Source organism: Pithys albifrons, chromosome 1, assembly GCF_047495875.1.
Source record: "Pithys albifrons albifrons isolate INPA30051 chromosome 1, PitAlb_v1, whole genome shotgun sequence".
NCBI lineage: Eukaryota > Metazoa > Chordata > Aves > Passeriformes > Thamnophilidae > Pithys > Pithys albifrons.
The window spans coordinates 84,818,859-84,890,947 of record NC_092458.1 but is presented as its reverse complement, the minus strand read 5'-3'; the positions used below and the strand labels follow the sequence as shown (position 1 = coordinate 84,890,947).

General features: G+C 41.5%; 1 protein-coding gene and 1 pseudogene across 1 annotated transcript; one reads left to right on the top strand and one right to left on the bottom strand.

Annotated features, from left to right (window-relative positions):
* Positions 1 to 19,485: 19,485 nt before the first annotated feature.
* On the bottom strand, positions 19,486 to 63,375 carry GUCY2F (guanylate cyclase 2F, retinal). The gene is made up of 18 exons (XM_071571769.1): positions 62,637 to 63,375; positions 61,608 to 61,909; positions 59,752 to 60,106; positions 55,062 to 55,146; positions 49,548 to 49,644; positions 48,951 to 49,085; positions 47,588 to 47,668; positions 46,406 to 46,582; positions 45,331 to 45,487; positions 43,815 to 43,964; positions 41,746 to 41,894; positions 40,142 to 40,305; positions 39,638 to 39,830; positions 39,368 to 39,542; positions 32,557 to 32,655; positions 31,106 to 31,200; positions 29,962 to 30,047; positions 19,486 to 20,132 (listed from the first exon to the last, which is right to left on the bottom strand). The coding sequence occupies exons 1-18, from the start codon at positions 63,373 to 63,375 to the stop codon at positions 19,994 to 19,996; spliced, it is 3,378 nt and encodes a 1,125-aa protein (XP_071427870.1). The 3' UTR covers positions 19,486 to 19,993.
* A 3,735-nt stretch (positions 63,376 to 67,110) lies between these two features.
* LOC139681196 (5S ribosomal RNA) lies at positions 67,111 to 67,226 on the top strand (annotated as a pseudogene).
* The last annotated feature ends 4,863 nt before the right edge of the window (positions 67,227 to 72,089 follow it).

The window sequence follows — 72,089 nt, the reverse complement described above, 5'->3', positions numbered from 1 at the left end:
AATTTCAAATAGGATATTTTGATTTGGAGATGGAGTACTATTTTCATGCATTTTATGAGGAGGAACAAGTGACCAGGATGATTGCAGCTTCACATTTTCTACACATGGATATTCAGAGCACTTTAGGAAGTTCAAATTTGCAGGGATAAAAATAGTAGAGGTTTTGTTCATTGTGCTTTTTAAAAGCCAGGTCAGTTCCTCAACTGTTTTATCAAGTGGCCAAGCAGCTGTGCCAGCTGAACTGTGAAGAAGAGCCTGGATAGAAACAAATGCCAAAGCAGGAGGGAAGGACACGCACTGATTCTACTGCTCAGGACTTTGCTTCATTGAAATCACAGCCTCAGAGGACACCAGCTGTGGTGGAAAAGATCAGTGCTGTCCTTACCATCTTTGCCCTTTCCTAAAGGTGCGATAGCAAACAGTTTCAAAGACCCTGAAGCATTTGAGTGGTTTCCCATTTTCACTGTTTTTCTGCTTTGGGTTACCCAGCAGTTTAGACCTTGAAGTGTTGTTGAAACCCTAGTAAGCCACATCTGCAAAACAAGTGTCACCTTCGTCAGAGAGGCTGGGTCATAGAATCCTAGAATGGTTTGTGTTGGAAGGGACCTTGATGATTATCTAGTTCTAATCCCTCTGCCATGGGCAAGGACACCTTCTCCTAAATCAGGTTGCTCAGAGCCCCATGGAGGCAGCCTCATCTCCCTCAGTTAGATTGGAAAATCAAGCTCTTTTGCCCACAAAATAGCAAGGGTACTCCCATTCCACTGATGTAAAAGGATTTGCACCTGTGGCTGTGTGAAATCAGACCCTTCCTGATTTTTCAGTGGTCTCCTGAGCAGTCATTGTCTGCTTGGTTTCTGTCGGCATCAGCTGAATTTCACTCTATGTCACATAAAGACGAAGGCAACTTCTTAGACCTCTCCCTCTCCTCAAAACCCTCATCCCAACATGGCCCAGAGCAAGAAGGAAAATACCAGTTGCTAACTCTCACCAGCCAGTCTGTAATCTGCTGCAGATTCCCAAAGGTTTCAGAGAAACTAAAATAGGTCTTGATGATTATGTCTTGAACCTTCAGAACTTCTAGAGTCTGTCCATCCATAACACGGCTGTTTTCTACATCCTGCTTTTGGGTTGAGTCCTATGTCAAGATGTATGAACCAAGCTCCTCAGAAAAGTTAAAAAAACAGGCTCCTGCCTTAGAAAGTGGGTTGGAATGGCAAGGGCAGGACTAGTACAAGTCTTACTCCCTTGCAGCTGTAATAGCTCCCTGATGATTTGTCCCACCAGGGAGCTGGAAACATAAATATTAACTCTATTAAAAAAAGTAAATCGCTGATGCCATCCTCAGCCATAGCCTTTGAGAAGGAGGCACAGCTTCAACTCCTGAGACCCTACGATTTCTCCAGGAGCTGCTTCATTTTGCTTGTGCCATCTGCACTGTGCTTAGTGTTTCATGGGCAGATGCAGCCTCCTACCTCTCTGGTGTCAAGTCCACATGTCAAAATAAGGAATTCTACATCTCCTGTAGACCCAACATGACTTTTCTCCTGTCCTTTGAAGCTGCTGCCTTCCCCGTTTCTCTGTGTCCTCTCTCCATCTGCACCTGTATCAGGTGTTTAACCAACACCATTTTCCCACTAAAAATTAACATTTTCAATTAACTTGACACACAGGGTTTAGCCAGATTTCCTATTTTATTCACCTTTTTTAATACTCCTCTCTCCAGTAAGAAAAGTTTAAATTAACTAGAATTGCATGAAACTCACTGGAGACTTCTTGAGTGAGGGGCTGGGTGAAGGGACAGTGGCAGATGGAAAAATGAAAATTTACATCAGCAAAAAGTGATATTTGCAGATTAGACTATCTGACCATAAAATACTTTCCCTGGTGACCAAAACTCCTGGGAAATCTCAAATTCAGAAGCTAAACCACAATTATTTCACTATCTTATCTTAGTGCAGAAAAAAAAAGAGAGAAAAATAGGCTTTAAATTCAGCATTTCTTTTTCTAATTGATTGCAAAGTCAGTGTTTGGGAAAAAGGTGTACTCAATTTATATGATCCAACAGGAGATGTAACCACCTGGTTTAAAAATAAATGACTGGTTGTGAATTTTTGTTACTGAAAACTAAAGGATTTTAGCATTTTAGAGTCATAAGTTGATTTTAAAGTTGAAATGATAACATCTTAGTTAAAAAAACCCACACACACACAAACAAATTTCCACTGCTGTGGAAAGTCAAACTTTTGATTCTATTTAAGAAAAACATATCTGCACTTTTATCAAAAGTACAAGAGGTTTTGGCTTTATAAATTTATCTGTGACTTTTATATAAATAGGATTTTCTAAAACTCTACCAGTTTCAAATATTTTCTAAATGTTAATTCTTATTATATCAGTCCAGATGCAGCAAAACTCTCTCCATAAGTCATCATTCACCCAAGGTGACATTCAAGCTGTCAGGATCTTAAGAGGTTTAAAATAACCCTGCCACCTCACACCTCTTGCCCCAACAGGGAGAGCTCAATGACAGTGCTGATGCTAGGAAGAGCAGATGAGCCAAATAGCCTTTTGTCCATTTTACCCGAGACTGTGTGATTTACCCAAGGCTATATTAGGATTCAGTGTCAGAGAGATGGACGAATGGTATTTAATCGGTATACAATGCTGATCTCTGCAGCACTCCAGGTTCAGAGCACTATAATGCAGTAGTACCATAAATGGAATAAAGTCCTGCGAAGAAAGAAAGAATATCCAAACATGTCCCCATCTTTCTTTACTGTAAACACAGATAATAACAAAATCTGCATATGACAACTGTGTTGTTATAAACCCGTTGGTGCCTCCTTAATACAAAGGATCTAGCTCACTGCAGTGCAAGTCCCTTATGGATAAATATACAGCTGTGTGCATAGAGCATCTACACAGTATGTTTAGCCAGTTCCTCAGCCTATTTGTAAACACAGAATATTTTATTTATAGAGTAACTTTCTAATCCATGTTAATTTTAAAGGCTGCAGCTCTAAGTCACCAGAGCCCTCATCTCTCCCACAGTCAAAAGCTCAACTTTCCGGCATGCTCCCACATTCGTACGTGTCTCCACATACCTGTTCTGTGGCTCAAGGAGACTGAGAAGGAGGTTTCCCCTCTGCTTGCAGCCTTCTGCCTCCCAGACTCTCCCAGCAGCTTTTCCAGAGTAAGCCAAGGAAGAGTTTCCTTAGGGGAGTTGTACCTCTATCACATGCCAGCTGACTAAAATTCTGTGAGCTCCAAGAGAAGTTTGTAGTCACAGGGAAAAAAAATGCTCCCCACAGACTGGTCCTTGAATTCATTCCTTTGCAGTCATGATCTCTTATATATTCCCAGGCTCCCATGAGCATGTGAATACATACCTCCATAATTGTTTTAAAATGTGTGTGTCCTCTGTGCTTCTCTTTATTTTCCATTTCGTTCATTCAATCTTGGCTTATTTCCTGCAGTTTCTCAGCTGGTAATTATGCTCTGCTCATATTGACACATGAAACAGTCTGAATACCACAAAAAATTCCCTCTGCAGGCTTTGGGGACATGTGTTTGTCTCTGAAGTTATCTGTGCCAGCCCCACAGCTGTCAGCCTGCAGATTCTCAGGGAGTGGGGTATGGCAGGGACACTGAGCTGGCTGCAAACCCTAAACTCCAAGGCCATGCAGGATGGGGTGCATAGGAAAAGGGTATATGGGAGGGAAGCTTCACAGTAGGGAAAACACATCATGTTTGGTGTCCCAATAGCTCAAGTGTGTGTCTGTGACACAGCAGCGGGATGACCAAATGCACCCCTGGAGGAAAGGCTAAATTCAATTTAATGCTTGAATGGGTAATAATTTAAATGCCTTCTAGAAAAGGGATTGGGCTGGATTTTTCTTTCTTTTTCTTAGGTGTGAAGCTTCCTTTTATTTCAGATGCAATGCTCTTGTGTAAACTCGTGGGGGACCTGTGCATTGCCTGTGTTGTCTTCTGTTTAGAGTTCCCTGATACCTAGACAGGTGTGCACTGGCCTCTGCATGTTAACTCGCAGCAGTGCAAACCTCTGACAGACTTGTGCCAGCTCCTCCATGGGTGTCTTAGGACCAGGCAGGATATGACTTCCCCTTGGGCCAACCTACCAGAGAGCTCCCACAGGCAGCAGGGACCTAAGCAAACTTCCCATCTTCTTTCCTGGATGCATGAGGAGTCTCTCCAGAGTGATCACTACCCTGGAGGAGAGGTTTGCCTTTGTGCTCTGCACTGAGGTACATGATGAAGACCAAGGATTTTTGATGGACCAAAACAAAAGAGGATAGTGACTCCCTCCTCCTGGACAGCATCAGTTCTGTCTAACTTTTCTGGATCTACTTATTAAAAACAAATAAAAGCCATGTCCTTTAACACCATGTACTAAGCAGCTTTGGGAATTCTGCTAAATATGTGCTGTCTCCAGCCTTTTCATCTCTACAACAGGTTACAGTTTTTTTTCTGTAGCACAACAGCTCCTGTCAGAGTTACTTCAGATCTGCAACATACTGGGAGATTCAAGCTGAAAATGTCTACAGATGTGAAAGGTGTGGTTTGTTAAATATCACAGTAAGGAGATTTTTCATGTGTTATTGCAATAAGAATGTAACAGGATAATTAATTTAAAAGTAATGTAGACATTATGGTAAAGAAGTAAGCAAAAACAATTTTAACACCACGATAGTTATTGCCTGTGTACATTTATAGATGTATATGCATATTTTTTAAAGACCAAATGGCTTAGCAATTAGTAAGTGAAAAATTTCTCATTGTCTTGTCTTGCCAAGAGAAGCAGATCTGGAGGACCTTACTTGTGTTCAGCAGTTCCAAAACTTTACTCGTTGACCTCATAACAGCATTTTTACGAGACATAGCTGGTCCCAAGAATACAGAGCAATACCATCAAGTGAGCATGTGGTCCAAAAGCACCCCAAACCCTGTGCCATGTGTAAACTAGGAGTCCATTATCACTCTATCTTACAGCACCTTGCCTAGTGAATATGGCCATGCTGCTTGGTTTGGCATCAGCTTGACATTGATGTGTTGATGTACATCTCCTGCTCAAGATGAAACTCACCTCATAATTCATGCTGCCTTGTTTGGCTGAGTCTGACAAAGGGAATTCACCAAGGCACAAGAAGAAACTGTATCTCCTCCTATAACCATGTCAGGCCAACCTGATGGCCAACTTCATGTCATAGCAGCCAAGCATGGAGAATGTCTGTGTATGTGCTGCTTAGAGATGTGGATACAACTATATTTTCCAAGTAGTGCATGGCTAGCTAACAGGACATTGGCGAGCCACAGAAAGGAGTGGAAGTCTCCCAACAATAAATTTCAGACTTATATGAAAGCAGAAGAAATTATTCATGAAATCCTGCTGTTGCTACGCCTCCATTTCTGGTGTGTGGGCTACAGAAACTTACGTCAATCCAACTGGGTTGATACCCAATGACACCTGACTGATGATTTCTTCTCCACTTCTCTCCCACTAAAGATACCTCTCCCAGGGACTGATACCTGTAGCCTGATCCACACAGACCGTTCTCTTCTCTAGAGCAGGTTGGCTCTATCCAGGTATGTAGCACTCAGATATCTCCCTCTGGATGGTGCCTGCACAGCCCTGAGTTTGTTCTTTCACTGTTAGCTTTCTTTCAGGATGCCTTGAATAAAGGGAGGGCAGCATGTAAAGCTGCTCTGGAACAGTGTAGGAGGACTGTGTGGATAAGCTGGTTTAAAGGTAAACCAGCAGGAGAAATGAACCCAACACGAAAGAGATTATAAGTCAGTTACAATTCAATAAAAACATTATGATAAATGCAATGATACCAAGAGAAATTGGTTTTAACCCACAAAGCCCAGAAGTATAACCCAGCACCCTCAGGCACAAACAGAATGGTGTTCATTAGCCCCTGAGCTGAGTCCCACATGGTTCTCCTGAGTCCAAAGTAAAAGGAAGGAAAAAAGACCCCTATTGGTGCAGATGATGGTTGCAGTCTGGTTGAGAGTAGTGGTCACAGTCCTGCTGAGGTTCCACTCCTCCTCTGGATCCAAAGAGTGGTACCAGAAGTTTCCAAACCCTGAGATTATATATGCTCAGGTTCAGGTGGGAACATCCAGTACCTCCCCGAGGGCAGGGAGTTCCACAATGGGTGATTTAACTCTGCAAATGGTCCATTGTTAACAGTTTGTGAGAAATTACATAGAGGGTGGAGAATACACAGCTTTGGTCACACCCACATGGTAATAAACTGGTCCCAGCTGCTGAACTAAAACAGTGGATCAGAAGCAACTACACCTACAACAGGCCCTGAAGAAAACCCCAGAACTGCCCCCAGCTTGGAGGGAACAAGCTGGTGTGGTGGTGAAGGGTGCCCATGAGAGAACTAACCCTCAGTACGGTTGATTGTGGGGAGACAGGTTGTCTGACAGCATCAATGTACCCATGTGTAGCCCAAGAAAGAACCTGAGGACACTAGGAGGGGCACCACACCCTGAAGACTGGTAGGATCTTTCCACTGAAACTGCTTACAAGCACCAATCCTGCAATAATTTTCTTGCCATACACAATTTCTACATATCTCCATACTAGGGCCGCAGGATGTGGCAACTAGCAAATCCCACTTCAAAAAAAAAAGGCCACAAGTCAGTGCTGGTTACACAAAGTCAACCCTGGGCTACCTCCTCCCCTTCCAAGTCTCATGGGATCCCCACTGTTCCATGGGAGAGAGAAACAGGCTTGGTTTGTGGTCCTGGCATGGAGTCAAACAGAAGTGCATGGACAGAAAGCAAAATTCCCAGCTACTGAGATTCTCCAAGACATCATTGCCAATATAAGCATCACTATTTTGAACTGATGTTAGCCCAGTCACTTTTTTAGAAAAGAAAAGAAAAGAAAAGAAAAGAAAAGAAAAGAAAAGAAAAGAAAAGAAAAGAAAAGAAAAGAAAAGAAAAGAAAAGAAAAGAAAAGAGAAAAAGAAAAGAAAAGAAAAGAAAAGAAAAGAAAAGAAAAAGAAAAGAAAAGAAAAGAAAAGAAAAGAAAAGAAAAGAAAAGAAAAGAAAAGAAAAGAAAAGAAAAGAAAAGAAAAGAGAAAAGAGAAAAGAAAAAAGAAGAAAAGAAAAAACATTCAGGAAGAGAAGAGCTGGCTGTTTTTAAACACCTGCAAAAGTAAACTTAGATCACAGGAACTGTAGAGAGTTTCATAATTTTGGGGGCATTGAAATGGGGAAAATGGAGTCTGTATTATGTGGAGAAAAGACTATCTCCAGGGTTTTATTTTCGAACCCCTATGGTCCCCAGACGCACACCATTGTCCAGTGAGACTTTGAGGTATGGTTTGCAAGCAAAGTTGCCAGGTGGACATCTCAAGAAGAGAGAAAAAAAGGCAGAGACCTTCTGCCTTGCATTTGCCCTGCCAGCTCTGATGGTTGGCAGAAGCCTGCATCTTACCCAGATTTTTCAAGTGCCTCTAGGCTTTCTCTACCCTCGTCTACAACCTCCAGAGACATCTTCTAGCCTCTGCTTAGAACATCCCAAAGATTTAGCAACAGGTTCCAGAAACTGTGTTGTGTGTGACAAATCTGGCTCATCTTGAAATGCAAACCAAGTGAGACTGATGTGATTTCTCTTGCAAACATTTCCTATATGTCTGCTGTACCACTGCAGTAGCAGGAGGATCTATGAATCAGGTGGTGCTGAACAAGCTGGGGAACAGTTTGCTCTGTCTTCTATGCCAGTGGGGTTAAAGGTCATGTTTGTTTTTAAACCTCCTAATTGGTTTAAATTGTGAAATATCATCTATTCTTCTTTCTTCTTTTTGTTTTCTTTTGGATGGGAGAATAAAGAGGAAAATTGGTCTCTCCCTGCAGAACTTTCAGTCCCTGCTATTGAATCAGATCTTAAAAAAATTCTTCTAAGCTATCAACCATCTCTGAAATAATCAATTTTCCTCTTACTTTTCCCTTATTTCCACCTCTTTAATGTGGGTAGTTTTTTGAGTAGGTGCTGTCTTACTACAGGGAAGCTATAGTGAAGGGATTACTGGCATTATATCTACAAGGCCTTGATGCTGATCATGATATAAGTAATTTTCAGCTTTTACAGAAAAGGATTTCACCACAGCTAGTGGAGAGTGTGATCTACTGTCTTTTGCTCCTTCTATGTTGTTTTTTCAAGCAAATGTTGAAAAAAGAGGTAGTTGCCATCATAATCATAAACAGAGAAGAACTGAGTTAGAAATGCTCTATTTTTGTCATGTTCCTTAAACTTTTTGATCCTTCCCATAGCCCCTTGATCCATCACTATGTCATCACTTATTGAAATCATAGGGTTTTTAATATCCCACAGCTGGATTCTGGGTTATTTCTAAAATGTCTTTGATTCCTGCACAGCATGTTGTCTTTTTTGTTGAATAATCTTACTCCTACCCTCAATGATGGATTTTTTTTTGCATGAAGGAAAAATATTGAAACCCTTACTTCATCCCTGAGCATCATCCTTGCTGTGCTAAAACTATGTTTCCTGGCAGACCCTGTGCGCAGTACTTCAGATGGAACATACTGCTGGAAGAGAAAGGTACCTATACCACTTAACAACCCCTCTGAACCAAATAATGAAGCAAGGGATACATTGGGAGATATAGGGATGTGTTGGAGCTGTTTTAGTGGAGACAGAAAGCAGACATAGTGCAACAACCTGAAGGAAACAACCCTGCTCATCTACCTCTTTGATTTTTCCAAACACTGAAAATGTCATTTGCTGTTGAACAGCTCTTCTTGATTTCAGAAGTGAGGTGGACTCAGAAAAAACTTTGAAGCCACTGCACAGGTTACATTTTCACTAGGAAGTTTAATGCACTGGAATGGTGAAATATGGGGAACACAGAAGCACAAGATAATTCTGCTCAAACATGTATCACCTGGCCCCTGTCAAGCACAGGTAGAAGTAGTGATGTCAGCAGCATTGAAGAGCTGAGTAAACACCTGGTGTCCTCTTCCTCATAAAAGTCGTTAACTCCAAAATGATGTCATAGGTGAAAAAGTGCTACCTCCAATGAAATAGAATCACAGAATATGCTGACTTGGAAGGGTCTCAAAAGGATCATTGAATAGAACCCTTAGCCTTTCACCCATCCCCAAAAGTCACACCATGCATCTGAGAGTATTGTCCAAATGCTTCTTGAACTCTGTCGGGCTTGGTACTATAACAACTTCCCTGGGGAGCCTGTTCCAGTGCCCAACCACAATCTGGGAAAAGAACCTCTTTCTAATATCCAGCTTAAACTTTCCCTGACACAAGTTCAGACCATTCCCTTGGCCATTCCTGTCACTGGTCACCACAGAGAAGAGAGCAGTGCCTGTTCCTCCTCTTCCTCTCATGAGGAAATTGTAGACTGCAATGAGGTTTCCCTTTAGTCTCCTCTTCTCCAGGCTGAACAGACCACACCTCACCTCATACAGCTTCCCCTCAAGGCCCTTAACCATCTTCATTACCCTCCTTTGAGCACTCTGTAATGGTTTAGTATCTTTCTTATATTGCAGTGACCAAAACTGCACACAATATTCAAGGTGAGATTGCACACGTGCAGAGCAGATCCCTCAAGCACAGACATCTGCAAGGTTGGCACCTATCAAATGAATCACTTATCTTTATATCCTCCATAGCTCATATAGGGATATGGAAGCCCATCTTGCTCATGATTCATCTCATTGCCCAGCAGATGAGTCACCCCCAAGGAGTTTCAGCTTTCTCCTGTGAACATGAAAGGAATGGCCAGTAACTACTGCAGACATAGATTTAGAATTAAGGTAAATGAGTCTCTCTTGCAGCCAAGAAACCAAGAACTGGATTTCTTTTGCTGATATTGAGTATACATCCAGCTGGTGTAAATCCCAGCTTTCCAGCCCAGGCGGCACATATCAGTCCCTTAAAATACTTTCAAGGTTTCCTTGAGAGAAGCTACTTGGGGATAGTATCTCAGGATGTGTTACAAATGTTATAAGTGATTCTGCCATTCTGTTGTTGCCTGAGTGTCTGACATCCATCATCCCATTGAGTAAAGCCTTGAACTGGATTCCTACCCTGAGGGCCATCTCAGGGTAGGAATACACCTATTAAGCATCTTTACACAATCGTAAAGATCGTTGTTAAGAAATTGGGATGTGGTTTCTGGGGTAAGATTGTCCATCTCTTTTCCTCCTCAGGTCAAAGGCACTGGGTTTTAGACAATGATCCTTACAGATCTCATGAACCATCATATCTAGAAGGTCTGTCTGTGCCATATCATACACATCTCCTGGCTGGAGGCCCACACTTCTTAGGATTTGCTTTCTGGCATTAAAATTCATGTATTTTTATCCTCTCCATAGCATGAATGAAAAAAAAAGGAAAGTTCTTCTTTCCTCATTGAACCTTTCCAAAAGCTCTCTGTTCCTGCTATCACACCTCCCAACTTAATGGATGAAATAAACTGTTCCTAGGACTATGAGAGTGGACACTGGTTCATATCAGCATTGCTAGATTTAGATCTTGGTAGTTTTGAGCTCTCAGGTAAGACATTCTTCATAAGGGCCCAGTTGTTTTCCTGCATATCAGTGAATATCCACTGATTACAAAGGAATAATAACCGCTTATGCCCAATGAATAATGGAAGGAAGCTGTTTCCACTGACCTTCCCTTTTCTCCAAACACACGTGTGCCAGTATACGTGTTTTACCTGCAACACTGAGAAAGTTTCTAACCTTTCACTTGTGACATTCCCTGTGGTTACCCCATGGTGGACCATTCCCAGAACAGTGCATTCCATCCTTGAAAAATGCAGAGAATTTCTAAACAAATAAAGAGTTCCAAAAGTTATCCATCACAACATGAGATAGTTGTAGGGGTTGAGATCCACCACAAAAATATTTTAGCAAGGCCTATTGTGATAGGACAAGAGGTAATGGTTTTAAAGAAAAAGATGGTTGGTTTATATTAGTTATTAGGCGGAATGTTTTTACAATGAGGGTAGTGAAATGCTGGCTCAGATTTTCCAGAGAGAAGGTGGATGCCCCACCCCTGGAAGCATTCAAGGCCAGCCTTGACAGGGCTCTGAGCCACCAGAACCACTTGACAGATCTAGTGTTTCTACTGAGTTACCAGATCCAGGTGCCTCTGATCATTGCAGGAGGGATACACTAGATGACCTTAAATGGTCCCTTCTAACCTGAACTATTCTATGAAAAGAAAGTCATTGGAGATGGTCGAAGAAAACAGTGCTGATATCTTTCTGGCCACTGAACAATTTGCTCATTGACGTATGCAGTATCACACAGGACAACTGATTTTTGTTTTCTTTGACTGCCCTCTAGTGGTAAATGGCTGCTGATTAATTATATTCATACCTATGTATTTATATATACACATATGTGTATGCACATATATATGTAGGCACATATGCATGGACATATACAGCATAAAAATGCTTACATCTGAATTGTACCTTGAATTTTAATGTTATAGATGCAAGCAGGAGTTAACTATTGTCATTAGCTGTAGCTGTTTAGTTGGGGTTTTTTAATACTGAAGATTTTCCTGTGTTTGTTTCAAAATTTAGTTCAGTTTAAATATTCCAGAATGAAAAGAATAGAATTACAATGAAATATTTGCTCCAGCTTGGGAGACCATTGAGGTCTTCATGTATCCTTTTCCTCTCTATAGGTAAGCTGTGCTGAAAATGTGTGAGACGTACAAAATCAAACCAAAAAGTTTTTCCAGAATCAGTTCTTATAGAAAATATGAGACAGCATAAAGATAACTGCCACAGCATGGATGTGCCTTTCCCTACACAATGCTGGTCTGGGATAGCAGGAGGGCACAGAGAGAAAGGTGAAACCTTGCAGGACATATACTCATTTTACCCTTGGTGAGGTTTTTTTTCAGTTCAAGAGATTCAACATTATATTTCCACTCATTTGACCTTGTAGCTGCAAAGAGCAAAGTGATTTGCCATGGAGCCCTTCACAGCTTCTAAAAATTTGTCCAGCACCTGGGCATGAGATAGTGAGGATACACGCATTCTACATTGCAGCATTCAGGACTTACATAAATATAAAAGGTTGAACACCATGTTCCAGCCCTTTCTCTTTGAATGACCTATTACACTGGGAAGGGCAGCAAAAGTGATACTCATATCGATGGGCTTTGTCAATGTCTAGAGGGAAGTGAAACAGAGAAGCTTCTTACCAACGCCTTGATTTGCCACTCAGCACTTCCAAGTGAAGCTACAGACTTAGCCTTTGGGAGAGCTGCCTTCAGTCCTTGGAGACCTTGAGATCTGCAAGCTCTCCTATAGATTATTAGCCTGATTACATATTTGCCTTTGAACTTGTTTTAAAGCTATGTGCAGGGATGAGCACATTCTGCCTCTAGCCACCTGTAGCATTAGGCAATATGGAGATGATTCCCATAGTTGCAGGACACCCAAGTAATTTTGTGCAAAGCAGCTTTACAGCCACACTTCCTCAAGCCTGTAGCACTGCATGGGGTTGTTGCAATCCAAGTGCAGGACCCATCCCTTGGCCTTGTCAAACCTCTTACAATTGGTCTCAGCCCATCTATCCAGCCTGTCCAGATGCCTCTGTAGAGCCTTCCAACTCTTCAGCAGATCAACGTTTCTGCCCAACTTAGTATTGTCTGTGAACTCACTGAGTGTGCCCTCAATGCCTTCATGCAGATCATTGATACAAATATTAAACAGGATTGGGCCCAGTACTGAGCTCTGGGGGAACCCCAGCTGTGACCAGCAGCCAAGTGGATTTAAATCCTTTCACCATCACTCTTTGGGCCCAGTCATCCAGTCAGTTTTTAACCCATTGAACAGTGCACCTGCCCAAGCCATGAGCAGACAGTTTCACCAGGGGAATGCTGCAGTAAATGGTGCCAAATGCTTTACTGAAGTCTGGATAGACAATGGAAGGCTGATTCCTCTCAATGCTTAGCACCTCCTGTTATTCCAGATAAGGGAACTGATTTGGTGGAGACCTTGCAGGATATGAAACCTACTGTCCCACTACAACTGAAAGATTTCCGATCTGAGGAGATTCTTCACGCAATTCCTGTCCACCTGACAATCTTCTGCTGGCTGATTCCTCTCCACACACACACCAGTGTTGGACAGCCTGTACCCATCCTAATATCAACCACAAGAACAAAATACAGCACCAGGAGTAGAGAGGAGAAAGATTTCAGGCTGATCCTTCCCTTCCATGGTGTGAGAAATACAGACTGGACCCAAGGCTTGGACCTACCATGAGTATCAGGTCATATTTTCCCTTTTTCCTGACTATGTTGCAGTCCTGACAGATGCAGTCAGCCTGAGCAACCTTGATAACATCTCTCCATGAATAAACTTTTGTACCTTACTTGGGTAAGAACCCACAATTATTTCTTCCAGTGATTTCTGTGTGCTAATGGTGTTTGGGGAGCTAAGAGTTACAGATCTGGCTGGGCAAGAAATCATCTCTGCAGGGAGCCCACACAAGTAGGTTAAACAAAAGTTTTATTTCCACACAGTGTTTTAGGTACACAGTGCCAAGATTTCACAGACAGCTCAAACCCACGATTGGCAGAGAATGCTGTGTTCCTGAGGTGCTTTCTTATTGCAAACAGCCTGGAGTCACAAAATGCATGTTCAGAGCCAAGTCTGACCTTCCTTTAAAATAAGAATTTTTCAGATTAATAGTTTTTAGATTTGTCCATTAAAGCAATAATGAACCAAACCAGAGCTTACATTCAGGGAAATGTAAGCAAACTTATGTAGACTACTCTCAGTCCATGATTTATATCCTCTGGTACTACAACAGAAGAAATATTCAATAAGCCATGGTTATTAAAGCAGTTAGTTGCAGTACCTCTGCCACCAGATATTATTCTGTGATGTTTGGACAGTGCATTTCTTCTGGTGAGAAAAGACCTCAAGTCTGGAACTTTAGTTGTACAAAGTCTGGTTGCTGCCTTCTCTTCCAGCCCACATTTTTCTGGTGAGTGTGGAGAAAGGTCAGTTGGTTTTCTGCAGGATTTCAATATTTTGAAATACTAGTTCAGTTCCAGCTTTTGAATGAAAAAATAAAGAAGGAAATTGTACGTGGAGATGGAATCTGAGACATCTGACTCCAGGTTTGCTTTGGAATTGGTGACTGGAATAGCCCAGCAGATGGGCAGCTGAGGTGTCTAGGAAACAAACTATCCAAAAACCAGACTATTTTCCACTTGAAAACTGAAAACATTTGCAACTTGGCAAATTTTAGCAACAACAGGGAAAAAAAGGCTTCAGCACTTAATAAATGGCTTCTGTTCAAGACCAACTGGAATTTCATGCATTGTATTGTGGTTTTCATTTGGGCATCAGGCCTATGTGGATATAAAATATTTCAGCATAGGTTTTTGGCCCTAAATAGATTTTTCCTCAGCTTCTCTGCATATGTTAATAAAAATGTTTCAGACATCTAGATTTGTGAAAATGAGTGTATTTATTTTCAGCTTCTGTTGGCTTTTTAGCTGTGCCTGATGTCTGTGCTATCAAGTCTGGCTCCTAGAAAGCCCCAAGTTGAGAACAGATAATGGCAAAAAGGGGTGTGTGGTGTGTTAATTCCTTTGAATAAAATAATTGTAATATGCCAATGAAAGCACTCAGTAAAAGAGAACCAGCTGATAAAAATTTTTCTTGACTTTCAGATCTTAAACAGGTCCTGTCCAGGAAAGGAGTCTGCATTGCACCAAACAATGATAAAGTGAAGGGGATCAGGACTGAGTCAGGAAGCAAAGTGGAGAATTGCATGATCAGGATGCATTGTGCAACATCTTTTGTGGGTGGTCTTCTCAGTCCCTCTGCCAGGTCCTGTGCTGTTTAGCAGAATTTAGGGATGCTCAGGGAAGGAAGTAGAACCATGGGATACTAACATCTGCAAATATCATGAAGTCAGGCTTGGGAAGGATTGTGAGAAATTCTAGTGAATGAGGAAGAAGGTGTTGAATGAAATATATCAGCAGCTGTAAAGTAACGAGCATCAGAGGAAAAGTATCAGGTGTTTCTTACACTGCAGAAAACATGGAGCTCAGGGAACTCTCTCCTGTGGTCATTGCAAGAAGACTGGAGAAGTATCTTGGTGTGGGATGAATATAGAAAAGCTTTCCCTGCTCACCTGTTTCATTAACTGCTGGCCTAGGAGCACTGTGTGTTGCTGCTCACCCAGCAGCTGCAGGAGGCTGGAGGAGAGGATTGTGATCACCCAGGATCTGGAAATCAGTCAGTGCATTTTGGGAAGTCTGCTTCTACCCTGTGTGCTAACCCAATCTCACAGTATATCAAGCTCTCTGAATCCTACAGCTAACCTAGCAATCCTATAGCTCTTCATCAGGCTGTTTTATCTGTAAGAGCTTTATCTAACACCGCCATTTCACTTTCACACAACTTCAGCTTGTGCATGGAGAGATGCAGTTTCTCTGCCTTCTCCCATGTAGTCTTCTATTCTAATGGCTCTCTACAGCTACCTAAAAGGCTGTATCTAGATGGTGGTGAGTCTCTTTTCCCACATAAAAAGCAACAGGACAAGAGGAAACAACCTCAACTTGCACAAGGGGAGATTTAGACTGGATACTAGGAAAAATTTCTTCACTGAATAAGTCTTCAAGCATTGGAACAGGGAAGTGGTGGGGTCACCATCTCTGGAGGTATTTAAAAAACATGCAGATATGGCACCTGGAGACATGGTTTAGTGGTGGGCTTGGCAGTGTTTGGTTAATGGTTGGACTTGGTGATATCAGAGTCTTTCTCAACCTAACAGATTCTATGATATAATTCCATTATATGATTCAAATAATTATTTTTAACACAGATAAGAGTGAGTGTCACACTAGGGATTTCTGGCATGCCTGAAAGGGAATGAAAGGACGTGTGACTACAGCAGTAGGTAGTCCTTATCCCAACCTGACTAGTGATGCATCCAGCTGATGACCACTGTGTGTGAATGTTATGGGTTCACCTAGGTGGGCCTAGATTTGGGCTCTGAAGTTTGGACTAGGCTGAAGCTGTCAGCTGACTTGAGCTGGGCTGAGCTAACAGCTGACCCCTTCTAGCCAGTAATTTTGTATTCCATACCACATTATGACATCATCTCCAGGGAAGTAGGAACCAGTGTGGGAGTGGTTAAGGCAGTCGCTTCTCAGCCCTCCTCTTGGGAGGACACACGATGCTGCCCCAGGGGGGATGGAGAGGACCAGGCCCACCACTGGCTCACAGGGTATCTCAGGAAAGTAAATTGTGTTGTTCTGGGTCTCTCCTTTCTGCATGAGTTTGTCTCCCTGGGGAATAAGTATTTTATTAAGTAATGTGTAGTTAAGACAGTAGAATTTGTGTGTTCGTTAAGAAGTTGAGGTGGGGAACTTGTTGTTGCAGACTTGTGTGAGTGTATATTTGTACTCTCTTCTAATTGTCTCTTTCTTTCTGTGAAAAATATATGTAGTTTTAGTATAAATGCCATTTGAAGTGTTTTTTTTTCTTTCCCCTCTCTTTTCCCCCCTTTCCCTGGTGTTAGGAGCAAGGCTTTTCTCTCTGTGCTTGGGGCGGGGGTTGGCAGTTGCTTATCTCAAACCAAGACAGTGAGTCTGGAGGTAAAGTGGGGGGTAAGTCTGCCTGTGCACAGGACCTATGTCCATTGCATGAATAGAAAGGAGCAGGTTGGTGTGATGTTTCCCATGCACTCATTTGACAGATTCATTGCTGGTGAGGACAAAATCTTAGAATCACATAATTATCTGGGGATTACTTACTTTCAGCTCTACTCCTGCATTCACTTGGCTGTAGTTTCATGTCCCAGAGAAGCATCTTCTTATTTTCTAATGAGAAATGTGCTGTGGGGAGTGGTATTGCCCCCTCCTTGCATTAATATCCTCTGCCGTGGGAAACTTTCCCAGCCATGAGCCCTTGTAGCTGTTTGGACACCCATCCGTGCTGTGGCTGCTCCATATCTTCCTTGGGTTCTTCTGCATCTCTTACCTTCTCTGCCTGACTATCCTGCCACTGAATTGTGTATTTTGAGACCTGTCTCTAAATTATTGTATAATCAAGCAAATATGTGAAAAGGTATCCCCACAGGTGCCTTCTCTATACAGAGAGCTGAAAAGCAAGCTGAGAAGTCAGCTGAAGATAAATATACAAACTGGAATGAGATTTTCAGGTCTTCAAGGATCTTTATTGCCATATATTATATACTGACTGTTAAAAATACTGTATAAATATGAACTATATTCAGACAGTGTTTATTGTGTATACATACATCTTCTACAGTTCTCAGAGGGTTTGCATGAATGTGTTAAAACCCATTCTATAACATTAGTGGTAAAACTTCCAACAATCAGGTGGTAGATTCTTCTTGATAGTGGTTTCTACAGTGTGCACTTCACTATCCAAGAATCCACCAAGTGCCTTGTCCACAATCAGCTGGGAAGTCTGATGTGGTGCTACAAAAATTTACATTTGCTGCTTCTAGCCCACAACTTCCTCACTGCAACACTTGTTTTAGGAGCAAAATAACAAAATGAGATCCTTATACAATATTCATAGTTAGTATGGGAGGATATCTCTTGAGTGATCCTAAATCAGTCTAAACAGAAAAATGTCAGGAAAATGTAAATATGCTTTATGGATTTCTAACAGTAGTAGAGATGGTTACAATAAGGGATAAGCCCTTGGCTTCCTCCTGTTGAAATTAAGAGGAAAAAAATACCACTGTCTTCAAAGAGAATAAAGAATTATTCTGGGATTACTAAAGTCATCAGTGATCAGAACTTTGTTTTTCTCTACTACCCTTTCCCACAGATTTACTATCTTATTTTTTTAAATTAATGTAAAAATACTTTTATTTTAGAAGACTACGGGCTGAAGAAAAAAACTGTGTGCAGAAGGATGGATTGGAATCTTCTTGTTTCAATCATCTTCAGCTGGAAAATTCGGGTTGATTTAACCCACAGTGCTATGTAGCAGGACCACACTGATAAATGTTTTTTTTAATGTGGGGAAAATAATGGAAAACACATGAATTATGCAGAAATTGTTTGATTTTAAACTCACATTTGTACAAACCAACCCAGATAATGTCCCTTCTCGGAAGTGTATGCTGAGGTATATTGTATCAGAATTACCTGCTGCATGTCACTTCCATAGGACTTTATTTCTGAACAAATTCTCAGATAGAGAGTGAGCAGAGGGCAGAAGGTGAAGGCTTTCCTAGTCCGTGTTTGACAGCTCAAGGGTTGTATGAGCCTATTGGCAGATGTCATTCAAGGGTCAGCTTCTCCCACCTAGAATACCCACTCTCATCACTGAATAAGCAAAAGCTTCTTTCACAAAACCAAGTGCCACATAGTAAAATTTCATTATTAAATATTAACAAATTTCCCTTCTGATTTTGCTTTTCATATATTTATACTCCAAACAGCTCTTACTTTGACAGTGCACATATTTTATACTTTATACAGTGAGTTAGTTGTGAAAATACTATATCCCTTAGCTTTGCAAAGTCTGGCACACTTTGTTCCATAAAGATATTTGCAATTTCCAAAGAACACTTGCCAAGTGGTTCTTGACTCTTATTTATTATCTGAGTGGTAAAAATCTGCTTTGGTTGGTCAGATGAGAAGAATTCAAACAGAGCTTGAGAAAGGAGTCAGTGTTCTCAAAGAGCACTTTCTGGTGTTACTATTCATTAAATTACCACACCTACTCTTTGCTCTAGCCTTGTAGAAGAGACAATAACAATTCTCAGAAATTTTTAGAAGCTAGATGTTGAACAGAAGTAAAAAACTTTGAAGAAGAAGAAAGGGCCAACACCAAAATTATTTGACTGTGATAAAGTGTGCTCTTTGAGAAGTGCCTAGAGGCCAAATGTTGATCCCTTACAGGAAGTTTTTGTACCTGCTGGGAGGCTTCCTTTATGGACAAATGCCTTAGAGACCACTTGGAGATTGGGAAGGGAAAAGAGTGAAGGGTTTTAAGCTTTGCACTGCTTTAGTGATGAACTTTTCATTCTCTCAGTCCAAATTTTGCAAGAAAAAAATCACATCTTATTTGTATTACTTATGTAATGGAACTGCATTTCAGTTTTGCAATATCTTGGCATTCTATTTTCATCTTGCCTTGGGGTGAAATGCTTAAAATATTTTAGATATCCTGTATATGTTCTTGCAGTTTGGATCTGGATTTGTAAATGTGACATATTTGACATTTTGAGCAGAATCTCATTTTGGCATTTGAAACAAATATTGATTCATACCAAACTGTTTAAATTCAAAACTTTCATTTCAGTTTGAAAACAACATTAAATTGGCATTTGCAGTTGAAATGTCAATTTAAAAGGAAATGTTTCAGCATAAGTTGACATACAGGAACAAAATATTTTGATTCAGAATTTCCACCTGTGGAAGAGTAAAAATACTTTTTGCTGTTGTCCAAAACATTTTCTTCTCAGTTGCAATGATTTTCATGAACCAGAGTTTCCTACAACAACAGAAAAACAACTATTTAATGTAACAGTTAAACCATTTTAGCACTTGGCATCATTGTTCAAATCTAGGCCCAAGAGCAGCCAAACTTGTTTGTTCTAACAGATAGATCTAGTTGAAATATTCTTTGAGTTTATCCTTGTGACATTTGCGCATGAAGAGCTGGACCTACCATCCTCATCAATATCACTTTTCTACCCAGTGGACTCCCCCTAAAAACACACAGATACAGCTCTGAGCTGGTGCCCAGTTTCACAAGAGGCGATGGTCAGGATTCATCTGCCTGCTCAGGTTCACCCTCTGCAAGAGCACACTTCATTAATTATACTGTTTTTTGCTGGTTGGGGACTAAATGGAGAGTGTGAGCTCTCTTGATTGACTCCAAGGTGTCCATCCTGATCTTACTACTTCTTTGCTGTGCTCTTCTCAGATTTCATCCTCTTCAAAACTTATTTCAGCCTCTTTCATGCTCTCCAGCTGTTTAAAGTTTGCTTTTGTTAGTCTCTTCTTTGTGTCCCTCAGGACATATTTGAGTTTTCTGGTCAGGACATCCGGCCAGTTGTGGCTGTAGAATGAAAGGAAAGGAGGGGAGAGAAGGGGAAGGGAGAGGACAGGAGAATTACCAACTCTGCTCATCAAGGAATGACTTTTCATTTAGCATCATTTTGTGTCAGCCAAAGCAGAATTGTTAAATGGTCTCAAAGCCACCAAGAAGCATCAGGCAAGCAGGGTTGTTGGTAGAGAACTGCTGGGATGTGCTGGTCCCAATAGACCACACAACCACTGGGTCTGCTGCATGGATTAGTGGGATATAGAGATCTTTCAACCAAAGGTATCCACATACAAATGTAAATTTAATTCATATAAAAACAGCCACAGGGCTTCAGCTGCTTCTGAAAAACATTTCTAACTATGTATCATAAGCCTCTTAAAGCCCCCAGCTGGCAATAAAAGAGAGTCCCTGCTAACCAGCTGGGCTTCTCTGGTTTTGAGGTCCTTTACTGTCACCAATGAGAAATAAGAAGGTGCTGTTGCTCTGAGAGCCCCATAACTCATCAAGCCCAGGACATGATAGGCAGAGAACCAGAAAGGCCTGACATTTATCTCAGATCCAGGTGTTGTTTTGCTGCCTTAGCCTGGCACAGTTCTTAAGAGAATGGGCTCTGCTGAACAGCTGGGCTGAAAGGCAACATCCAAGCTAGTCAACTAATATGGTGGAGTTGAAAAGGACCTTTTGCTATAATATTTCAAGGGCTCATGATGTCCAGGTTTTACCATTTGTTGGGGGGGGTGCAAATTTATAACATAATGGGGTTTTCAGAGACAAGGCAAACATCAAGGACTTACAGAAGGCCAGAAGCTGAACAAATGGCAGGGCTTTAGGTAGGTCTCAAATCTGCAGCTGCCCTGTTCTACATAAAGCATCCAAAGGCCAGCAAAGAGCAATACAGATTGTACTAAGATTCATATACCATGGGTGTCTGTATACATACAGCAGCTACCCATTACACTGAGGTGAAATCTCATCCCTTAAAACTCCACAATGAATTCTGACTGACTTGCATGGGTTCTAAGTCTCATGTCCAAAGCGAGACCAGTCTCTGGATCCTAGGAAGTCATTGACCTCTCTGTGAAACTGCTCTCTGTTGTGTATTGAGTTTAAAGAGAGAAATCCCTGTCTCCTTATCAGAAGCATTGTAAGATGCTATGGGTGGGATTCATCTGCCTGAGGATATTATCCAGTGTGTTTGATATGCCATGGTTTGTCCTACATGGTCTTCAGCTGCTGTTTCATCTACCAGCCTTGCACAAGTGCCTCTGACAAACACGGTGCTCTGGGCTGAATCCCACTCACATGAGTAGGTTGGAAGGTCCATGTTAAGGTCACAGAATCTACCACAGGACAAAGGATGAGTGACTAGTGATATAACCAAGAGGTTTATCTTCAGGTAACTGGAGATGGACTCAGGTGTTTCTCATGCTTTGATGAACATTTTTATAGAGATCCATCCAGAACCATCACTTCTCTTTGAAATCAGGTGTACACAAAAGACAGCAGAGTCCACAGCCACTCTTTCAAGGTTAAAGGATTTGATTCTGCAGCATGAGGAGCAGAGTCCTCCAGACTCCAGACCAGAGGAATACTCCAAAATATGTAATTACTCCAAGACGCAGATCCTTATCCTATCACAGTAAGAACCCTGTAGGACTGTCAGCTGTTTATGATCCCAGACAAATAGAATCATACACTGGGTGAATGGACTATAGATCTCTACATCTGAGATCCTTGTAAAGTGTCTCTTTATTGTTATCAAGGGAAAACAAGGTTTTTGGTGGCATATTTCCTTTAATCATAAACATCCAAAATAGATTAGCTGGAAGCATCAGTGAACCACCAAACAGGCACATGGCAAGAAGTAGCTGTTGAGGACTTAATTGTCTCCATTGAAAGCTTCATGCACACAAGAAGGACTGAATTAGGACCATTGAAATGGTCCAGGTATGAATGCCTTATTGATTTTTCAGCTATTTCCCGAGGATTGACCTAAGTTGGCTAATGAGGACCTTCTCCATAATGTACTGCTAATCAGCCTTGCTTCAGTGTGGAAGTCTGTAGGTGATATACATATGAAATATTTATGTTACAGTGTATGTGCAGCCTTTGTCAAGCAGGGTTAACCCAAATGAGAGATCATCTTTGGTCCTGGAAGACTAGCAGGTACTCCTAAGTATAAATGAGCAGGGTGATCTTCTGTGCCTTGGAGCTTATATTTAGTAGCGAGTGTTCAACTATGGAAGTGCTTATGTAGGTCTCTGCAGACTGTGCACCATATTTAAATTATTTTGTTTATTTTATTTTTGTTTTTTTATGAGAAATTTCTGCCCAGGTCCTCAAGAGGGAAAAACCTCTGACAAAAATTTAAAAATCTTTTAAGGGAGATAAACCGGCCTAGTAACACACCCTAAATCTCTAAAATTTGTGACTGGGAAAGCAAAACCGAGCCAAAACTTATCTGCTGGGTTTTATCCTTATGAAAAATTTAAGGAAGTTTTAGTCTTCATAGTAATCTAGCAGCCTGATGTGGTATATCTTAGGGGTTTGTAACTAGCCTGTATCTAGGTACTCTGGGCCTTCAGCCACCTCTCCCTTTTTTAAGAAAGTGGAAATTAAATACACCATTCAGAGGAATTCAGATGAAGCATTATTGCTTTTTTCAGAGATACTATTAAGAAAACCCAATCATACAGTATTTTCTTGTGTATGTGTGGGTGTGGTTATATGCTAGCCTTGCACTGGTAACACCTACTTCATCAGATATCTCAGCTCATGTTGTAATACACCAGGTAACTTCTGAATTTCATCCAAATCATCCTAATTCTATTATTTCTTGTACTTGTAGGTACCATAATGATGAATAACAGAGCTGCATGTCATGAGATATGGCATTGCATTAGGTAGGCAATATGCATTACAGTAAAGCAACAATAGACAATTTGGATTTTTCCAGGCTTGAACTCCAGTTTTATCTCTGTGTTGACCATGTAGTGGTCTGTTCCCAGCACAGTACACCTTAACATTCAAAGAACTCATAATACTGCAGGTCAACACAATAATACGGTATGTCTTGCAGGAACAAATATGATACTAGGTTATAAATTTGATAGGAGATCACCCAACAAAGCTACTACTATCTTCAGACAGCTTTGCTGCTGTTCCAAGCACCTTTTGCATGAGACACTTTAGAATAATAATAATAAAACATACTAAAAAAATGGGAAGAAAAAACAAAGAAAAAAGGAGAAAAAGACACTAAATCCAACAAAGCACAGACACATAACATGCAAGCAGACACTAAGCAGCAGAGCTATATTGGGACTGTCCTACAGCTACTACCTCAGATCTAGGCCCTTTTGCCAAGGAGTTTTTCAGCTTTCCTCCTTTTGAACTCTGCAATTTCTTCTGGGAGTAACCCATGAGCTCTATACCTGCAGTGAATAGGTGGGCCATTAGAGAAAGAACCAGCTCAGTTTCATCTGTAATAAAGAACAGATTGTAATGTAGACCAAGCAAAAGATAAGTGTCTTCTGGTGAGAAAAGGGAAAACAAATATTGGTCCTGGTTCTGGTTTTGTTTATCGCCCTCTTGTATCACTTCAGCTTGACATACTGCAAAGGATGAGGTCAGCTAATTAAATTTTAAGTGTCCAGAGGGCTCTTGGCACTCTTAGACACTTCTCCCAGGACAAGATGAATGACTTTGTATATTGAGGAGCACAAACCATATGTCTATCATGGCTATTTCCAGAATCTATTAGACAAGATGAATCCTGGGAGAACAACTCCGTTATTCCACTGATCCTTCCTCTCATTCATTAAAGAAAAGAACAGGATGAAACTGCTGTAAAGACCTTGCCTTTCAGACTCAGTGCCTTTTGGTCTTCCACAGGTGTTGCTTTCAGAGGCTCTAAGCTCTCAAAGCTATGGATACATTTTCTAATGGAAATACTATTTACCTGTCCCTAAAGACAGTCAATTGTCTCTGAAGCTTAGCATAAATTTAACAGCCTTTCCTGAGGGAGATCAGAGTCAAATTTCACCTCTCCTGCCAATTCTGTTCTACAAATGGAAACATCTAGCCAAATTGTCCTCCCATGACTTACCTAAATCCTCAGTTCTGGGAAGGTCTTTCTTCCTTTTAGAAATCTCAATCTCTATTCACAAACCTTCTTATGAGTGCTATAACATTTAGGGCTTGGTCCTGAGGACAGGGAAGTCAGTAGGATATAATCCTGATGGGCTCAATGAGGAATGACTTCTGGGAATCCACAACTCAGGTGGGATGTAGCTCCCTGACATTTGTCTCTCTGAAACAGAGATGTTTCCACCTGAGCCAAATATCTTGTGTTCTCTTCTGAGACAGCGGAGGGAAGCTGATGCTACTGGACCACAGCAGGGGGTTATTCCAAAGTAGATATCCTTTGTGGGGTAGAAGATCTGCACCTAGAAATGTGTGTTTCTCTGCACTGACTCTTGAAAGACATGCAAGATGACCAGATCAGACGGAGGTAAGAAACATTTAATAAGACTGAATCCTTCCTGTTGGAGGGTGAAGAGAAATCTTTGTGTCCAGACCCTTTATGCAAGCAGGAGCAAAATTTAGCCACAGGTGAGTGTGATGGGTTTATTCTTTGAATCCACCTGGCAGGACTTCACCCACAGAGGAGTGGAGGAGGTTGCTGCCTGTGTCTGCACAATAGTGCAGCAGGTTGTGACCCACAGAAGGTGAAGACCTGATCAGGGCTTTTAGGGATCAAGCACAGCATGAGATAGCCTCAGGTCCCCTCCCAAACATTGCTCACACAAATATCAAATAACTGTGTGATAATGACTTGACTTTCCTCCATGGCACAATAACAAGAAGGATCCAGTGCAAACAGGACTTGCATGTATGCTGAACTCACTAATGTCTGAGCAACTGGAGAGGTTTGGTTCTACATGCTCCATTCCAATCTGTAGTAAAAGCCATCTTTTTGAAGACAGTTGTTATTTCTCCAAGGTCCTCTCTTCCTACCACCTTTTTTCCAAAGTCTGCAGAAGAAAATCTGTAAAGTTATGACTCTGCTTCCTTTCTGAACACTGCATTTAGGGTTTCTTGCTATCAGCACCAATTATCTAGTATTCCAGTCAATTCTTCCAGAAGCCTCAGGTTGCTCAAAGACAACTTGTTTAAAAATAAAACCTGAAGCAGCCATATCACAAGTCAGAGAGTCTTGTTCAAAATTCAAAGGAGGATAAGTCACCAGCTTTCATTCCCTTTCTCCCCTCAGTCAGATTTCAGAGAAAAGCTCTTTTTTCTCACAGTCATTATGCCACAGCTATGATCAAAATATTCCTTTTTCTTAATTTTGCTGTTGTGTTAGGGGGTCAGAAACAATTTGAAAAGAAGGAATTGATGGTGAACCAAAAAGCCTCTGTCCTAACATTAGGTGATCAAGCCTATGAGTATGAGCCAGAAGATGTTTTGATTTCCCCAAATAGCTCTCATTATATGTTACATAAAGTTTATTTAGGAAATATTTTGATGTTGTTTTATTAGTCCAGCTATGAAGGACAACTCAAGTTTTTTCACTGCAGTTTGCTTCACAAGCTCTTTTTTTCTTGATTTAAAAGTGCATCAGGTGAAACACTTCAAACAGGAGCCCAAGTGAAAATCTTTCACTTTTCTCCCCAGAAAGACATAGCAGCAGCAGCAGCAACAGCAACAGCAACAGCAGACACTCTGTCCCAGTCATCTCCCATCCTACCCTGGTACCTCAACACAAACAAAGCAATGACAATATTGTATTGGGCAGGAAAAAAAGCCATGTCTTCCTAATGGGTATCTTTTTCTTAGCTAATAAAAGAGGTGTTTTTTACATGGTGTTGGGAGAGGGACACTTTGAGCATCCTTCACTGTTTTTTAGCCATTATCTTCAAACAAAGACCTCCGTGCTTCCTCCAAGGTTGATCCTCCAGTATATGAGAAAGCCCCCAAACTCTCTCCTATCTCTGTCTGCATGATGTTTCTTGTCAGGCTGCACTTATCACTGTAAATGGTGGTGGACTAGATGACCTATCAACCCTTCTGGATTTTACACCTACTACACAATTTCATACAAGGGAAGGAACCTGGGTTTGGTGTTAAAAACCAAAAACTCTTGTGTGTCACTGCCTGGGCACTGAGTTCACGGTTAAAAGCTCCTGAGAGGATCAAAAATCTGCATCTTTCTTTGCTGAATGGTCTATTTTTTTTCTCCAGCTAACTTTCCATAACTAATTCAAAATATTATTAGAAAGGGAAAGTTTCTGGATAAAACTACCTACTGGAATAGAGGACTTCTGATGATTTTGAGCACTGTATTCTGTACCAGAGCAAAGGACTTCCGAACCAGGATGGTAAAATCTGGAAATTCAGAAGGCCAAGAATGACACTCATCTCCTTGGAATAGTGAATTAACATGATCCTGGCTTTCAGTTTTGTTTTGGGTTGCTTGTTCTTTTGTTGATTTGGGGTTTTTTCCTTTGAATTTCGTTAGCCATTGAATTTTTCCTAGTATGAGATATTTTTTCAGTGCTTTGCAAAATGTATTTGTGATTTAGTCCAGATCAGTCTTTATATCTGCTATTTTTGCAAAACTTCATGTCTTTTCTGATCTTTTGGACAAGAGGAGTGCTTCACCAGAGCTGGCAAGGTTCTACCTCTCCCAGATCATCACAGAACGTCAACTTCAAACATCTCACTTTTATATACTTGTATTTTCTGCTTTTTCCATGTCTGCTCTTCACCCCCCCAACTAGTCTTCTAATATACCATCAGAGAAACCTCACAGCCTTCCTTTAAACCTATCTGACTGAAATTTTAAAAAAGTACCTATTCTACAGATGGTCTGCTGCTCAACTACTTGGTGTGCTTGCTTTTGCTATCTCATAATTTTGTTACACCTTCTCTTGGTCTAATCTGCCATAATTTCCTCTGGCCACATCAAGGATAGGTGTAGAAATTTGCCTTAAAGCAAGGAAGTTCTGGAGAGCCAAGAGAACTGCCTGCCCTGTTCTATGTCATGTAAAGTTATCCTAAAGCTCCCATGAAAAGCAGGCAAAACTGAGATTTGACCAGACCTAGAAAGAAGGACTTATTGTTCAAAAAGAAACTTTAAAACCCTCCATCCCTAGGATCTGACCCTTAAAATCCCTGGCCAATAGTTTTGAAATTTCATAGTATGGACATAAGATCAAAGACAATTTACTAACTTTCATTTAGTAGAAAACAGCTCTCAGCATAACCACAATAACTGCCCACCTGTAGATATATAGGCCGCCTAAGTCCCAAAATAAAGTGTGAGATAAAATCAAGTGTTCATAGACCTCATGGTAGGGAAATACCTGTGTGTGTTTGTGCGTGTGTGGCTCGTCTTCGCGAACAAAGATTTGGGAAGGGCTGTCTCCACGTGGGTGTGCCCTTCCAGCCTGTGCAGTGGATTTTAGGTGAGGCTCAGCGTGCGCAGAACTGGCCCCACCATTTAAGTCCTAAGGTCCATCTGCCACAGCCGAGCGAGCTTGGACAGTGACAGGGAAGTCCTCGGGACTGTCACAGCACCCGGCATTTCCCAGGAGGTCTCCCATCCAAGTACTAATCTGGGGCTGACCCTGCTTAGCTTCCGAGATCTGACGGGATCGGATGTCAGGGAGGCCTAAGCAAAAGATGAATTGCCTCAGGACAGGGAGAAAAGATGAGTAGGTGAGAAATTTATTCAGTATTTTCTTCTTCAGCTCAGAAGCCTAGAAATCAGGAAATCTCCATGGAAGTATATGAGGCTGTGACTCGAAATCACCAGATTTGCAAACAATAGAGAACCAACTTAATTTTTGTGCCAAAACCTGAACCATCAAGATAAGGCTGGAAAAGCAGGACATAATGTGCAACACCAATCTGATAACAGCACAACCGATGCATGAGGCAGTTCTCTAAATATTTTCTTTGCTTGAACATCCAGTTACTTCTTTCTGTCACTTGACACTTGATTTCTACAGGATATAACTTTCATTATGACCCTTCACTAGGAAAAACTCTGTTTTGTATAACTTAACTTTTTACTTTGTTTACTATAACATTCATTCACCTGCTGCATGACAAACCATGGGGACAGAGATACTGCCAGAGAACAGTGAAGATTGGGTCTTGTGACAAGAGTAGAAGATCACCTCCTTCTCTGCAGTGCTATGGGTGGACTCTTCAGAAGTTACACACGGATGCTCAAGGTACCCTGACCCTAAGTGCATGGGAAAATTTATTTACTTCTCTTATTTTCTGCCTGGACCTGATTTATTTTCTGCCATTTACAATCCATATTCAGAAACAGCTCAGCCCTGCATAAATCTGACTTTAGCCAACATGACCAGAGGACAGGATCTTTGAGAATGATGGAAAGAATCTCAACAGTTAACGGAGGCTTAAATCATGACTTTTAAACAGTAAAACCAGGATGAGAAGTATCTACTCTCAAAGTAGAAGTGTTGATGCTTTCTTGGTTGCATGGTAAGCCAGCCCACCTTGCTAATATGGCAAAATTCCTCCAGGTTTCATATTTTCCATGAATAACATATCATTAGTATCAACACATACTAGGCAATAGCTCATTTCCATCAAGTATTAATAGTAAAATGCCTTCAAGCCTAAAAAATATTCTCTCAAAATTATCTTCCAGTAAACATCTATTTTCCACCCTGATTTACACCTAAATAACTTTAAAATTATGTTACTGCAAGTTCCATCCTACTCCAAGAAAGCTCTGGGATGGCTCTGAGCATATGGACTGCCCTGTATGCAAGCGCCTAAATAGCTGACTATTATCTACTGAAGGAGATTTTAAAAAACCTTTCATTTTACTTAGAAGAAATGAGACAATACTTGGAACAAGATTGATCAGAAGAAGTGAGAGCCACATTAAAACAGATTTTTTTTGCTCTCAGACACCTGTCTCTGAGGTAGTCACTGTACGACCTCTTTACAGTCAACAAAACAGGCACCTTACAAGGGCAATTCATCTTCTAATACAGACATCCAAGCAGGCCAGTGAAATCAGATCCCATAGCTTGTATTTCTCTTTGTTGACCACAAAGGGAGTCAAGGCTGACTGCTTTTAACATGGGTGACTACACTGTTCTTGTCAAACCAATCCAACTCTTGGTTTTTATGTTCTGACCATAACATCCTTTCCACATATACAGCAGGTAACAGCTGAACAGGGAGTACTCTGTTTGCAATGTCAGGCATTGCAAAGCTAGAAAATGACTTAATAAATTTTCAGTGATCAGTCTTTGCTCACCACCATCTATATGAAGGCAACATCATTAAATGTTCAGTTACCTAACAGTGCCATGATTTATAACACAAAGTCTTATTTTTCTGTTAGAATGAAAGGGAAAAAATATGTTTATATGTTGAATGAGGGTGGTGTTTTCTGGAGGAATTTAGATGAAGAAGAGAATAATCTGAGTGTCACCCCTACACTGATTACAACAGCGACCTGAAAGTGTCCCTACCTGTGCATCTCCATATGCACACAGATTAGGAAGGAGATTAAGGAAGGAACCCCCTGGTGCTCAGTCTCCAAGGGAGTATAACAGAGAAACAGCAAGTTTCCATGTCACTTCTTGGGAACTGTGATTAAGGAGAGGAGTTGAAGAAACCATATTACTTCTCAGTCCCACTACTTTGCCTGAATATGTAAGTCAACTAAGGAAAATGATGTGGACTTTGCAAACAGATAACATAGAAAGACAGATACTCAGTCTGTGAGCTCTAAAATGGACCTTTCAATGAATGCATTGAGCTGAGATGAAGTCACACTTACCCTGGCTTGATTTCAGGAGGTTTAGGTAAGGGCTTCAGAAAGCCTTTTTTCCCAACAAGCCAATATGTGTCTTCTACTCCTTTACCCTAAAATGAAAGCAAAAATCCAAATCAAGAGCAGCTTGCTGATTGCCATCTGCTCAATACCTAATTTCTTCACTGGGTTTCTCCGGCTTCATGTGTATCCAGAGACAGATCATGACTGGAAATCTTGGGCTGTCCTTCAGAATGGCACAGGGATTATTTAAATTTCATTATCCTACAAGAGGATATACATTATCCTTGTTCAACTGCCATTTACGAATGACTCCCATTGACCCGGCCATGGAAACGACACAGCTTAACAGAAATGGGAAATGACAGGATCTCAAATCATCTTATATGGCAGCACTAGCATTATTAATTGAGAAATTTTACAACTCTTTCTGGATTGAGTATCAGAATAATAACTGCCTCTCCCACCACTGATGATTTAGCTTTTAAGGTGTGATATATCTAGTGAACTGTAGGCATCCATATCAGAGTCAATCACCCTTGACTGAAGAAGTGGAGGAAAACAGACATTCATCTTCACAGAAACTGGACCCTGAAAGTACATCAGGTTAATGATTTTCTGAAGTGTCAATTTATCTCCAGTAACTATGAAAAGGTTTCTTTCCATTGATTAAACCTGTAATAATTACCTCTGATCTCCACTTACAGACATATGAACTGGGATGAGATGATTCCACTTGTCATGAAATGTTGGTGAAGGATCCAAGGCCATATTCAGACCTTTTAAATCTAGGTGTTTAAGGCAAGCAAAGCTCCTAGTTCTGTCTGTTAACTAGTAAGAGGAGAAATTGTGGTTGAGTTGTTTAATACTGTCTTGTTCAAACACTGTGAAAAGTAGCAGCCTCTGTTAAGGGGAGACTAAATACAGTACTGTATAAATACCTATATATATTACATATAGCTGATTGCTCAATCCCACAGTACTTCAACAACCACCTCCACCTCATGTACTGAAACATCTGGAAGGGACAATTTGGGAAGGATTCAGCAGAAGAGTGGTGGATGAAGGCCAAACAAGAGCTTAATACAAAAATTCCTAAAGCAAGAAGACTCTCCTGTGAAGCATTTCACACAGTCCTAGCCCTTCTTACCCTCAGTTCTGTTTTCCCCCTAGGTATGATTTCATAGCCTTCATTCAGACTCCGAAGTGTATCCACTGTACTTTGGCTGACATGAATTCTGTAAGCTGGAAACAGAAGGCAAAACAGCTGGATCACAATACTGCACACATGCTGCAAATTCTCCACTACTTCACGCTGTTGAGGAAAAGCACTCCAAAACATGCAGGTGTGTAGCTGGTCTAGCTGTGTGGTGCTCCTCTACATAGAATTTCATGCTGATTGATGGATCCTTCAAGGCAGGGCTGTAACGAGCACAGAGGAAAAGGAGATCCCCCTCTGGGGGCTTCCTGCAGATAGATACCAAACACATTAAGTGTAGAAGTTCAGCTCAATAAAGATAGTAAGTGGTTTTCCAGTAACATTGTCAGCTGGATTGCTGTTTCATCTATTGCCACAGTACAGCTAGGGAATGGGAAAGAAAGCAAAAATAACCAACTGTCCTGCTCTAGACACCCAGCATAATTTGAAAGTTGGGATGAAGAGCAGAGAGATGGAGTTTGCAAGGGAACATAAAGAAAATGTGGCTATGCATCAAGATCTGTATGGGTTTTCAGTCATTGATTCCACCCAGAGCTACCATTAAGTCTGTGAACACAAAGGGCAAAGGTGGAGAGCTTTATTGAATTCTCATCTTCCCAGTTTGTTTTACAACCCTTGCTGGAACTCACTGAAATTTGTTATTGTTATGCTGGTGTAAACAAGCCAGCAAATGTTTTTAAAACAGTCTCCCCCAAAGTATTTTTCTGTTGAGCTTTTTCTTCAATTGTGTCAATAACATTCTCTTTCTCCTTGGAAGGATGGGGGATGGCCAATTAATTTTATTCCCATAATAATCAGAAAGAGGAACATCAGTTTGAGTATGTAGAGGAAGACCACATAGCTATGAGCTACATTTCCTGAGAGACTAACCTAACAATTTTCCTATTGTTATTTGTCCATATGCATTTCTACTAATGTTTACCAATGCTCTTGTATCTGCAGTACTCTCCTGTCTCCAGTCTCAGTGGAACTTTATATGACCAAGGGTATGATGAAAGCAGTGTCATCGCTTGCTTCAACCCTCACTTTGTACAGGTCATGACAGGTAAATGTATAATTTTACTGTGCAGGAACACTTCTGAATTAAGGGTTCTCAGCACTGACTGAAAGCAAGATCCAACTTATGTCAGAGAAAATAGGGCAAGATTCATGTGGATTTTGGTTGATGGAATTCAAATTAGAGGACTGTAGCTGGAAGGCAGGGTCTTAAAGGCTGACCTACCATGGCAAAGCTGGTGTCCTCTCCTTCAGGCTGCTTTGAATTGTCATTTGACTTGCTGCTTTCTTTAATTGCAAAGTTTATAATTATAGATGTGCATTTCTTAATTTCTCTTGAGAAGGTGGTTCAACCACCCACCCCAGGGACTGTTCCAAATACTCACGCAGGCCCGTGGACTCCATCCGTGACGCCGTGTTCACCGTGTCTCCAAAGAGGCAGTACCGTGGCATGGTTAGTCCCACCACGCCTGCCACGCAAGGCCCTGAGAGACATATCATCTGTGTAACCCAGATGGTGCTGCACAAATCTTGGGGTTCACTGATAAACAAATCTCATCCTCTCCTCTGATATTCAGTAAAACACTTGGGAATACAGAAGAAAGTTTTTTAAAGATCTCATTGGCTTTAGTGCTTGCTATAAGCAATGAAAAATTAATCATTGTTCTGGATTGCATACTGGTGTTTTATGCTTGAGAAAGGTCATGTGAGGTGGGGACTTCAGTTCACCGTCATCTGGGACAAGTTTGTTCAGAGCTCATGAAAATTCAAGGACTTTCATAATCTAATTTTAAAAAGAGCTCTTTCCATGTGAGAAAAAGAAAGTTGAGATCCTGTGATATGCCTGTATCCCACTGAAACAGGATTAAAAATCAGCCTTGGAATTCCAGAGGTGTTGGCAGCACTCCGGACCACCCTGTGTCCCCTCCTTGGAAAGAAAAGCATCATTAGCTTGTCTGTCTAGCCAAATCCATTTTTTCCCTCTATCTCATTCTTTATATAAGATCTACTCACTTTCAGAGTATCTTCCAAAGAATTAGTGCCAAGTTCTCAGGGAGAGGTATGTGTGCAGGATTCACATGAACATACTGAGAGATAAAATATGTGACAGCCAGACAGCACAGACCATTGTCATCTGGGGCACGTGGCTTAGCTAATGTTTAGACTGCACTCTGAAAGATGAGATGTTACATTTCATTGCCCACAATATAAAACATTAAGCCTGCAAAATAAATGCAAAAAAAAAAAAACCCAACAAAAAAAAGGTAATGTAGGGGAGTGTGGGGTTTCCTGCAGAGAAAAGACAACTCTCTGTATTTTCCATTAGATGCATTTATGAGATTTGGTTTTGCCTTTTCAGACTCATGATCCTTCTGAATTAAGATTTAGTATAACTAATATCTAAGAAATACTTTACCATGCAAGTTTACAAGAGATGTGAACGCTGTGCATCATCAGCAGTACCTAAAATGATGCTACAGATAAGGTTTTTCATGATATAAAAGATTGTAGGTTAAAATGCTATTTTTAAAACAATAATAATAATAATAATACAGTAATAATAATACAGTAATAAATAATAATTGTAGCCTAATTTAGAAGTCATCAGTTACTTGGTTTAGTACAATGTAATTTTACTGTGATTTTAACCATATTTACAAAAACTGATTCTTCATAGACTTTTCAGATACATCTTAAGGACAATGGAACTCCATAGCTGAAAGCTATGGGAAACTTTGAAAGAAGTTTCCTCTCTTGCTGTAACCTCTGAAAAGTTATTGCTGCACAAAGTGACCAGATATTAATACACTTTATGAGGATGCAAACTGAGAGGTGAGACAGATTTTACTCTTGCCTGATAAAGCATTGGTCTATTAAAGATTAGGAAAAAAGAGAATAAGAAGAATGGTTCATAGAAAAAATGTTACAAGGGCTTAAACAGCATGTCTGGATCAAAGACAGCATGCAGAAACTGATGGAGATAATAAAAACGTCATTTAAGATTTCTTTTTTCAGCTGTCAGTGAACCTTGAACAAGACACTTCTCCTCAGAGTTTCTTCCAATTTAATTCCCATCATTATCAGTACTCACTAATTTGCTTCAAGCTTTTCAGGAGAGCAGCTATATTCACCAAAGGAAGCTTTTTTAAGGTTTTAGCCTACAGGCCCTTCTATAGCACAGCTGTAAAGGTACTGCTGACAATTCTGTGCCAAGGACCTAAGGCTTACCCAACTGGTCCTCAATGTATGCATGATGATGTGACATATGCATTAAAAAAGGTCTTGGTTGAGACTTTTTAAGTCAGCCTGCAATAAGAGCTTTCTCTGAGAAGCATTATCTCACAAAGTATCACCTGTCATCTTGGATGACATGATAGCAGCAGCCAGAAATCTGAAAAAGGGCCAAACCTCCTTCTGTAATAGGTGTTTCAAGGACACAAAAAGACGGTTCCTGTCAAAAAAAAGGCCTCACTGAAGAGGATTTGATTTCAGTTTAAGAAGCACAAATAAAGGAAGCTAAGCTTCAGCTGTAGTCAGTGGAGAAAAGTCAACATGGTCAACTCTGCTGTGAGATCCTTTGCACTCTTGCACCTGATCGGCTCTCCAGGGCTCACTTATGTGTCCTCAAAATGAGTGCAGGCTGTAGGAAACAAACCAGACTATGAAATATGGAAACAACAAGTTCTGAAACAGACCCACACGGAGAACGGCACTGGCGAACAGCGTGGACGGTACCAACTGCATACATGAAAGACTTCGGCTGTGAGAGTTTGAAAGTTACACATTTTACTGTACGAGTTCTAGTTCAAAAGGTTTTGTTGTCACCCCTGCCGTGGTGTATTCCCCCAGAGGCTTTGCCTCCAGTGAGTCATCACACAGTTTAGACGTGGGGACTGTCTCCCAGGTCAGGGCTGGCCACCTGGGGGGCATTCCCCCACCCTGTCCTGCCAACACAGCCGCCACTGCAGCTGCTGCTGTTGCTGAATGGCAGCAGTCAGGACTCTATGGGGTTACCCCTGGAGGGTCTGGGCTGGGGCGGCCCCATTTAGGGATCACCTCTGCCTCAAGTTGCCGAAGCAGCTGCTGGTGCCACGCCTGCCCCTCCTATGTGTTCCTGCCTCTGTCCTAACCCCATTGGTTATCTCACCCATCTATCCCCAATCCCTTGTTTCCTATTAGGTTTGATCCTTCCATTTCCCCTATTGGCTAGCCGAGAGCCCAAGTCAGTCCCTTCCCCCGAGCCCTTACCCAATTCTGTCCAAGTTCCAGCACCTTCCCCTCCGAATCCTATAAAAGCCTCACGATTGCACAATAAAACATTTTTGCCTCAAGTCTCCTGAGTGAACAGACCTCTCTCTCGCTCCCCGGCTTGGAGGGACCTGCAGGAACCATCTCCTACCCCTCAATGCTGTATATCAGGCTACCTAAAAACCCTGGAAATACCTTCTCGTGGGTGCTCACATTAAGGTTTCCCACCCAGTCAGTGTAATCATCCAGCCATTTCTGCAAAGCTCACAACCAAGGACAGGCAAGATTTTTAGGGTGAGGTACTATTCTTTCTACAGTACTGCTTTTAAGAATTGTCCTTTTGCAAGTTCGTAGCTCAAAATCAGCCCTACAATATAAGCATTCCCAAAAGACTTCTTAGTGTTTAAAGCATCTAAAAATTAGTTCAATCACTGCCTTCAATGCTTGTGTGTGTTCTCCCTTGTCTAGACAGCTTCAGCAAAAGGCTAGCAAAACCTTCCAGCTGTAAATCTCCCACAGTAACAAGTTTCAGAGGACACCAGACACCCTGTGATTAGTACATTATGGCCTAGATGTTTAATTACACATATTCACCATTTTGCTTTGAAATGGCTCTTTGCCAGGGCTTGCAAGGGTCAGCTCACGAAAGGTTCTGGCTAAGAGTTTGCAATAACGACCAGTGATGCTGCAGAGTTTAGGAAGCTACATCAAAGTACAGGACTGACTGCCAGAGAGCCTGACCAATAAACAAATTTTCCTCAGAATCAGTGGAAAAGCTTGTCCTCTCATCACTGCTCTCTCTGACTGTCCAGCTCCAGCCCAGACATGGATGGTGTGGGAACAGCTGAGTCAGTTGAGCTGTCCTGGACATGCAGTGAAGTCAAGAGAGGAAAGTCAAGACTCCAGGATGCATTTAAAGCAGGGCAGGAACTGCAGACCAAACACTGGCCTTCTTGCTCTCTTTGCATTACCCATGCATTGCCGCAAGTGGACCATGAACATGGGCCAGCAGAAGTTACCAAAGGGGCAACTCTCCATTGAGATTGAAAGGACATGGGCAGCCCATGCCCAAGTGGCATTTACTGCTTTTTCAGAGAGGTGATCATGAGCTCTTCTTGGCACCAGTTTCCAGAGAGCAGTTGAGCTGTATAACTGGGGGTCACACTCATTGTCCTGGGTTACACAATGACTCTGGTATCCATTTTTTCTTTACTATTTTCCCCAAATATACTAACTTAGACTGTGGGGAGAGACATGAATGGTAGTCTATTATCCTAGGGGAAGACTGTATCCACAAATGTGAAAGGACTCTAATGTTGATGATTCAGACAATCCAGGTGTTCACGGTATGCACACCTGCCATCTCTGGATAAGAGCTGGGTGTTGTTTCTTTGTTTTTACACAAATGACTCATCTGTGATAACTTCCCTCGGGGAGGCATCAGGACAATTCACACTCATGGCCTGAAGGTATTAATTTCTGCTGATGGCCATAATGGATCCACCTGTGCTGACATAACAGACAGCCCTAATGTCTTAGAAGTTGTGAGAGACTCTTGAAATGTACCATGATCCAGTTTTAATCATCCAGTGAAGAACTCCTCACTCCAGGAGAGGTACCAGAGGAATTCCCACCTACCCTGAGCCCAATAAAAGACCGTATTTAGACCTCACTTGGCAGATCAAGGGTCTCCTTCCCTCACCCCACGGGACTTCTACCACCTATGGCTTCAACCACCACCTGGGTGAATCAGGACTACAAACCACCATCAGAGTTGCAGTGATGAGATCCCATCACTGGATCCAGTGGGTGTCTTGTGGGTCCTTCCAGTCACCTGGGAGTTCACAGCCCTTCTCCAACTGCCTGTGCCAACACTTCAGCCTCACTCTAGCCCTGACCCTCCAAACCATTCCTGCCAGGTTTTAATGGGTCAGGGGAGGTTGGCTGCCACCTTGTTTCAGTCTGATGTGTGGGAGCTTGGGAATTTTTCTGGTTAGATTAACCCAGTTTTATCAGTATTGTTATTTAGGATTCATCCTGGTAAAAGGCTATTCTTTTTTCACTTGCATGCAGGCACAGCTGATATCTTTCTCTCCGCATTGGAGACAACCAGGGGTATTGAATCAGAGGAGGGGAATTTTCATCCAAGGTCTCCACCCCTCCAAATTTTATCAAACCGAGATACCTATTCTCCATCCTTCCCAGTACAGTGCAAGTGTCAGTCAACTTCTCCTCTCCCCCAAGCACTTCCTCAATGTTTTCATGATGCTGATGATTCCCTTCTCATGCTTCTTTTCTCAGGAGAAATGGGGTCTGGGGTTAATCAAACTCTGCTGTCAGCTCAGTGGGTCAAGGAACTGGTTTGCTTTGGAACACAGATTTGTGTTTGCTCCCATGATAGTAAGATGCTGCCAGATTTGTGCAAAACAAAATCTGCCTTCTGCTGCTTTAAAAAGAAATCACCAAGGCCTCCCCCTCTTCTTCTCACATCCAATACAACAATTCTTAGCAACTCTGTTTTCAAGATAACCAGAGTTCATAAAACCAAGAAAAAATATAACTACCCCATCCACACCACATAGGGAGAGATTTTTTGGCGGACTATATGGGATACACATTGCAGAACTGCTGTAAACCATCAACAGCAGATGTTGCACACTAAATTTACCTCTTTCCATGTTGAAAATATGCTGCTAATGCTCCAGGGACTCCATCTCTGGGCAAGACAAGCTGGGGCCATAGTCTTATCTAATTTCAGACAGAGCATAAAACACACAGTGCTCCTGCAATCATTTCTTTAACACTTGACTTCTGTGAAAGGCCAGCTAAGGCTCCCAAACTCCAAAGAAAACAGCAGGGAGATGAGTTTTAAGAGATAATCCCAAAGAAAGATCTTGCAAGGTCTAGGAGATATGAAATATTGATTTTAACTCTGCTTGAGTCACATCTCTGTTCTTGGGATGCTCTGGGTGAGATACTCCCTTTCCTCTGCTTCTGCGTCCCAATAGGTTCAACAGGAATCAGGATAGTGACATCTGTAAAATGCTTCCATGCCAAAGCTAAAGAAATGTGGACATTATCAGATAGGTAGGAGGATTAAAATTCCTGTAATACTGGGTCAGACTCCTGTGCAGTCTTTTTCATTGTTTGGTTTCACACAATTGGCAGTACCTGATACTTTAGAGGAAGAAGCAAGAAGTTGGGTGACAAACAGCTGGGAAAAATCTACTAATGGATTACTACAAAATGTATAAAATTATGAAGGTTCATATATCTTGAAAAAATATTGACTCTATGGTAATAGTAGATGTATTTTCCTACATTTAAAGTCATACTTTTGCCTATATAACTGCAGACTTACTTGGATTTTTTGTTTTATTTTGGAGTTTAATTATGTTTTGTAGATATATAATAAAAGGAACTTCATTTCTCTTCAAATAAGCTGCTTTTCTCTATTATGAACTTCTACATTAGAGATAATTTTTTTATAACATAACTTCTTCTTAAGAGCTCCATCACATTTTTCTTCCAGCATGCCCTGCCTGTAATAAATATCTCCAATCTTTTTATTCTCTCACTTTGTGTGCCAGTTTTTCCACTTTTTCGTTTCAGAACAGAGTTACAAAGACATCGCTGGATGTCTCCAACTCCCACTGCTGAATTAAACAGATATCCTTACAATGAAACCTTTGTGACTAAGATGTCTGATGTAGTTCCTGACTGGGACAGAGTACACAATCTCTCCCTGAAATGATACTAAACCATTTTCCTCCACAAACTCTTCAGCTTTTTTGTTTCCATTTTAATGCCCTCATTGATATGGAAGATTTGAAAGTGTCTTATAATGGTGGTTTTTGGGGGGCAGGCATGAATAAAGCATTCCAAATTGGAAATACAATTGAAAAGGAGTTCTTTAATGTTGAGGTGCAGGTGGGTGCTGCTGCCTACCTGTGTGCAGCCCAATTCGTATCCTGAGGGGAATGTCTGGCATGTGCCTCATCTTGAATGTTCCTACTGAGCTGAGGATGTCCAAAGACATGTTGGCTATCTCAGCTGCATGCTTGTTTCCATTCCGTTTTGGGAGCCCAGAAGCAACCATGTAGGCATCACCAATTGTCTCCACCTAGCAAATACCACCACAATCAATCAATCAATCAATCAGTAAGTAAGTAAGTAGAAAAATATGGAACGGAGACATAGAATAAAATTACTCCTCACCTTGTACACATCATGATTTCCAAGAACAGCATCAAACAGTGTGTAAAGGTCATTCAGAAGGTCAACTACTTCAATGGGCTCACTGAGGGCTGAAATGGATGTGAAGCCTACAATGTCACTGAAGTAGATAGTCACCTGGTCAAAATACTCTGGTTCCACAGTGCCACCAGTCTTGAGGGCTTCTGCCACTGATCTGAAATAATAACATTAGAAAAGACGGCAGGAAACAAACTCTTTTCTACTGCATGCCCAAGAGCTCAGACTCTTTTTTCCTACATTTTCAGAAGATCTGTTGCTAAATAGGAAGTTGTATATGGCTGTGAGAAGCATGGATTAAAGTTTCTTATTTTCATTGGAAGGCACCTGCCAAAATTGGAGGCCAGCTGTACATCATTGCTCACAACTGGGGAAGAATTTTATCCAGTCTAGCTATGGGCCATTTGGTTTGGGGATTTTTGGTTTGGTTTGGAGTAGTTTTATACCACCTAAAGGACCAGTACTTACGGGGGAAGCATTTGTGACAGTAGTTTTTCTGTCTTCTGTTTTTCAATCTCTAGCTCTTCAGTCCGCTCCCTGATTAAATCTTCCAGGTTGCTTGAGTACTGCTCAAGCATCCTGAGCATTGAGTCAATGATATTGGTCTTTTTTCCTTTGTTGATGGTTTTGAACTGAAAAATCAAAATGAAGAGTTATTTTTCCATCTCATTACACCATTGTGGCACTCTAAGTTCGGAAAGGAACAAAATGCAAACACTCATTTTAAAGAGTCAGTACTAAGGACTGGTTTTATCAATGGCAAGAGATCAACAATAAACCTCAAAGAGGCAAATTAGAAGGTGAATTTGCATCAATAACTATGGAAGCTGCCCAGGAGCATGATGCTCCTCTACGGACTTTCAGTGAGTTAGGTGAAACATCACCTTATACTAGTTGTCAGCATATATATTATTATGGAGTCTTACCAGGCTGCAAGCTTTCAAGCCAATTTATCACATGACCAATCTTTAGGGTAACTTGTAAATCTTGGCATTCAGAAGTACAAAGTTCAGGGTATCAGCAACACTTACAACCTGCTTGCACGTTACTGGATTTAAATTCACCTTTGCACACTGGCACGTATGTGTACTGCCACCTCCATTCCCAATTCTTCATTAAGCTGTGTTTCTCCTCCTGACCTGAAGCTGAACTTCTGGAGCCTTTGGATAATTTGTGGCTCCTGCAGCTGCCTTAGATTCAACAGTGGAGTCACTGTGTCTAAAATTATTCCCAGCTTTATAGAACCAAAAGGTAAAAATTATAGATAATTGTTTACTTGGCTTGAGGAAATGGCCTTGAGTTATGCCAAGGAAGGTTCAGAATAGATATTAGGAATTTTTTTCACATAAAGGGTTGTAAAGCATTGGAACAGACTGGTCAGGGAACTGGTAGAGTCACTGTCCCTGGAGTGTTCACAAAACTTGTGGATGTGGCCCCTGAGGATATGGTTTAGTAGTGAACATGGTGGTTGTGCTGCATTGATGGTTGGACTTGATGACCTTAAATGTGTTTTTCAACATTAACAATTCTATGATTCTATGACCTTATAAGAACATAGGAATTGCTCTGCTTGATCAGAAAGGGGTTTATTTGACCAGTACCTCTCCATGAGACCAGCCAGTAACAGATGTTTGGGAAAGCTGTTCAAACAGGGCTCAGGTTCAGTCATATTTCCCTGGGATGTACTCCCAGCCTCTGACAATCTGGAGCTGAGAGATCTCCTATGCCAAACATTGTATCTTTGTGTTTAGCAGACTCTGGCAAATTTTCCTTTTATTCACCTTTTAAACATTTAAAAATATAAATATACATATATTTATAGATATGAAGATGCTATCATATTTTACATATCATTGGTCTCCATGAGACCATCTGTGTAGGTGCACTGCAAATTTGAAGACATCAAGCCCATGTCCAGGCTGCTTTACCACCCCAAGGTCAGGACAATTCTAGGGCTCTGCAACTTCCTCATTCTTCAATAACTCAGTTAAAGAAAAAAAAGCTAAAAACAACAAAACACTTCCCTGCCAAGTACAAACAAAGGAATTACAGCTGCTGCTCTATTCACCGACCTTAAGAAATACCTCCTCAAAGGTTGGGCGCTGTTCAGGGGCTTCAGCCCAGCATTGCTTCATTACCTGGAGGCATGTCAGGGGGGCCACCTCAGGGGCTATGTTTGGGCGGCACAGGGGAGGGGGCTTCTTCACTTTCTTTATAATTTCTGTGACAAAGAGAAAGATGGCAAGCACATTGTGAGATGGAGGCGCTTCATAAGGGCAAAGGACATGGACCTTTTCACCTGTCCCTTGCTTGCTTATTCAGCCATTACTGTTACTCCTCAGCAACCAAAGCCTGCGTCAAATGAAGCTGGAGCTTTCTGCTTTCCTGTGTCAAGTGTCTCTTGAAGGATTTAAAAGAGATTTATCTATCTTCTTGTCCCTGGAGAACCAGGTTATGGGCAATAAAGTGACTGGATGGGAGAAGGATGTGTGACAGATGTGTGAGCCTGCAGGCTTGTATTTAATGAACTTCCCTCTGACTCCCTCCACTAGGATTTGCAGTTTTATAAAACAGCAGAGGTTTATGGATAAGCCTAGACAGGAAGGATAGTAGCCTCTGACGCTTCATGGTTAAGAGGGAACAGGCACGTAGGAGGTTATTGGAATGGAGACAGTGGAAACTATATTAAGGGGAAAACTTTGTGTTCAAAACGGTTTCTGGGAAATCATGCCCTATCTAGAGGTGGAATGAGACTAATGAGGAACTAGGCTTGGGCTTTCAAACCCTGAGAAGTCAGTCCCTGAAAAAAACGCGCACCAAAGTTATTGTATTTTAAAGTTTCATTTTGTATAGTGTAGAGCAGTTAAATGAACTGAAAACCACCCTGTCTGGCAGGAGCCCTGCATTTCCACAGCTGTTGCTGTGAGTACTCAAAACTTTTCAGTGTTGTGAGTTTACTTTAAAGCTTTTTGGCTCATCCCACCAGTCTCCACCAAATGAACTAATCAAAGCACCTGGCTCAAATAAATCAAGGGGCAGCCAAGGGAAAATACCTTCCCCATATTGTTTCAAAGTTCACACCATAAGTGAAAGCTCCTTGGGGACTAAGATGCAATGAGTAGAGATCCATCATTTTATGAGGCTAGGAAACTGGACTGAACTATGTTCAACAATTGCTGGAGATTCTACAGGGGCACTAGGTAGGGAAAAACAGCTAATTACATTGTAGGCTACATTATAGGTCGAACTCTGATTTAGAGTGGGATATATCATAATCATCATTGTCATTGCCTTGTTGCAGCATCTTCAGGTGCAGCAAGGTCAGGGTCTCATTTTTTTCTGGCACTGAACTGTCAGATGCTGAATGGCCATACTCCACGTGGTGACTACTCAGCTTAAAATGTGTTAGAATGGGCTGTCACTAAAATCAGCTCAGTAGACTGTTCTCACTCCCTCCCTGTTCAAGTGCTTGTGACCTGACTCAGACTGTAGTGACTTTACTCTTCCCATGCAAGCACAACATGGTTACACCAATGAACAGCTCCTAAGGAGCTCATCTCTTGCTATTTCTGGTAGAAGTCATTTTACATATAAGTAAAAGGTTCATGACATATCACTTTGATATCTGTTGCAGTGAGAATCTCTTTAAATGTGGAAGAATTGGGGAAAAATATATGGGTAGATGGATAAAATAGGATGTTGGCAAGGGGTCCAGCTCAAAAACTTCAACCCTCATGATGCACAAAAATGGGCTTATGAGTGGGAAGCTAAGGAGTTTCTAAGCTATGGAAAACTCTGCCATCAGATTTCATACCATACTGTGATGAAAAGCCAGAGTTTGGCCAAGGAACTGGAGATGCTGCAGTGACCTGACTGAGGCCAGTCGTGAAAGCATCTTGAGTGGTACCCAGAGTCCCAACCCAACTGATAGCAGCGATGAGACATGTACCAAGGCTGTGACAAGAACTACACATTTTGATGTTTATTATAGGTGTTTTGTTGAAAATCATCTTTTGTCACTAAGAAGGGTCATGAGATTGATACATTATTTCCCTGTTAATGTTTTAACCAAGGGGCTTGAACAGACCTTTTATGAGTGCTCTGTGCAAAGCCTTAAAAATATATTTTTGTAGTTGCCTACCTTCAGCTGAGAGTTCTGATGTGCAGTATGGTGGACCTCGAGCAACCACTTCTTGTAGGATAATTGCAAAGCTGTAAATGTCCCCTTTGAATGTGCCTTTTCTGCACATGTCTGGGTCCCTCAGTAACTCAGGAGCTGTCCAGAGCAATTCTGAAAAATCCAGAGCATCACGTTTCTTACACTTGAGCTCAGACTCTTGCAAAGTATGTGCTTAAAGGAATAACTTATATCAGTCATTTGAGGGAAATTTGGAAAGTACATCATTATTTACTGGACCTAATCTTTTACTTCTTTTGATGTGTTAGAAATATTAAACTTCCATCCTGACCAAAAATGGAATTTTTCGAATTTCACTCTACATTTACAAAAATGTTCTATACCAACACTTTTTATCATATAACACCAGCCCTGAACTTCAGCATAAGAAGTCACCTCACCATTGCCAGAAGCTTAACACTTTTTTTTATTGAAAACATACCTGAGAAAAAACATTGACACTTAAGCCTGGATTTCTTACTGTTGTTGTTCTTTTAAAAAGCAACAATTAATAACCCATTTTCTGCAGTACTTCTTAGATGAAAATAGTTTCTGCAAAAGCAGTTCATGACAATCTGAAGCACAATCAGCCTTTGTAATCCAATAGTTTAATTGATGAAAAATGCAATTGTAAAACATGTTCAGCCTCATCAAGAAATGAATCTTCAAACTGTTACCCTGTTACCCTGGTATCTGTCCTGAGTAATGGGTATAATGAACATTTCAACTACTGCAAATACATTTAACTTCTATAAGGGATGAGAAGAAGGTCATCTCTCTGGTAACTGCCCTATCCAAGATACTGGAAATGTGCAAACATCCAATCCCACAACAGAAGGACCAAAACACTACCTACCAGTTGAAACCGTGTTTCAAGAATAAACTGGGATACCACAGGAATTCCAAGACAATGGGTAGGTGAAAGAAATCCCGTCAAAGTCTCCAAACCTAGTCCCATTAGATGCTCTTCCTAAATGGTGTGAATGTCATGTGGCAGCCTTTGGTAATTGTCATGAAGAGGATCTTAGAGGATCTTTTTCAAGGACACCTGCCTAATTTTGTGTTTCAGATGGCTTCTTTTAACAAAAAGAGGCTCTTTGCATGTGGGTTAACATAAAACTCCAAATATAGGGTTGGGTCTAGCGATGTGAAGCCAATTCTATGGATCACAGAGATTCAGTACTGGTACGATTTCAGGGGTAATTGAATCCTTTTCCATCTGCAACAAGCTGAAGTTCTATCACTGCTTACAATAAAACCTGTTTTCCTTATGACACTCTGCTACTCACTTCACTTTCAGGAAGTCTCAATAAAAATTAGCTTATGCTTTCCTATAACCATGGCATACAGGAAACTTGATGTTGTGCGATTGAGCAAGTAAATTCTCATGTGACCACTGGTCTGAAATTGTATTAGGGCAAACATCTGTTACATTGATGGACAAATATTTCAAAAAATAGTATTTCATCATAGCACCTACCTTCTGGGGATGGCTGAACATAGGGGCATTTCTGTGCTTCTAAGAGCTCATTATAACCATAGTCAGTGATTTTCAGCACAAACCGGCCATCCACAACACAGTTACGAGACTTGAGACGTCCATGGGCAAAATCTCGGTGATGCAAATATCTAATTCCCTATGAAACACAAAGAAAATTGAGGCTGTTTCTTAGGATTTATATTACTAGTCAGCATTCAGAGACACCAAGCCAAATTGTCACCACAGATGGCATCAGATACAGCATTGACTTTATGCAAAAGCAGTCATGATCAAACCAATAAACCATGGTAGAAGTTCAGAAATGGATTTGGAACATAAACTAGGTTGTCTGCATCCTAAAATAATGCTGGGAAGGTCTGACAGCTTTAGGAACAGTCAGATGCCTCCCTCTGTGACCCTAGGATTCATTGCACTTGTAAGTTCTACTTTGAGGCAAGAGTAAGAAAGTGGCCACAAGTGGTACCTGATGGTTAGGTCAAAGGAAGCCATGAAGAACTGGATGCCCTTCTGCAGCTCCCTCAAGGAGGTTCAGAAGGTGAATCACAGGCTGCAAGAACAGTTCTAGCAGTCTACCCTCTGGAAGCCACATGTCCCAGATTAGTAGTTTACCATTAGGGCTTAAAAACACATGGGACATGACTGCAAGTGTGTGAACATTCTGCTGAAGTGGCCAGAGGTACAGCCAACCTGTGGCAGGGGACGGTCACTCTTTGGTTCCATGGTAGATGCATTTCTGATTTACAACAAGAAAGGACCTTTGAAAAGTATGAATTTGTCACAAAATTCTTTGTTCTAAGGGATTGGCTGCAGCCTGATGTGCAGTTTTAACCTATTGTCCTGCTGCATGGCTGTAGTCCTATTACCCCAAATAGAGCTTCTCTCAGATGGTAACAAAATGAGGATAACAGGTCTCCACAGACCCTGTTTACCAGTATAATTACATTCATATTGTTTTTCTTGCATTACTATAAAAATCACAAAAATCTAGATTAAACAGCTTCATCAACATAAAAGTCTCATGCAGATCGTGACTCAGCAGGAGCAATGGATTTACTTTAATTAGATCCATCACAAGAGAGGACTTGAACATCCAGTCCAGTTTCATATCTTCATTTCTCAGCAAGTCCTCCAGGCTTCCTCGGGAGCAGTACTCTGTCACTATGGCAAAGATGCCACAGTCAGAGAAAAAGCCCAGGAACAGATTCACATTTTCATGGCGTAGATCTTTCATCTGAAACAAGACAGTGAATTAGAGAGACAAAGTCAGCCAGCCATCTGCTCAGAAGCTCCTTGATATCATTAGATGTCCTTATCACTTTTGTACTTCCAAGCAGCCTCTCATACAAGGAGGGGGAAGCAAACAACGCTTTTGATGCTTATTTTCAGCTACTTAGTGCTCTTTTCAAGCTTTGTTTTTCTTTGTCTATCCATTAAGTCAAGGAAAGCAAGATAGCAAAAGCAAACTGAACAAAAATTTGTTCTCTTTTTAGACAAGTCAGTTTGAATCTTTCACTAGGCCAAAACGGCTTTGCTAGGGTAGATTGAGTTCTGCAGGTGTCATCTTGTTCTGGGTCTTGTCTGATCTGGAAAGCAGTAACATACCTAGGGAATCCAAAGTTATCCATCAACAGTGCCTTTGGAGACATGCCCTGTTAAATTTGTTGTATTTATATGCATAAAAATGCCACTGCTATGTTAGCAATAGCTGTCAAAATCTAATGGCCTTGGATCTGGAAAATAAATGTGTTTTCTTGTCATTTAGTAATAATAACAAAATTGAAGACTAAAATTAAAGTGCTAACAGGCATCTTAAGTGGAGACTCAAATACCAGAGAAATGTAAAACTGCATCTGTGTCACCCTGTCAACATAGAACACACAAAAATGCCTAGCAGTGCCTCACGCTGCATAGGGATGAGTTCCCCCAAAGCACTCTGCCTTTGCAGGCAAGGTCACTTGGAGGATTCATTGTGCATTTAGCATTGTACCAGCTTTAAAGTGGCAGGTCCTGAGTGGGGTTTTGCAAACTGCTAACTATGACATATGGATCATTGGCAAGTTTGTCAGATGCAGTCATGCATGCTCCATTCTACCAGATTTCACTGGACAAGACTCATTGACAACCATGACACATGTTTCAATGGATAAACAGGAAACAAGGAGAATAAGAACACTCTGATACCACAAAACACCCCTGGGAAACCTTCCCTCCACATCTCTTCAGCCCCTGTTCCTACCTTCCTTAAGATGCCAGTGGAGCTTTGCCTCAGGTTATGAATTGTTCCCATCTCAAATTTTTTCAGCCACACCCAGTCTCCCTGTCCACAATCACAGAATCACAGAATGAGTAAGGGTGCAAGAAACCACTAATGGACCATCTAGTCCAATGTCCATGTTCAAGCATATTCATCCTAGAGCACATTGCACAGGACTGTGTCCAGATGGTTCTTGAATATCTCCAGTGAGGGAGACTCCACAAACTTTCTGGACAACCTCTTCCAGTGCTCAGTAAACTACAGATGAAAGAAGTTCATCCTCATATTCAGATGGAATTTCCTGTGAAACAGTTTCTACCTGTTTTCTCTTATTCTATTGCTCAGCACCACCAAGAAGGGCCTGGATTCATCCTCTTGATGCCCTCCCTTCAGATATTTGTATAAATTGATGAGGTCCCCTCTCTGTCATCTATTCTCAAACCTCAACAAGTTCAACTCCCTCAGCCTTTCCTTGTAACAGAGATGTTCCAGTCCCCTAATCACAATACGAGTAGGTGAATGAGAGAGCAAGTCTCTGAGCAACAGCTAGCATTGGGATCTAGGTCTGAATTTCAGATGGTTCATTTTCAAAGTGGTTAGGGATTTTTAGTGTTCTTGGCAGTAGATTCTCTCTACACTGCACCCAAAATAGAATATAAACACAAATCCTCAAAAGAGGGCTGAGGCAGGACTCCCACTTGGATTAGAACTTCATGTCTGGAAAGGGTGTTAGTATCTGATAAAAATGATAAATGGATTAAATAAGAAAGCAACTCTGGACAGATCTTTTTTTGTCATTAATGATGGACCCAGTATATCTTGCTCCTCTTCAGATAAAGTTACCATGCCATTTTTTCAAAACCCTGTATTTTCAGGAAAGAACTGGTAAATAGTGTGAATTTTTGTGGCTATTGCCTCTGCCCAAGTCCTAGTGGCACAAAGGGAAATTTGGGAGTCTTTATTTGTGTATTTGTATCCCATCTTGTAAGAAAGTTCCTTATTAGAGATGTCACCAGCTAAAGACTATCTTGTAAGAAAGGTTCTTCATGGTGCCTTTAGGTGGTGACTTCTCTAACAGGGACCAGACCAACATCAATATGGATACTGAATATCATCATTCCACATGACTCCAAGTGTCAGGGTGAGGGTTGGGGTAGAGTACCCCAGCCTTTACTTACCTTAAACACTGTTAAGTCCATGCTTGGGATTAACTTATTTTCATGCTTAAGGTCTGCTCACAGAATTCCCATTCTGGGACCTACAGTACTGTAGCCCAAGACTTTCTCACCTGAGCAGTTCAGTAAATAGAAGCAGTGGAAGGAGGTTGCACAAAGTCCCTACCTACCTCATACAAAGCCACATTGGACGTTTCATGGGTGGCAACTGTGCTTTTCAGGGAAGAGGAACAGGTTACAGATTTTAGGCTCTTGCTGTTGACAGCTATGCTGTTTGCATCAGTCAGACTGTCCAAGGTCAGCCTCTGGAAGGCAAGGAAAGCAGGTACAAGACAGCTACAACCTTTAGATATGAACCTCAGAATTCTGGATAAGGAAATCATGAGATCATTCCCCAGGAGCACTGGATAGGAGCCAGCGCTGACTGGGTTCCCAATATGTTTGAGTGCAGACACTTTATTGTAGAGGGTAAGATTTATCTCTATGGACATGCACTGTGGTACACCATCCAACCTCAAGAACAAAGAATAAGCCCTGGAAGTTATAATAAACACAATCAAGACTACTATTTTATATCCTCATAAAAGCTCTGACACCTAATCTGAGACTCAAAACCACTCAGCATATGGGAAATTTTCTGATATGCAGGGGAAAATTACATGGAGAGGTGAATGACCTTCCCAAAGTTTCATCAATATGAAAATACCAGACAGCAAACCTGTTTTAGAATGTTTCATCATATTACTTTCATGAGTAGAAGAACTTACCTTTCTATGTAGCTCTGGGTTGATGAAGATGAGGTCATCCAGTGTCAGTATTATCTTGTTTGGACCCTTGAAAAGCTGGTTGTTCAAGATACTCTGTCTGAAAAATTTGGAGGGTCATAGTTACAATTTTTAGTTAGGTAACCAGTTTGCACCACCTCTGAATTCCCCACATCTGTCTTCCTGCAGTATCAGACTCCATCTGCAGTACTGCATCCAGCTCTGGGACCCCCAACATAAGAAGGTCATGGACCTGTTGGAGCAGGTCCAGAGAAGGCCACAAAGATGATCAGAGGGCAGGAGCACCTCTCCTGTGGTGACAGACTGAAAGAGTTGTGGTTGCTCAGCCTGGAGAAGAGAAGGCTCCAGGGAGATCTTAGAGCCCCTTAAGGGCTGGAGAGGAATTTTGAACAAAGGCATGGAATGACAGGATAAGGGGGAATGGCTTCAAATTAAAAGAGGGCAGGTTAGGTTAGATATTAGGAAAAAATTCTTTACTGTCAGGGTGATGAGACCCTGGTACAGGTTGCCCAGAGAAGCTGTGGCTGCCCCATCCCTGGAAGTGTTCAAGGCCAGGTTGGATGGGGCTCCAGGCAACCTGATCTGGTGGAAGGTGTTCTTGCCTACAGCATAGGTATTGGAACTAGATGGTCTTTAAGACCTAAAATGGTGTGGCAATGGTGAAGGCAGCGGACAAATCACAGTGCCTTGTGTTGGACTGAAATCCCCTGAGTCAAGATTTATTAATTTCACAGACTACAAAAGCTATCACCTCAAAAGGTCTCTTCACAAAGAGACAACTCGATTTAATCTGATTACAAATATTAACCGGCTGTGTAGGTAATGCATATTTTGTTTTGCTTGGTTTTATTTGTCATATCCCAAATCATACTCCATGAGGAGATAAAAATAGGTTTCATTAATTCAACTGGTCTAGCTGGTGAACAAACCTCTCTCAGGCACACTAGCCTTTCCTGGGAACCGAAGCTGAATTGTGGGTAATTTATAAAAGCTGCCTGGACACAAGTTACTGTCAAAATATACTGTCTGAGTCTCTATATTGTTGCATCATGTGGTATGAAGCACAGACTAAGCAAGCTTATAGACAGGGAAAAGCTACATGGGATGAGAAGTATGGCACGTGAAATCACCTCATCATTTTCAACCCACTGTTTCAAAGGACATCAAGGTCTCACACAGAGCACAAAGCAGACTATGTCTATTAGACAGTCAAAAACTCCACAAGCAGGAGCAGAGTAGGGAAAGCTCTCCATTGCCCTCAGTGTCACTCTTTTATTTAAGGAACTTTGTTAACACTACAGCAGATGTTAGATCTGCACTCTTCTGTGGCTAACTCTGCCACAGAAGGACTCCATTAGTAAAATACCCCCACATCACCACAGTTCACTTTTCCACTCCATGTACCACTTTGGGCATTTTAGAAGAGCATAGACAGCTTCCTGGAGCTCAGAGCCTTGACTGTGTAACCACAGGCTTTATAATCTTTCTTTAACCACACTCTCCCAAGCCACCTAAGTTACATATTAATGCAAAAAACTTATCACTTATGTATCTTTCACTGGTCTACTTGAAAAACCTTGCTTGATCAATCACATCCTTTCCCATAAGCATGGAAGAAAGCATCCCTCTGCCAAAATTTGAGCACAGAGAGTAAAATGACTCATTTGAGGTCATGCAGCAGATCCCTGGCGGAGCTAAGACCAGAGCTTCCACATTTAAACTCAGACCATGCAGTGGTTTAAATTTAGTTCCAGACATGTTCTTTCCTAATAAAAATTATTGTCTGGGTCATGCTGGACTTTTTTCTTCCCTTGCAGATGGCAATGCCTCTTTACTCATGACTGAGCCTTCCCAAGCACAGCCTGGTACTTGTGGAAGAGCTTACAAACAGAGTAGGTAGAAAGATTGTCTTTTATTTACTTAATTGTAGAGGCTGGTAGCCAGGAAATAGAGCCAGGTTTTAAAGTGTGGGTGGATAGAAGCAACCTCCTCAATGCCTGCAATTATATCAGAAGCAGCTGTATGCTGAAAGTGGGGGAGCTGTTTGGGGTGTTGCTTGCTGGGTGGCCTTGTATCTTCTGGGTTCAGAGGGATGACTCAGCAGTGCAGAAAAAACATGTTTGGGAATTACGTGAGAGCAAAGCTTGATAGAACAATCTAGGAACCCTGCTCTGCTGAACACATTGCTGCTGCATAAATATCCCTTCTAATTTCAGTCTCTTTTCACGCTAATTTTAGTCATGTAGACATCAATAATTAAAGACAGACTACTCCATGGGCCACACTGTCCTTTGCCAAAGAGCAACCTATAGCTTCTGGACCAACCAAAAATTCTGGCTTATTGCTACCCTGGATAGAGAGTCGAGACACAAGTGTGACCTATGAAATTATTTGAAACTGTTGTTTTCCCAGAAGATTACTGCATTTGCTCCAAAGATCCCATCCCCAGACCAACATATGTTGTCCTAGTTCAGAAGCTAGGACCAGTTTATCACTGTGTAGGTGTGACCAATGCTGTGTATACACCCTCTATGTCATTTCTCATAAACTGTTAACAATGGACCATTTACAGCAGCTGCCCAGGGCACACCCGACCCCTCAGGGTGTAAGATGGGTGTTAAAGAAGCCTGTGAGATAGGAGCTCTGATAACTTCCCTCCAGGGAGTCAGTGGCACCTTCACACCCAGCCTGAGGGGTCATGTCTGCTAATGGGCCGTCAACGATTACAAAAATACCCCATGACTCACAGTCAGATCACCCATTGTGGAAGTCCCCGCCCTGGGGGAGGTACTGGGTATTCCCACCTGAACCTGAGGGGATATAATCTTGGGGTTTGAGGACTTCTGGGACCACTCATCAGATCCAGAGGAGGACCAGAACCTCGACAGGAGAAGACCACCACTCTCGACCAGACTGCAACCATCATCTGCACCAAGAGGGGGTTTTTTCCCCTTCCTTTTACTTTGGACTCAAGGGAGCCATGTGAGTCTCAGTACAGGGGCCAACAAGTACCATTCTGTTTGTGCCTGAAGGTACTGGGTTATACTTCTGGGTTTTGTGGGTTACAACCAATTTCCCTTTTTATCATTGCATTTATTGTAATATTTTTATTAAATTGTAACTCTGACTTATAATTTCTTTTGTGTTGGGTTCATTTCTCCTGCTGGTTTACCTTTAAACCAGCACACATACAACAGGAATGATCAAGGAGCTAAACTCCAGTTCAAAAGAAAGAATGAATCAGCTTGATAATAAAGAGGTATTTTAAATATGTGCTCCAAACCCTCTCCAGAGGTATTTTCTTTCTCTTTAGTACATGGAGAAAATACAGAGAGTCAGCCTTGCATGTTTCATAGGAAATATGATTATATTAGACACAGGCAAGAATGACCTGGAGTAGGAAAAAGATTTGATCTTCACCCTCATATTCTCATAGCAGATTCCTGTCTTTGGTTCATATGTAATCCTTTGCACTTCCAAAGGGATAGTCATGTTTCTAATGCTTCAGACCCATCATCCAACTAATGCTTAGGCAAACTGCAATCTTCTGCCACACCTGGACTGGATCAAGAGTAAAATGGGTTCTCCTGAGACTGCACACACAACCAATGCCCACACTGCTCAAGCCACAGCCACCTAATAAAGTTGCATTGGTTTTGTGTAGCAAGGTTTTGGTAGTGGGGGGGGGCTATAGGAGTTGCTTCTGTGAGAAACTGCTAGAACCTTTTCTCTTGTATGGAGAGGATTCCCCTCAGCAACAGCCCATCAGCAACAGTGGTAGTACCTCTGGGATAAGGCATTGAAGAAGGAAAAAACACCAAAAACTGAGCAACTTAAGCCAGAGACAGGAGTGAGAATATGTGAGAGAAACAGCCTTGCAGGTACCAGGATAAAGGAGGAAAGAGAGGAAGGAGATGCTCCAGGTGACAGAGCAGAGAATCCCCTGCAGCCCATGGTAGAGACCTTGGTGAGGCAGGGTATTCCTCTGCAGCCCATAAAGGATCACACGCCAGAGCAGGGGGATGTCCAAAGAAGTCTGTGACCCACCCTGTGGGAGGCCTGCAGTGGACTAGACTTGTGGCGGACCTGGAGACCCATGGAGAGAAGAGCACATGCTGGAGCAGGTTTTCTGGCAGGACTCTAGACCCTGTGGGGGACCTATGCTGGAGCAGCCTGTTCCTGAAGGACTGCAGCCCAGGGAAAGGGACCCATGCAGAAGCAGTTCATGAAGAACTGCAACCCACGAGAAGGACTCATATTATACATGTTCACAGAATACTGTCTCCTGTGGATGGTACCCCACACTGGAACAGGGGAAGGGTATGAGAAGTCCTTCCTCTGAGGAAGAAGAGCAGCAGAGACCACATGTCACAAACTGACCACAGTTCCCATTCCCTGGCCCCTTTGCCCCTAATGGAGAAAATGGAGAGAATTTGGGAGTAAACTGAAACCTGAGAAGAAGAGAGAGGTGGAGAGGTGTTTTAATATTTGGTTTTATTTCTTATGATCCTACTCTGATTTGATTGGTAGTAAATTTAATTTCCCAAAGTCAAGTCCATTTTGGCCATTGTGGTAATTGGTGAATGACCTCTTCCTGCCCTTATGTTGACCCACAATTCTTTTTTTGTATTTTCTTTCCCCTATCCAGCTGAGGAAGGGAGAGATAGAGTGGCTTTGGTGGCATGTAGTCAGGGTCAACCCACCATAAGTGTGAAGAGATATGTGGCTGGAGAGCAAAGAGCACAATCAAACCTGCTTTGTGTACATGGTCTAAACTGCTGGCTAAAACACAAGCCTCCCACAGAAGTTAAAAGTGGCACCAACTCAAATACGTTTGAACTCAACATGAGCCAGTAGTGTGCCCAGATGGCTAAGAAGGTCAATGGCATCCTGGCCTGTATCAGGAATAGTGTGGCCAGCAGGACCAGGGATGTAATTCTTCCTCTCTATTCGACACTGGTGAGGCTGCACCTCAACTCTTGTGTCCAGTTCCGGGCCTCTCAGTTTAAGGAGGATATTTTGGTGCTGGAGCAGGTCCAGAGAAGGACAACAAGGCTGGTGAAGGGTCTGAAGCACAAGTCCTGTGCAGAGTAGCTGAGAGAGCTGGGATTGTTTAACCTGGAGAAGAGGAGGCTCAGGGGAGACCTCATCACTCTACAACTACCTGAAAGGAAGGAGTAGCCAGGTGAGTATTGGTCTCTTTCCCAGGCAACCAGCAGTAGGACAAGAAGACACAGTCTTAAGCTACACCAGGGGAAGTTTAGGTTAAACATTAGGAAGAACATCTTCATATGAAAGGGTGACTGGGCATTGGAACAGGCTGCCCAGGGAGGTGGTGGAGTCACTGTCTCTAGAGGTGTTTAAGAAAAGATTGGAGGTGGCACTCAGTGCCATGGTCTAGTAGGTAGGCTGGTGTTAGGTCAAAGGTTGGTCTCGATGATCTCAGAGGTCTTTTCCAACCTAGTTGATTCTGATTCTATGTGCTTCAAATCTCACCTGATGAGAGAAGCCAGGCCGACAGCACACAATATCAGAGCAAGTATCAGCATTACTCCCAACATAATGACTGCAGGCTCAATCCCTGTGAAAAGAGGGGAAAAGAATCAGTGAATTAGAAAGCCATTTTGATTTAGGCAATATTATTAAAAATGTCATTATCAGACCATTAGATTACAAAGTCAAATATGCAGCCAGGAGAATGCCAGAAGAAAATTTTTATGCAATGTTAATTTGTGAATACACAAATACTTACTGACACTGTTTACATGAGATTGCAACTACTATAATTATTTATTTCCATGCACTTTTTTTTTCTAAATCAAACCTAGCACCCTGAATCAGTGGAAAAATAGTTTTTCTTCAAGTAAATATAGATTAGACTCATTGGAAAGTATTACATTTTAGAGAAAGCTTCTGCAAAGTTCATTACTTTTACAATTTGATGTATTTCTCTCCAGGAACTGAAACAGTGAAAAGTCTTTATCATATGGTACCAAACTGAGGGCCAGTGTGAGTCACTGGTCCATTTGGAATTTTCCATTCTCTGTTAAATAAAGCAGAAGAGTAGGAGCAGAAGGCTGATGTTCTCCTAAACGCGTCCATCGTCAGAAAGTACTGGAGACAGATACTTTGCTTGAGTGTGTTTACTAGAGAGCCAAGTGCAGCTGACATGAGCAGATGAGCTGAATTCCAGTGGGAGTTGTTTGCTAAGTCTGTCTGTCCTGCTTTCTGATTTTTCTATTTTATTCTCTTTGTATTCAGAGATTGATAAACACAAACAAACATGGAGAAATTTGGGTTGATACAAGGTTCATCATTGTCACACTTGTATCTATATCACAGGCCTATCTGCAAGCATTGAAACCTAGAGCTTCCCAGTGAAAGCTGAAGGCATTTTTGAAAATTGGTGTCCATTTCAGAAGAGACAGAGTACTTTAGCTGAAATTTTCCTGCTTCAACCTAGATTCCCAGTTCCTTATTGTCCTCACATATTTACAGGAATGGGTTCCCGACAGAAGCTGTGGCTGCTCCATCCCTAGAAGTGTTCAAGATCAGGCTTAATGGGGCTTCGAGCAATCTGATCTAGTGGGGGGTTGGACTAGATGACCTTGAAAGGTCCCTCCCAATCCAAACCATTTTATGATTCTAGTGAAAGCTGTTCCTACCCATAAAGGGAGGTTCGAACTTGGTAATATTTGAAAATCTTTTCCAACACAAACCATTCTGTGATTCTATGATGTTATGATTCTATAAAAGAAGTCACTCTGTTTTCATGCTCTGGACTGGATCTAGCCCTGGATACCTTCATCTGAGAGAAATCCATGCACCACAGAGTGTATGGTTCACACCCATTTCTCCACTTTGCAGACAGTGTGGATTTAGAGCAAGGTATCACTTCACCAAGGTGCAACGGAGACACAGACAGCTTTGTCCAGAAGGTGCTGACCTTAAACACAGGAAAGAGCAAAACCACACCAAGCTGGCTTGGAGGACACTCTTTGTTCTTCATGCATGGACAAAGTCAGATTGTTGTGGTCCCCATACGAGAAGGTGACAGCAACCCAAAGCTCATCCCAGGCAGGCAAGGGAGCTGCTAAAATGTCTCTCTGAATGGACTGATATTAATTCAAAGCTAGAAGACATCACATAAAGGTCTTGAACAATGCTAAATACATGGAACAGGAGGGACTGGATCAGCTTAGAGGCACACTTGCAGTAAACCGAGTGCTCTGCTCACCTGCTAAGAAACTTGGTTTTAAAGAGAGTGAGCTTTGAATAGCCCAGCCACAGGGCTCTCTGGATTGGTTTTCTTGCTGGACAAACCAGTGATGAAGATATGAAAGTCTCACATCTCTTCATGGCCTTCTAACATTTCCAAAGAGAATCTCTAACCAAGACCACAATGTGGTAGGAATAGTTTGGAGTTTGTAAATGCTGTCTTTTGTATTCAATTGGGTTTTTCACTGGTCCTGTCTCCTAAACTTCCTCATGTAGCCCCCAAAGACTACTGTCTGAACAAATCTCCTTTTGTTGAGAAAGACTCCAAGAGAAATGATTTTGTTTCTTATCATTGCATAGAATAACCTACTAGTTCTAGGCCATTCTTTAGAGAACCCTAATGCAATGTGGTACTTGAAAAGCAGTTCAGAAAACCAAGGAATATCAAAGGGTTTCTCCCTGATCATGTCCCTTGCTGAAGTGGAGGAATAGTTTCACATCATTACAGATGTGAAGACTTCTCCTCAGCTGGCAAACATCCAAAGTCCATTCAATTTCACTCACTGAAACAGCATTTGATAAGATGAGAATGAGAGCTAGTCAGAGCACATTCCTTGAAGTGAATGAGACACTGAAAGGACAAGAGAAGGAAAACGTAAACACCCAGATAAACAAACCCTGAGGAATGGGAGATAGGGAAGGCACTACAAAGACCAGAAAGCTCATGTCAGTGATAAATGGGGCATTGCAAGAACCATGCAAAGCTCTGAGGAAGCTCAAACAGAACTTTTTAACTAATCAGAAGTGAAAGCAAGGTTTTCATGAGCTCATGGGAAACAGCAAGCTTAGAGCATACTTGAGGGAACTTGTGGGAGTCATTAGGGGATTCTTTAAGGGAGCTGTGGGACTATGTGAAACTTCTTATAGGATCTTTAGCTGAAGAGGCAAAAATGGGGAAAGGGAAGGATGGAGTGGATTGGGAATGGTCAGGTATGGGAGAGGATGGAGATGTTGGTTATGCATAACCATGTTGAGCATTTTTTCCAGCCAAACCCTGTACCTGATCATCACAATCTTTCTTACCTTCTTCTTAACCCTTATTCCTTTTTTCCTGGATGAGTGCTGTCTGACTGCATGTGATGTTTACAGACTTTGCATTAAGCTAACAGGTAAGATAAGTCCTGCAGCCTGCAACCCATGAGAGACTGGAGGCAGCTCCTACAGAGACTGAAAGGTTTGAGAGCTGGCTGTGAGGGACTTTAGGTTTGGACCATCTACCAGAGGATGCATTTGTAAGTCTGCAGGAATTGGGACTGTGAGATCTGGTGGCAAGCTTGAAGCCTAATTATGTGGTGCATAAGAACAGGATCATCCCATTTATGTTACCCATGTATGGGTACGCAGCAATACCTGTTATGGGTGTGGTGCCTATAAGCACACAGCTCTCCTGTATGCGTTACCCTGTCAGTGAGTGGCTGTGTCTGTAGAGAGTGTGTGTGTGTGTGTGTGTGTGTGTGTGTATGTGTGCCCATGTACTGGGAACACCAACTCAGCCCCTCTCCTGGTTAAGCTGGAGTTAGGAACCACAGCAGTCTGACAGTTTCACATCCAAACCCTCTCCAACTCTAACTTCATACAAAAGCCAGAGGGAGGCCTGGATTTATTTCTAGTCATAAAATTCAGTCTCTAAAATATTAGTAATAATAAAAAAGTACTGTTTCTCTGACAAATGCCTAGAGCTTTCCGCTTTTGTAAAGGTGTGAACATAAAATCAGATCTTTTCAAAAATCAGTGGGACTTTTTCATAGACTGCAAAGGGATGGTAATTGCTACATCCTTCCTAGTGGAAGTCCAAAATTAGATATATGACAGTATTATATTTATCTCTTCTATAGCTTGCCAGTTGCTGTAAGATCAATATATCTTCAATTTTCATAGAGTGATACTGATTTAAACCAGCTATGGCTGGGCAAGGGGAATGTTTTCCTCAGCTACTGAAAGAAGTATTCTGTAAGTGTGGTTAATTTTGTCATTTTGTCTGTTTAAGTCATATCCTAGAGCAGTAGGTGTAAATGCTTAGTGTGATGAGTAAATATGTCAAGAGGAGGCTAAGTATCCTATCCTAGGATTTTGGCTTCCCTGTAAATTTTGAAACTGCACTAGAGTTGCCTCAAATAAAAAACAATAAGTAAAACCAGTGCGTAAGCTTACAAGCCCAGGAAGCAGCACAGATATCTCTGCCTCCAAGCCTTCAATAAATACCTCTGTTGTCTACAGTAACTCAGATTATTCTGTGTAATGATTATAATTTTTTCTTGAAGATGTGAGCTCTGTTGTCCTTAAAGCCACAACTGGATAAAAAAAGCTGGAGTCAACAGAAGAGATGGTGAGGGCATCTGCTGTTGTGCAGGTCTTAGGCTGTCTGCAAGGCAAATCCTCTTAGTGTCCTGTCCCTCGGAAGGACAGGGACACAGTGTTGGGTGGAGTCTCTGGTATATAATGGTTACTATTAAAATAGGTAGATGTTGACTGTTAGAAAGTCCTTTCGAGCACACCACAGTGCAAACAACCTAATTGGCCCAGGGAAGTGGTGGGATTCATGTCCCTGGAATTGCTCAAAAAATATGTAGATGTGGTGTTCAGGGATATGGTTTACTGGTGGGCCTGAAAGTGCTGGGTTAATGGTTGGACTCAATGCTCTTAAAGGTCTTTTCCCACTGTAATGATTCTTTGATTCTATGACCTAAGAAGCAATAAGAGAATCTTGTCGATCAATAGTAGTATCTCTGCATATGATTCCCATTACAAACAGCATGATGACTGGGCATTAGTATAATAATATCTTGAATTTAGACTTTTCTTGTTTGGGAACTATAATTTAAAGGGGTAACTACCTGGAGTGAGAGAAAAGATGAAAGAAATGAGACTCAATGCCATTTGATCCTTTTGTTCGGTGTTTTTTCCTTACCTTCAGTGCAGAGAACATCTGGATCAAACCAACAGCTGGAGTCTGGCTTGGGTGGAACTTCATTGGGAAAGTGAATGGCCTGGCCTAGAGACACTACAGAGTCTGAAGACAAGTCCAGCATGTGGGTTGGGAAAAGCTGGTTCCCATGACCATCTGTGTCCAGTATCACATAGTTGCTCAGCCCCTTCCCACAGCTGTCTGTCTCCACCCGGTGACTAAATCCAGGAAAACTGATGTTTTTGGTGTGCTCAGCTATGTTAGCTCCTGAGGCTCTGATTCCATTCCTCCGAGCGCTGTCTATAGCCATTGCCATGAAGTAAATAGCATCATAGATTGTTCCAAAGAGTGGAGAAACCTAAAAATATATGGAGAAATTGAAGTCAGGATGTACTGCTCCTAACCTCTAGTTTGAGATTTGTGGTAAAATATTGTCCCACTGGCTAATTTGTAAACTCAAGTACTGAGATACTTGAACATTAAGGCTCACAGAGTAAGGGTTTGAAGAATCTTAGGTCAGAGGTAGTTCTGGATCGACTCAATATATGCATGACTTGGAATGTCTGTCTCTTCTTATGGCTGCTTCCCAGAATACAATTTCAAAATATTTTTTAAATTATGCAAAATTGCTTTAGGATGGGAAAAGTCAAGACTCTGAGCCTGATGTTCAGCTGAAATATACCATAACCTGCCTCAAAACACTACTCTAAAGCATCTTCTACAAACAGAAGTTTAATGTCAGAGGCTTGCCTCCCTCCCTTGCCCAGACAGAAAAAGTGACATGCTGAAAGGATCAGTCTTCGCTATCAGAACACTATTCTTTCCTGAAATGTAAAAGTCCCAAAGTGGAGCCACAGCAAACTTGTTTTCTCTGGTGGCAGAGACTTTTCTCTGTGCATTGCTCCCTTCCCTGCCAGACTTGATTTAGGAACCTTTAACACAAATGTTGACTTTTGTAATCACATGGTCATTCATAGGTGGTAGGTGAAGAGATTTATAGCCATTTGCCTTTGAGAAAAATGAGGAGTGCTGTTGGTAGCCACAGAATTTGACATTTGTGGTGGGATTTATTGATCAGATGTAGATATCTACAATGAAGAACCTGAAATTCAATATAGTTGACCTAGGCTCTCATAATAGTGAAGAGAAGGAAATGAATGCTTTCATGGCATGATTCATCTCCTTCTAAAGTAAACATTATGCCTTAAATCATGTCTCGAAAGTACTTGTAATTTTTTGAAAGGTCATAGGGAGATTTGAAGATTAGCTCAGCTGAATGCATCTCTTCACCAGTATGACATTCCCCAATTCTTCTTGTAAATATCTACAAGGTAGCAACTGATTTGGTTTTTAACAGGCTACAGGTGACATTTAGATAATTATGCTGACAAGAAATAATTTTGACTGTAGAGCTAAGAAGAATGAGGCAGCAAGGATCTTAAGCATTTCCCTCTAGATTCACTCAGTATTTTATTAGTCTGTCTCATCCTCTCACATTCTCAGGCATATGGACATCTTATTTTCATCTCTTACAAACTCCATTGATTTTATCCACCTTAAGAAACACCTTTTCTTCTTGAGCCTATAGCAAACCAAATCTGAAATGCTCAGAGACACAAACCCTTTCTCTGAAATTTCCAGCATGATTATGTAAATTGAACCAACTGAGTTATGCCAGGCAGCTGAGAGAAATTATTTTTCCAAATTAATGGAGACCATATTCAAATTTCACCATATTTTTCTCAAAATGAAAGCGTGCAGTATAGGTTGACTCTCCCTTATACTTTCTCCATAACTATTGTTTGTCTCATACCTTCTGTAGACAGGTCCCAGAAAAGCCCGAGAAAAAGAATATTTACCTGTGTGACTTGCAAATCCCTGGTTATTTCACCACTTTCTTTAGCCTCCCTGAATGCATCATAGAAAGTCTTTTCTCCAGACTCCAGTGTGATAGTCAGCACAGCATCATATGCTTCCTGGAGCTTGCTGTCATTGTCAAAGACATTGAATGAGTTGTTTTGGTAAGGAAGACTGTACAGTAAAGTGTCATATGGAACAAAGATGTATCTTCCATCTGCTAGTCCCATTTCCAGAGCTTTTGTGAGTAAGGTGGCTTGTTCCTTCCCTCCGATGAGAACAGAATGCATGCACAGGAGTATAACTGGAACATAAGGACAGAAGAGTGTGTTGTTAACCTATTTTGGGTTTTCAACATAAAATAGTTCCCTCTCCCTCCCCATTCAACAAAAGAGCTTTCTGAATTACTCTCTCAGGTCAAGTTCCAATGTTATGTGCTGAGGAAACTGGGAGCCACACCCATTTTTTTCAGTCTCTGGAGGTTTGCAGCACCTAGTAAGGAAGGTTGTAAGTACACATTTCTGGAGCTGTAAAGAAGAAGAAGTGGAGAGAAATTTTGACAGAAGTGAGGCATGGGTTAGCATGATGGGTAGTTGTGGTCACTGTTGTCATTGACCATGAAACTCAAGCATTCTCTCTGCATGCCCTAAGCTGACGGACACCACGCTGTTTTAAGCAATGCCCAACCTCCACACGTGCACCCTTTCACCAAATATACAAATTTCAGGTTAGACACTGTGTTGTGTTTAAACCTCTGGTTCATGCTTGACTGTCCCAAAGTCTGTGTCTTTACCTGCAAAATGCCATGTGGTCAATGTCCCTATGTCTGGTGGGGAGATATGAAATATAGGTCTCATATGTGAAGCCCTGACTCTATTAAGATCAGAGCTAAAATTCTGCTTGACTTAAATTACTTCAAATTTTCATTCTCCAAACTATGTCCATTGGATAACATTGCAGTCCTACTCTGGAGAAAATTTTTTTTTTAATTTTTAAAATTTAAAAAAAATAATGAGACTCAAAGCACTTACTTTTAATGTCATTAACTTCTTTAATCTTGTTCCAGGTCTCTTCAATGCCTTTTTCTCCTTTATGCACAGATGTAACAATGCCTACAGGTAGCCCCTGTTTCCTGAGTGTAGTTGCTAACTCATTGGCTGTGTACATCCAAATATCATCATGGGACGCAATGATGCCAACATGAGCCCAGTTAAAATATTTCATTACTGTAAACAAAACTTGTGTTGGAGAGGGCAGAGTCCTTGCAAATGCAGGGTGAGGGATGGTGGAATCCAGCTTATAATTGATGCACATCCATGAGAAGACAGCTTTATTCCAGTTTTCCCCTAAATGTGTAGCCACCTCACAGAAACCAGGGTTGAGAGGGCCTATGAAAGCTGAGGAAAGCTTTCCAAAGTCAATGAATCTAACCAGAGCTCTTGGTGTCTCACATTCTTCTTGCAGGATCACATAGTCCATCCTGTGGCCAAGATCTAGTGAAGGATCTTGGCTTATTCGTCCCACGGCTAATCTGGCAGCCACATGGGGAAAGGCTTTTGAAAAGAGGGGATCACAGTTCCATGGTCCAAGTAGTCCAATTTTAAAGACAGAACAATGTGCTGTAGAGCAAAGTAGGATTATCCCAAAAAGCAGCCACCAGAGAGTCCGGAAAAATATCTTGCATGAATTTCCAGTGTTGAAGTGATGCAATCTAGCATGCCTCAACAGCACCCAGAAGAAGCTGTTGGGACACCGTAGGAGAAATGACATTGTTTTACAGGTGGGTAGATCTGCACCAAGTTCTTCAGGAAGCCAGGCAATGCTTTACCAGATGCTGGAAGGAAAGCAGATTACATACACCTTCCAACATATGTATTTGTTCAACAGACGTAGGTACAGTTGAGTCAGCCCGAGTTGCACAACAGTTCTCAAGGCACAGGTCTACAGGAAGCCAAAACCATGCACAGACACATGGACATGCATCACACAGCCCACCTCACCAAGCAGAAAAATGTCCAATCAGTGTCAGACCTGCCATAACTCTTAAATGCACACTTATATAAACATTTTAATATGCTTTGCAATATATTCTGACACTAGGCAGCGAAGAATGAGTCTGCTTTGTTTACAGCAGTAAGCACAACTTATGGATATACTGTGGTTTTGGTTCTTAGAAAAGATAATTCCAAAATTACACAAACATCCATATAAGAGAATAAAAAGGTGAAACACACTAAGCCATCAATTTTGCCAAAAATCTTCATTAAGTTTTGAATATGAATTAGAACTCATACAAACACAAATACACACACACACACACAGACATACACATATAGACCCTTATATTCATATACTTAGGGATAACTGCATTGATTCTAAAACTTTCTGAAGAAGTTTTTCAAGGGCAACTCATAGCAGTCTCTTAAACCTAGCAAATGAAAGGTGGATAAACAGGTAATCAGAAAATGAGGGGAAAGGAGGATTATGATCTGAATTTAGATAAAGAACTGCTAAATAAGTGTCAGTTTAAAAGCTTTGTGTACACTCTTGACTTAAAATACTCTTGATTGAATACAAGGAGTCATAGGGGGTTTTTTGGAATAGCTATCTAACCCTTCATGGCCAGGCATAGAAATAGCAAAGCCAAAACAGGTTCCCCACTATCTGCAGTGTACTCCACCGCTGAAAAACACTTTGTTGATCCCAGCAAGTTTGTGCCATAAAAATAGAAGGCCCCTTACACCAGCTTACCTGTTCATTACCAGAAAAGTGTTTTTATCCTGGATCCTCAGCCACCAAGATATGCAACACAGAGCACCACAATGCAGCGTGTGCTGTAGATGCATCCGCCGGTCCTCTAACCTGATGGAGGGAGACCTCCAGAAGGAGCCACCCACAGCAGAGCAGCTTCTCACCAGTGTCAGGGGCTATCCTTGTATGTGGGTACCACCGTAAGGATAGATGTTGCACAGTTAGCTTCTCCTGCCTTGGTGCCCACCTCCGTCAACTTCTTGTGCGCATGATCCACTCCAGCTTGGTGGGTGCTCTGGGACCCTCTATGCCTTGTCAAAGGTTCCTATGTCCCTTTTGGTGAGGGCCATCCTTCTCTCGAGGATTTCACAACTTGGACTATAACCTCCCAGGCCCTTAGTTCCTTGATGAAGGTCTTGCAGATGTCCAAGGCTGCCTCACACTGAACTGTCTCAGTGCAGAGATGTACTCCTATCTAACTTAGCAATTGTAGGGATGGCATCTTAAAGCTCTGCCCTTGGATTATTGGGATTTAGCTCCTGGGATCTGCTGCTGCAGAACAGCTCCTTAAGTCTCTGCACCTCAGCAGAGCTGGCTCTTCTTCTGCCTTAGAAGCAACTGAGACAGGAGCTATTTTAGGTGTAGGGTAAGTGGAATATTAGATTTTTAGCTTTACCATTCTGCTGATATGTTATGATCCCCTTTTCCCTGGTTTTCCATTGTACCTATCATGACACGGAGCTTTTTATACTTACATCAAAGCCTTCTTGGGGTTGGACTAGATGACTTTTAAAGGTTTCTTCCATTATAAACTAATCTATGATTCTATGATTCTTGGTTATTTGTCTGGGTCCTCTAGATACTGGCCTAGAGCTGAGCCCTCCAATGAACCACACTCAAACACCCTCCCCAGTGGACCTGGCAATAAAACTGACATCCTAGGAAGACTGGAAGTGTCTCCATGTCTGTCCTAGCTAGGAAGCTCCTTACAATAACTAGGCTGAGGTCAGAAGACCAACATTTGTGGTCTAGAGGGAGTAATTTGTGATTCAACCTTTTAGCAGTATTAATTTCAAGTACATCATATGAATTATACACACCTCACTGGTGTGCGTTCAGGAGCAATTCTACATGACTAATGATTGAGGGAAGTCCCAGGGTCCTTCAGATGCAGAGGGGAGAGCATCTCTCTCCATTAATTTCATCCGTTTCCTCCCATTCATTCATTTCCTTGCACAGCCCAGATCCGGGAAGGTTCCTGGACATGTGCTTCATTGAATACTGTTACAGCTCAAGATAGTCATCAGGGATTATCAAATAGCTTCATATTTGGAAAGTGCCTAAAATACACTGTAATGTCAAGCCTAAACTCAGAACACTGCTTTGTATGCTACTAGTGCATTAGGTTTTAACACTAGATTTTACTCAAAAAATTAAATAAAGTTATTCCAGTTAGGAGTCTCATTTTTTTTCTTTGAACACAAAAAAATGATTTATCCATATATTGATACACCTATATCTCTATCCACGTATATTATACTCATTGCTGTCTCATTTCTTTCAGTTTCGATGGTACAGCTGCACAATTTAATTCCACTTCAGGTCAGCAGTCTCAAAGTCTCCTGGAGTAGCTGCAAAACTCCAGTGACTCACTTCTAGGGGATGTTTTCAGCATTGAAACCTAATCTCTTCAAAAATACGTGGTCAGGCACACAGTAAGGAAAGATTAAAAAGTAATCTTGGCAGTCTATTAATTAGTGTAATTACTCTGCCCTTAATAATTCATATATTACCATAGCCAAGTGGGTGGAAAACCTTTATTGCTGTCTCACTTTTTTTCTGCTTCTTGTTTGCCAGTGAGTGAAAAGAGACTTCTTCTATCAAGTAATAACTGTGGCAGTTATTCATTCTCCAGTGGAAAAGCTGTTTTCCCCAAATGGCTCTGCCACAACTCTACCATGCTCAGGGTGTCCAGAATTGGGGCTAACACTCCTACTTCTGTAAAACAGGCTCAGGTCCTGACACTGCCTGATTGGTTACACTAATAAAAAACCAAGGCAAATCTATCAGCTGAAGGGGAAGAAAAAGTTATTTAAGTAATCGATCTGGCTGAAATTAACATTAAAGTCCAAAACCTTGCCTATGTCTCCAAACCTTGCTTTTTTTCTCACATCTACAGCTCATCATTACTGCAACAAGCACACTACAGAGGAAAGATTTCTTTTGCAATGCTGCATTACTTGCATACCATCAGATTAATTCCCAGCATTCTTCAATACTCACTGAAGTGAGTAACATAACATTTCCCTTGAGACAGTTAAGCCACAGCTGCATCTCTTTGCTTTTCATTTTTAGAGCAGGAGAGGGTGCTCTAATCTCTCAGTTTGACCTTCCACATCAGCCTGGCCAAGCCGCCTCCCAGGAGCTGCTGCTGCTCTAAGGTCATCCAGCACTCTAGAAATAAAATGTTTTGCAATGAATTAGACCAGAGGGTACCTCTGAATAAAACTGATTCCTCTGGAAAACCTCTGATGTCAGCAAGGAGAGGCAGGAAAAAACTTGACTCCTGTTCTGCTCTCCCTGCAGGAAAGGCTCATACCTACACTGATTTTAGAAAAAAATGAGAGAGAACAACATGTCATTGGTCACATTAGCCCTTCTTCACATCCTCCGAGCCTTAATTAGAAGCTGCAGCCTTGGAGGATCTACCAGGTTCCTACGTCTGTTATTCTAACTGTTAATTACACTCATGTCAACTATGGCTATGCCACCCTGATGCCCGATTTCATCTGACCTCAGAAGCTAAGCAGGGTCAGGCCTGGTTAGTACTTGGATGGGAGACTTCCTGGGAATACTGGGGGCTGTAGGTTCTAGTCCTGAGGACTTCACTGTCACCGTCCAAGCTCGCTCAGCTGTGGCAGATGAACCTTAGGAGTTAAAGGGTGGGGCCAGTTCTGCACACGCTGTGCCTCACCTAAAAAATCCACTGTGCAGGCTGGAAGGACATACCCATGTGGGTAGAGCCCCTCCCAAAATCTTTGTTCGCAAAGCCTAACCGTGATAATAATGAATTATCCCCAACATTTAAAATACCCACCTAACGTCTAATGTGTCTGGCTTCAGCTCCCTGCCACTGCCACTCATTCTGCCTTTGCCTGAGAAACAAAAGAAACAGGGAGTATAAAAAATATCGCCTCCCTGTAGACCATTTGCACACTATAATTAGCTGACATCCTAGTCATCATCTGAGCAAAATAAATAAACATCTCGTTAAGACTTTTGCCATAGAGAATGCTTTCAGATTCCATCCTTGCAATACTCTTTTAACACCCTTTTGAAATTTTCTTTCTTTTTGTTACATTAAAAACAGTTTCCATTAGCGAGCCTCTGTCCTTAATGGTGAATATAGGGATGATGGCATCTTTTATCACCTATTTGATTTTTCTCCACATTAATTCTATAGCTTGGATGTACACAGTTGCAGAGCCACTGTTTTTAAGCCCTTCTCTGCTCTCCTTAATACAAACATCTGCCTTGGAAGTGTGGTATGAATTCTTTGTTCCTAGATGGTTACAAACCCATCTGGTTTAGTTGGTGTTTTTAAAATATTTTCATTTAGTGAGAGGTCCACACCAATTTGCAAGGTACACGAATAATGATTTTTCTATTTCTTCCAGGTAATTTGACAGAGTTATAGAACAGCACTGGAAAAAATAATATCCCAGAGGCTCCACTACACAACCCTATCAAAGAAGGGTCCTCATCTACTATTTTATGTCAAAATAAAAATTAACCTTTTTAAAAATTTTATTATGATATAGACACATTGACTATGTACCACCAATTTTCTCTTCCAGTATCACCTTTTGGTAGGATGACAACTTGTAGGTATTCAGGAAGACTGCATCACCATTTGACTTAATATGCCAGACTTGTGATTTGATCACAAAAATTAACTGAAGTCAGACTAAGATTTATTATCACTCCAGTGTCACTGTCTGGCATTAGTCAACCTTATTCCTTTCATTCTTTAGACGTTCCCCTCCACTTTGTCCTTTCCATGACTTTGGTTCACTTGATGTCAGCCCAACCCGACCTCACTTTCTTGACCTTGTAGCACAGGAAGAATTTGATATCCCATGTTTTTGGTCATACTGGGATTTTTGGGAAGGAGTGTTCTGTTGTGCCATATGATCCTGTTTTCAAGTTGCAGTCAAGCATTTGGAACCTTTTTTTTCTCCAGATTATCTGGTTTGCATCAGAGCAGCAACAGGTCATCCCTGAGGAGTCCTGCAGAGTCATTTTCAAGTGAGTCCACTTCTTTCTTAAAATTTCTAGATTTATTTGACTTCCTTGGAAACTGATTTTTGTAGCCTGTGAGATCTGAAGTCTCTGGCACTGGTGTTAGTAAAATACATGATGTTTCAGGTAGTTTAGATAGTCAATATTAGAGCTGGAAACAGTCCCATAACACTGGATGAGATATCTATACACATATTTTTTTAGGCATCAAAACCTGAGTATTTAATTTGACAGCCTTATCTCCAGAAGCTCATTATACAGCAATCCATAGAGAAACACTCCTCTTCCAGGGGCCATTTCCAAACCTTTTAGAATCCAGTTATGATTCGACCTAAGAAGGGGTTACTGTTCATCACTGGGTTTTTTTTACATGAGGCTTAGCAAGACTGGACTTTTAATCAGCATGTGAGGCTAGGTGCTGAAGGAGATGGAGTGCCTCATGTGGCATTAACTATGAAAGTCCTTGCCCAGTGTGTTTAAATTCTTTTTTTTTCCAAGTATGTCAGATTCAAAAAAAGTTCAGACATTTCTGGATCAGTATCTGGAGACCTTAGAAATTGCCAGGTGTCTTATCTGGGAATAAAGATATCAAGCAGGTCTGTCTCATAGGCAGGGAAGCTGAAAGCAGATGAGCCTTTGATATATGCTTTGCAAGACTGGCTGGCATGAAGAAGCCTGGAAACCAGGCACAGCAGCTCAGTGTCATGGTTTCACCCCAACCAGCAACCAAGTACCACACAGCCACTCACTCACTCCCCCAGCAGCAGGTTCAGGGAGAGAATTGTGAGGGTAAAAGCTAGAAAATTCATGGATTGAGATAAAGACAACTAAATAGGGAATGCAAAAGCTGTGCATATAAACAAAGAAAAACAAGGAATTAATTCACTGCTTCCCATGGGCAGGCAGTGAGGAGTTCAGACATCTCAGGGAGAGAAGGGCACCATCATGTGTAACAGTTACCTGGGAAGAAAAATGCCATCACTCCAAATGTCCTCCCCATTCCTTCACCTTCCTCCCCTTTTTATATATTGAGCACAATGCCATGTGATCTGGAATATCCCTTCAGTCAGGTGGAGTCACCTGCCCTGGCTGTCTCCTCCCAACCTCCCATGCACCCACAACTTCCTAGCCATTGTGGGTAGCACAAAAAGCAGAAAAGGCTTTGGCCCTGTGCAAGCCCTGCTCAGCAATAACAAAAACATCACTATATTATCAACACTGTGTTCAGCACAAATCCAAAACACAGCCCCATGCTATCCACTGTGGAGAAAGTTAACTCTATCCCAGCCAAACCCAGTGCACTCAGTGACAATTACAATTTCATTGATGGCCTTAACAGAAAACCCATCCAGCACTTGTAGAATTCAGGAAGCTTGTCATTCCTTGGGTATGTAAAAAGTAAATCACATAAATATATTGCAGCCAAAAAAAATTAACAAAACAGAAATAAAAAAAATCACTTTAAATCTTCCAGCAGGCAGAGAATGACAGGTTCTGGCCAGCCCTGCACACAGTGAATAGTAACAAGGCTTCCAAATGCGTCAATGGACTCATGAATGGCTGACATTTTGCATGATGTCTTACCCTGTGCTATGTTGCAAACTTTCCCGTAACCACATAACCTCACTGGAGCATTCATCAGATCCTGCCAGATCTGATAACTGGCATTTATCCCTAAAGTAAAGCCTGAATATGACACCGAGTTGCATTTCCTTTAGACCAAGGATTTACGAACCCCATGAAGGAAATTACACTGGAATATCTTCTGTCCCAAGAGGTCTTTCCTAGTCTCTGGCATCTTTGGCAACTTGAAGAAAATACCCAGTTTTACAATCTTATCTAAGTGTCTGAGTTTTCAAATGTCTGCTAGAAAGACTTTAACTTGGATACTGAACCACAGCAGAGGGCACCCAGTTCTGGTGTTATATCTTCCTCCAGCTCTCATCTTACCTATCAGAAATTTTATTCCCTGGTATCAGGATACACAAACATCTAGCCAGTATTTGGTGGTAGAACAGCATAATTAGCATAATTTGGACACTGAGGGCACAGAAAGTTTAGCCTAGTTAGACTAGGCTGCATGGGGAGTGCATGTACTAGTCTCGAAGCTTTATATTTCTGTTAGTGTGGGATGAAACAAGACCCAAAGAGGTATGTTGGTTCTGTTATAACTGGAGACATCTATCATGAAGAACTTAGGCCAGCATTTTTTAGGCAAGGCCTCTGCACAATCTGCCAGATGCTGCACAGAAGGTCATACAGGAGCAGAGAAGGAGACTCATGTCCATTCAGTGCTAAATCTCTTCCCTGAGAGTATCTCAGCTCCTCAACACCAAACTTCTGCATAAGAGCTCTTCTGTTATAACAGACACTTTACAATTTTTCCTGCAGCATGTGCAGTAATTGCTTATATTCTCATTTTCTAAGGTGACTTCATCCATAATTAGGAGTTACAGAAAATTAATAAGTCAATGAATTCACTAATTAATTAATATGGGGCATGAGCTAGATATGAACTTTCCTGAAAGGCCTTAGTAGGTAGCCTCCAGCAACCTGATGGTTTCACCTCTTCTGCTTCAGTTATAAATATATATATTTGCATATGTGTTTGTGTGTGTGTGTGTACATTTATGTATCTTCAGTTCATAGAGCCATAGAATCACATAATGGTTTGAGCTGGAAGGTACCTTCCAACACCCCTGCTATGGGCAGAAACACCTTCTACTAGACCAGATTGCTCAAAATCCTGTCCAGCCTGGCCTTGAAAACTCCAGGGGTGAGGCATCCGTAGCTTCTTTGAGCAACCTGTGCCAGGGCTTCACCACTCTCACAGGGAAGAATTTCTTCCTGGTATCTAATCTCATCCTGCCTTCTGTCAGTTTGAAGACATTTCCCTCTGTCCTGTAAATCCATGTCCTTGTAAAAAGTCCCTCTCCAGCTCTCTTGTAGAGCCTTTACTACTGGAAGATGCTGTAAAGTCTCCACAAACCCTTCTTTCCTCAGGATGAACAACAACTCTCTCAGCCTGTCTCCATAGCAGATGTGCTCCAGCCTTTTGAACATCTTCATGGCCCTCCCTTGGACCTGCTCCAACACACCTAAATGCTTCTTGTGTCTGTATATATTTATATTTATATTTATATTTATATTTGTATACACACATATATAATATATATATATAAATATATGAATATGTATATGTGTGTGTATATATGTGAAGCATATATTTAAATAGACACACACACACATGTATATATATATATACTTATATATACATATTACCTGTGGGCTGCTCTGGAAGTATCTGACAACAGGTTTGCATTGCATTGTGGCAGGAGAGTCACTGCTTTTCTGCAGCCTGGCTCTGTTGACTCCCTGCAAAGCCCTCTCCCATGAAAACCCATGGTCTGCCCCAGCCTTCCCACTAATCC

Excerpts from the sequence above, each read along its gene's own strand:
- GUCY2F (XM_071571769.1), bottom strand. The coding sequence starts at position 63,375 with ATGTCATTTCTCCTACGGTGTCCCAACAGCTTCTTCTGGGTGCTGTTG. Across the intron at positions 46,583-47,587 it reads CCACTGGCATCTTAAGGAAG|ATGAAAGATCTACGCCATGA; the intron begins GTAGGAACAGGG and ends GTCTTGTTTCAG. Across the intron at positions 20,133-29,961 it reads CCTCCTGAAATCAAGCCAGG|CCACAACTGGCCGGATGTCC; the intron begins GTAAGTGTGACT and ends TTCATTCTACAG.